Source organism: Harpia harpyja, chromosome 8 (assembly GCF_026419915.1).
Source record: "Harpia harpyja isolate bHarHar1 chromosome 8, bHarHar1 primary haplotype, whole genome shotgun sequence".
Lineage (NCBI taxonomy): Eukaryota > Metazoa > Chordata > Aves > Accipitriformes > Accipitridae > Harpia > Harpia harpyja.
This window is the reverse complement of record NC_068947.1, coordinates 41,501,486-41,573,574: the sequence shown is the minus strand read 5'-3', so window position 1 is coordinate 41,573,574 and position 72,089 is coordinate 41,501,486. Positions and strand designations below refer to the sequence as shown.

The 72,089-nt window shown below is 38.5% G+C and overlaps 2 protein-coding genes across 4 annotated transcripts; one reads left to right on the top strand and one right to left on the bottom strand.

Annotated features, from left to right (window-relative positions):
- Positions 1-32,020: 32,020 nt before the first annotated feature.
- LOC128144783 (T-cell receptor-associated transmembrane adapter 1) lies at positions 32,021-43,657 on the top strand. 2 transcript variants are annotated; one of them, XM_052794032.1, is made up of 7 exons: positions 32,112-32,239; positions 35,638-35,742; positions 37,147-37,257; positions 38,909-38,945; positions 40,268-40,329; positions 41,626-41,684; positions 42,904-43,657. In XM_052794032.1, the coding sequence occupies exons 3-7, from the start codon at positions 37,155-37,157 to the stop codon at positions 43,168-43,170; spliced, it is 528 nt and encodes a 175-aa protein (XP_052649992.1). In that variant the 5' UTR covers positions 32,112-32,239; positions 35,638-35,742; positions 37,147-37,154; the 3' UTR covers positions 43,171-43,657. The 2 variants fall into 2 exon arrangements, with proteins under 2 accessions (XP_052649991.1, XP_052649992.1); XM_052794031.1 differs by lacking the exon at positions 35,638-35,742 and having other exon boundaries at positions 32,021-32,239.
- A 3,506-nt stretch (positions 43,658-47,163) lies between these two features.
- Positions 47,164-71,062, bottom strand: HJURP (Holliday junction recognition protein). 2 transcript variants are annotated; one of them, XM_052794014.1, is made up of 13 exons: positions 70,914-71,062; positions 69,561-69,627; positions 68,084-68,148; positions 66,877-66,904; positions 62,266-62,321; positions 60,377-60,416; positions 56,919-56,980; positions 55,106-55,204; positions 54,393-54,453; positions 51,846-53,440; positions 51,222-51,285; positions 49,937-50,024; positions 47,164-47,841 (listed from the first exon to the last, which is right to left on the bottom strand). In XM_052794014.1, exons 1-13 carry the CDS (start codon positions 71,001-71,003, stop codon positions 47,715-47,717), a joined length of 2,442 nt encoding a protein of 813 aa, XP_052649974.1. In that variant the 5' UTR covers positions 71,004-71,062; the 3' UTR covers positions 47,164-47,714. The 2 variants fall into 2 exon arrangements, with proteins under 2 accessions (XP_052649974.1, XP_052649975.1); XM_052794015.1 differs by lacking the exons at positions 66,877-66,904; positions 68,084-68,148; positions 69,561-69,627; positions 70,914-71,062 and adding an exon at positions 63,779-63,879.
- Positions 71,063-72,089: the final 1,027 nt, after the last annotated feature.

Here is a 72,089-nt window from a genome sequence, read left to right as displayed (position 1 = left end):
ATTCTGTGTAGGACTAGTGCAGTGCAATGGAGGAAGCCAAACACCAGAAATAATCAAAGTAAATGGTTTATGGATTACTGATGGGATGCTGATTCTTTCTCACCATCTAGAAAAATAAATGATGGCTTTTTTTTTTTTTTTTTTTTTTTACAGGCTGTTTGCAACATCAGAGAAAACCCACAGTTTTATGGGTCACAGGAAATGTTTATCAGCTCTTGGAACATCAAATATTGTCTGTCTTCAGAGACAGCACTCCAGTAGTTTAAAACTTCATTTAGCAGTTCAAAAGGCAATGTGGCATCACAAGCAACTTCTACTGTATAACTGCATACTGTATTCTTGCTGCTATGACAGGCCATCCCTTTTCTGGGAAGCCCTTTTAGAGTTAGGGCAAATGACGGCAGTTTACCTCTCTCTGACTTTTTGACTCAAATCTTTTTAAAATTCCATTTACACTTTGCACACTTTGTGTTGGTTTTTGTTTGTTTGGTTGGTTTCTTCCTAATACTGAGAATAAAACACATTCCGATTCAACCATGAGAGTCCAGGAGCTGGGTGGGATTCTTGGGCTAGATCTGAAGCCCCTATACTTCAAGCCATTCCCTGGCAGCAAGGCAATTTCTATAAACTTCAAGTACTCACCAAGTATATTGTTTCTAGGGCATCAATTCAGTTCTATCATAACAGCTAAAATTATAGTTACAAACTACTTTTCAAATTCCATGTGTATGAGCTTTTAATTTATGCTGAACGCTTAACTCCATTTCACCAGTTTGTTTTTCAGAAAAAGAAATGGAAGCAGAACCTTCTGCAACACTCCTCCTCACTCATCCACTAAGTAATTTGCAGACATCCATAATAAGGGAGAATGGAAACTAAAACCAATTAATTCAAAAATAATTGAAAAGCCATTAAAGTGATCTGCAGAACCTTATAAATAAAAGGCAATTAAAAAAAATGGAAGCATGACACTTGTAATTAAATATTATATGATAAAAGTTTACATTTGTTATTCCATAAAGCTTTCAGATTAATTATTATGCCCATTTTTTGGAGATGTGTACTGATTAAAAAGGGAAGAAGAAAGAAATCTTGTTTTCCTCTTAGGAAATATACCCATCTTCATTACAAAAGCAAGAGTTTACTTTTAAACCTCAGTTCTCATGAGTTAGCCAAAATGCTCCATCTTTTCTCCACCTACTTCTTCTTCAATGGCTCTTGCACAAGAATGTGGTGATTGTTCTGGCTATGAACATTAAAAGAGTGATCTGAATTATACCTGTTCTGCAGAAATATTAATATGCTCTTAGGTCTGTTCCACATACAGCCAGCTGCTTACCATGGTCCTAACCTAAAAATCACCTTTCGCTCACTGCAGTGATTATTACAGAGAAACTTGCAAAAAAAGTTATTTTGATCCCTTTCCTTGGTTGTGTGTTTTCCCAAGGTACCTGAATTAGTCACATCTCAGACAGTTCTGTAGGCTCTCAACTTCTGGTGAAGAAATCTTTAGCTATTTTTCACTAAAAATGTGCAGAAAAGGCACAGTTTTCTTGAATCAAGAAACTAATGTGGATAGGACAGTTTCTGGCTATAACATTTGAGCAGCTGAATCTGAATTTACCATTTTGAGAAATGCTCCAGAGCCTTAGGAGCACAAAGGTGTGCTGACTTTTGGGGGTATTTTGGCTGCTGTAAAGTACTTCACACTTCATGTAGCACAAGCACTGCTTAATACTTAGAAGTATACTTTGCAGCTCCACATTAAACTAAGCACACCGTTAACTTACTTTGAAATAATTCACTATGAAATCTCTAAGCCCTTGAACAGCTTGGAAAAATGCAATACCTCTCTCGCCCTCTAAAGAAACCAAGAACCACTCAGAGGCCTTTCCCACAAAGATGCTTGCTTGGAATTAGGTTTCTCCAGTGCTTTGACATTAATCAAAATTAAGCAGTGATTCATAATTTTGTTATCTCAGTGTGACGCAGACACGTGTAACATCCCTCTGAGGCGTGAGCACAAAGCAGGTACCTGCTGCTTTGCCCACAACAGTCAGTGCTAGTGGAAGTGCTCCAAATGACAATGAGTACTACTGCACTTGGCTCTATAAAAAGAGAAATTACACAATCTTTCTCCAGCGGATGAAGCATAGGAGAGGACTTTGGGTATCCAGCTCTAGTGCTTAATCAATGCTAATTTAAGACCATTTTTAGTTGTGAGAGGCTTAGTTTGTGTGGGTTCCCCTCAAAACCTCTCTTTTTACAAAATAAATAATTTGTGTGAATTCCAAACTGAACAGGATTCTCCCGCCCACCTCCCCAAGAACCAGTGATGTTAGACTAGTTGTTGTAGGACAACAGTTGGGCAACTATTGAGCCCCTCCCCACTCCAAGGTTGTATGGCAGACAAGTGCTATACAATATTAACAGTGCTGCTTCCACAATCCTAACAGATATTTTAGGCTTATAATAGAGGCTATTTTTAAGCCATTGTACAGTAACACTAGTAAGGGATTACACCAGGATGTGAACGATTCTTTAACCTACCACGAAAACCTAGGACTAATTTTGAAACGTTAACTGAAGAGCTAGAAAAGGAGCAGAACAACAAACACAAATGTTTTAAGTGAGCTGTGTGCTTTGTATTTCTACAGACTGTATGACAACAAAGCAATTTCCCAGCACAGCCTGTGTTAAATATAGTGCCTCAGCACTACTTGCTCGTACATTTGATTTGAAGTCTCTGTCTGAGGCTGAATTTGAAGTCTACTGGAACATGCAGCTCTTAAACACCACCCAGAACAAACTAACCTTGTCATCTGAGCACGCACAGGCTGGAACTAAAGGCATCATCTCTGAATATGATGGGAAATACAAATTTGAAGGCAATCTTCTGAGTGGCATAGCCTTGTTGGAAGTAAAGAATCTCCAGCCAAGGGATAGGGAACTCTACACATGACAGGCAGCATGCTTAATACCACCTCCATACCTGGAAGCAAGCAGCAATGGAACATATGTACGTATACAGTAGGATTTTGCTAACCTCCATTTACAAGCCCTTTTCCCCAATATATAGCTAAAACATGGGGTGCTTACACAAAAGAAAAAAAATGCAATAATTTGGCAGCCAATGAGTAAAAGTTAAATTCACCATAATCTTAAATCTTCAAACCTGCAACAGTAGCCATGGATACTGAAATCCTGTGCTTATCCACAGGCTGAGACCCGGTGTGACCATGAATAATTCACAGGTTTCCTTACAGTCCTATACATAGCTCCTGTTTTGGTGCAAAGGTGTCCTCTAGTCATGGGTTTATAGCAGGTGAAAGTTCTGCAGCTGCTAGAAATCTTGGCAGTAGCAAAGTGGTGGACAAATCATGTATTTCACATATCAGTTCACTGAAAGTGACTTCTCATTTATCAAAGTAGCAAGAGTTTACATGTTGGAAATGAAATCCTATATTCCTTACCACATTTATGCCATGCAATCAGCAAACAATGATTGCATACGTACAGCTTTTGGCTTAAAGCTTGCAGAGGTGTCCTGAGCTCTGGCAATGTCTTTCCTGTTTACTACTATTCAACTTTAACAAGGTGCTCTGAAACAAAAAGGACTTCTAAAGAAAAGGTGTATACACTTGCTATTTAGAGACATTGATTTTTTTATAACATTCTTGTCACAGGTGTGCATTTTCACCTCCTTTGCAATCTGTGAGTCTGATTTTTCACAATGAAACCTCTTCACCCTTCCTCCTCATTCCTCCCTAGCTCCTGAATTTGGGCTCTGCTTGTAGGTGGAGGCATACTTTGACCTAATTTTAGGGAAGTGTACCGAAAGTTACCTGCACTGGAACCCAGTTTTAAAGTCATGCTACTTTCTATTTAGGAGTAGAAGACATATCACAAGCCTCTTCTAAGACATCAGATGATAAGTTTGTCATCTGCATTACAATTGTAGCAACCTGTACATCTGTCATAGTAACAGCGATGTTAGTTAGTGCACAGGTATTTGTTTTGCTTTAAAGTCTTGTATGTCCTAAGAAAGAGAGTGACATTTTATCAGCAACAAGATTCTGTTCACGTTGAATTTTCTCCTTATGTGAAGGGGACGAGGGGGTGAAAAAAACCCAAACACCTCATCCAAGGTCTTAACTCACCTTAAAAAAAAGGGACCCTATTAAGAAATTTTTGAAGCACCTGTTTTTATCCATATCACTAGGGTGGAATAAGGAAGTAGGAGATCTTCAGTCACATCTGACTTTTCAAAAGTCCAGTTACGTTACAAACTAACTTTATTTTGGAAAATCTGTGTTAATACAGATGTGATTTACAAGCATAGGTTTACTGGTTTGTAGTTAGACACCTAGGCAGCTTTTAATAGTTTGCATCTGAAAGGAATATTGTACAGCCTCAACACGCTTCCCTTTGTTAGAGAGTGACTAACCCTGTTCCACTGGAGGAGGGGAGGACAGAAACAATTCACTAGGCAGAAAAAAAAGACAGGACCAAAACAAACTGTATTTCTGCATTAACATTGTCTCCTTGAGTGCAATTCATTCCTCTCTTCTCTGCCTCAGTCTCCTGTGTGGAATCAGAGGCAGAAATGACAGCTATGCAAATACTTTGAACTTCATGAATGGAGAAGCATCAGATTAAAAGAAGAAAAACAACAAAACCCCAGCAATTACCAGGACACTCACCAGACCATTCTGCTGCAAAGGGTGTTCCAAGAAACAGGGGCACCAGGTAACAGCAGCACCTCACCACGTCCTTGTTCTTGCCTAGTACATTACAGCAGACATTAAAAAACAGAGATATGCACTCAAGATAATCGTATTACTTGAAAATGTATTCAAATTGCAGAGCCCAGATAAATACTTTTCTTCATTTAGCTGAGAAAGAAACATCATCGAAATACTGAAAGAAAGCAGAAATTCATAAAAACTTTCATGCAAGACAATACACAGATCATAAAGTCTCCACTGGATTTAATACCATTGGGAGAATCTTCCCAGGCCTAAACTGGACACATTTCAGTGATGGCCATTATGAAGAAGACTAGAGGCCATATACTCCCAGCTTCCTGTCACGCTCCCAGTGCTTTCCATCCATCTCAAGTTTTTTTGCTCATACTTTCAAGCAGTTCAAAAGCATTTATCTGGCATTTGTTATTGTGCCAGCTGCTTATTCCTAGCGTTATCTAATAGGATTAGGGGGATGCAGAAGGTGGGGATGCACTGCTCCTGTAATACTTTGGGGGATTAAATGTTTTCTTTGTAATGTTTTAAAGTCTTATTTCATTTGGTACCAATTTATAATGGAATGATTTCTCCCCTCTCTTCCTTCCCCACCTCCTCCTATGTTTGAAGAGCGGTATGTCACCTTGAAAAACAGCATGTGGGAATCTAGATGAGAGAGGCAGGAGAGAAAAGCTTTCAGGAGCAGATTTGTGGTCCTGTGGGAATCAAAAGCATAAATCTGAAAAGCACAGGATTAACTATAATCTCAGATTTCAACGTGAGAAGTAATGAAACCACATGTTCTTTTACGTTCTTGTTAAAACTGGTTTTCTCCTTAGAAAGATAGTGGCAAAAACATCGGGTAAGATTTATCATTGTATCTCAGAAGCAATTCAAAAGGAACCTGATACATTTGCAAGAATTGTGCGGTTTATGTAGCTACTTCCCTTTATTCTAAGAATAAATAGTTTCTAACAAGTTGAATAGTGAAATATTAAGAAACCCCACTGCATTCTAGTTAATTAGAAGCATACCAGCACAGGACCCCATAGATCCATCTACACAACCGCCTAAAGAAATTAAGATGTATTACCCAACAATCCTGTTACAGCCTGGTTGATGTTCCTATGTCTGAATGCAATCTAAATGACAACAGATATAAGAAATTGTTCTAGGTAAGGACATACTGCTGTAACGGATACCTGTGAAAGCCTTCACCCCTTCCCTGAGCAAAGCATTTGGAGAAGAAGGAGGAGCAGGGAGTGGAATATTTAAAGAGACATAAAGACAAGGGCAGGTGCGCTTCACAGGAGGCATTGCTTACTTTGATTTTGTCTCAGCTGCTTTCAGATACAAAGCAGAGTGCATTCACTTAGGAGAGTAGCCAGGCTTCAGTTGGCCTTCACACTGGCTAGCAACTAAATAGGCTTGACCTGCCATGTGCAGGAGTCTCTTACTGTCATACTTAACTACATACACATGACACAAGTCAGTGCTATCAGGAAGCAGCGTTGCTCCCACGCTGCATACATGCCAAGAGCTCTTGAAGAAATGAAACTAAATCTCAAGTGCTTGATCAGAGGAGTTCCAGCTCCAGGTTGTGGTCGAGAAGGCTTAACTCTTTACTCTCTAAGTCACTGAATCTGTTGATACATACATGGATTATTGTAACAGAAAAAGAGCAGCTTTCAGTTATATGGGTTCGTTTGCATTTTAGCTTTACATTTACCCTCCTTAGACTTTTCTGAATCCTGTCTCTTTCACCCTTTCCTTCCTACCCTGTTCTCTGCCCTGTTTCACCTTTCCTTCCAAATGTGCATTCTGCTGGATTTTAACTTCTCGCTTTCCCAGTTTAGTTATGATGTACATGTAGGGAAATTTAATGGTCAAGAACAGCAACTAGTGTAATGTCAAAGCTGCTAGAATGAGCTGAATTATGCAAGCTGACAGTTAGATAAGAAACCTGCCTTTTACCTATGTATTTCAGCAGCTCCCACAGCAGATAGCTCGATTTGCTGTTGGTAGGAAGACGCTCAGTGTCATTCTAAGGTAGAGGTTCCCATCCATCCTTCTCCACTAATCTTTGGGAGCATCTGGCTTGAAAGAGTCATTACATCCTGAATCCATCTTGCTTAGCCTCTCTATTATGCCATTTTATTAACATCTGTGATGTGACTGAAGCATTCAGGGTTTCATTCGTAACCTGTACAAAACCCAGCTACAGACATAGCTGATAAATGATGCTCCAGGTTCTACGTGAAATATTATTACATAATACATCAGTTTTATGTCAGAGCTACTGATGTTTTTATGGCCTCTCTATTCAGAGTAATGGGCCTGTACTCACAGGGGCTTCATAATTTGAATAGCAAGCATCTTCTAGATTGACAAAGTCATTTATAAAACCTGCATCATGAGTCAAGGCTAGTTATGTAAATCAGAAGTTTTTCTTGAAGTGAGAATTGCTGTTGCTTTCTGTTGATAAATGTGGTCTGCATGTTCTCTGGAGAAACTCCTAATCCCTAACAGTATCCTGAAAATAGCATTATGCTAATGAAGGCCATTTTTGGCTTGTAATCCTACCCAATTAAATTTGAGCAATGGCTTTTTGCATATGGACACATGTAGCTTAATTTCCTGAGCAATTCCTTTCTCATGCCATAATGTTGTGGTTTAACCCCAGTTGGCAACTAAGCACCATGCAGCCACTCACTCATTTCCCCCCCAGTGGGATGGGGGAGAGAATCAGAAGAGTAAAAGCGAGAAAAGTTGTGGGCTGAGATAAAGACAGTTTAATAGGTAAAGCAAAAGCCATGCACGCAAGCAAAGCAAAACAAGGAATTCATTCGCTGCTTCCCATCGGCAGGCAGGTGTTCAGCCATCTCCGGGAAAGCAGGGCTTCATCATGCCTAACGGTGATTTGGGAAGACAAATGCCATCACTCTGAATGTCCCCCCCTTCCTCCTTCTTCCCCCAGCTTTATATGCTGAGCATGACGCCATATGGTCTGGAATATCCCTTTGGTCAGTCGGGATCAACTGTCCTGGCTGTGTCCCCTCCCAACCTCTTGTGCACCCCCAGCCTGCTCGCTGGTGGGGTGCGGTGGGAAGCAGAAAAGGCCTTGGCTCTGTGTAAGCACTGCTCAGTGAGAACTAAAACATCCCTGTGTTACCAACGCTGTTTTCAACACAAATCCAAAACATAGCCCCATGCTAGCTACTATGAAAAAAATGAACTCTACCCCAGCCAAAACCAGTACACATAGACAACGTAAGATCCCACAAATTCAGAGGCACGGCACCTGCAACAGCTGTTCTGAGCCATGACAAAATGCATGTTCCCTACTTTGTCCCAAAATAGTCTGAAAAATAAAGATTGAGACAAAGCAAAGAGTCTTCAACAAAGTATTTCTGAACCCTCTTGGTAGAACTGAACAAGACTTGTTGATCTAAAGAAAACAAGTCAAATATTACTAAGCAGCAGCTGCTTTTTTTGTTCTGAAGTGTTTTTAAGTGTCTCTTACATGCATCTCCCAGGTGTAAATTAAGGAAAATTTGATTGAATGTATGGAGGTGACCAGCTGCAAGCAATGCCAGATTTGACGAATTAACTCAAACTCTGTATTGCTCCAGTTCTTGCTACAGGTACCTTCTTTTCTTCTGAATTTGTCACATTTCCTGTCCTGTTGCTTTGCCAAAATCCTGATAATCTGAACAAAGAGACACCCCAGAAATGTTCATGCTGGACATTGTGCTGCGTTCTCTCTTGCTGTCCTTGTTACCTAAATGCAAAGGAAGTATGCTACCAGTTGTGTCTTAAAACTTCAGTGTGACAAAACTGTTTTGCAGTGTTATTCTCATCTGGAAAACAGGGAAACTGGAAGAAAGTTCAGGCAGTTTATCATTATAAACACTCAACCCTAAGCTGCTGAAAGATACATTGCCTCAAGTTTCTCTATGACTTAACTTTCTCTTGTTAACCCTGTTATTCTAATGTTCCACCAAAACATGAAATAGTGTTTTAAGACAGCTTTAAGAAAATGGTTGAAAAGTTCCGAGTCCATCTCAAATCCTAAAATATCCAAAGGGGAATGTTTCCTATTGACTGCTGATGGTGAAAATCAGGGAACAAATTCCCTTTTGACGTAAGACTACTCAGAATGGTTCTGAATCACCCTTTCCTTCCTATCACTTCCAGGGAGGGTCTCACTGGCAACTACAAAACTCAGCATGCTCCCCTCTGAGTCTGTTGCACTCTCTGGTATATTAATGGAAGGCAGGAACTTTCCATAATTTAAGCTTTTACTGTGTTCCCATTAAATACTGTGTTTTGATCTCCTTTTATATTCAAAAGGAAGAAAGATGAGCTTTCAAAATTCTTAAAGTTGTTTCATTATCAGAAGCTATTATCTAAGAAAAGCAGCTATAAGATTTAAATAACTTCAAGTGGCCATTTAGAGCTCTGCAAAGCATTCAGTCTTTTCATATTATTTAGCTATTGTAGGACTCATTCAATAGCCATGAGACACTAGAAGATGTATATCTAAATGAATGAGAAAATTATTAGGAAAAAATCTCGTAGGCTGATGGAGATAACCTACCTACACTGTCTTAATTTTAGTGTTTCATGTTGAGCTAATTAGCACTTTCTAATGCAACACTATTTCACAGCACTTGCATTCTAAGTGCTGGAGAGGGAACACCAACTTAGATGAACAGGTTTAGACATCAGTATATTCAAACTTTAGGAAAAGTTTAAACATGAGGGGGAAAGAAAGGTACCACTTACAGGCTAGGTAGCTGTGCTGCTGAAGAAGACACTAAGGTAACTAAAAGATACGTCAGCTTAATGCTTTCCCAAAAGAAGATCATTTGAAAATAGCTTAATAGATATTGTCTATGATCTCCATGAGCCCAAACCCTTTATTTATTAGAGGGACAGAACACACAAAAGACTTATCTATTATCAGTTCATATTCAGCTCTGCCTACTGTGTGTCTGAGACTTTGCAATCACAGATAAACATAGTTCCTCCTCCAGGATGCTTTCTGCCCTCAGAGAAAGGAGACTACTGGCCAGAAAAAACAATAAATTGTAATAGTGACAAGATTTTACATAAATATTATAGTAGCTGTGCATGTAAACAGCTGAGTTACTCTGGGAGCCTAACACTGAGAACTGGAATGTAAAGAAATGCGCATGTGTGTATACATGCGTATGTATACATATATGCATATGTATATATGCAAATATATATTAGTCCAGAACACTTTAAGTGCAAAATAGTCACATGGGTAGACTGTGCAATATTTAGAATATATAAAAATTTTGTCCTTTATTCCTATTTTCATGTTTTTGCAGTAATGTTTGGCAAGCAATGTCATACTGATGGTCACTTATGTACAGCATCTAGTTTTTGAAACAGCACTCCTCTTTCTGGCATCCCACAAACTTTAACATCCTTGCCTAAACTTTAGATGTAATAACTTAGTTACAAGAAAATCTAACTCCAAGTCTTTTAAGATGTACCTTTATCCCTGCAAGTACAAAATAATGCATTAAATAACTTAATGTTTCCTTTATGTTCTTTCCAGCTTCAAAGAAAATCTCCATCTGCTAGATCACATTCACAACCATCAAGAGATTCCTTGATATACATGGACATGAATATTAGAAGTCTGAGTACCAAGAGTGAAAGATCAATGACCTTGAACTAAAAAAATAATTATGTTCTCCTCCTATTCTTCCTGTACCTTGCCAGGAAAATTACAGACATAGTGCATTTTATATCAAAAAACCTACTGATTTAGCACTGCATACAAGTAACATAAGCCTCACTTGTTTTTTCTTGAGAGCCTTAGAATTCACTTTGGTATAGCAACTTGCAAGCCAGACTCAGAGCCAACATGGTACTTTGGTTTCCTGGAATTAAGGCAATCCCCAAGTCTTATGGATGTAAAGGGACTAGTTATTTTATTGCAAATGTTGACGTCCTTAGAAGTATTTTGTAGATTTCAAGGTGGTTTTTGTGCTTTGGCCTCAACAAAAAAAGTTGCCTTTCCTTTTAAGTGTTCTAAGATAATTATCTTAACAAGCCATCAACAGTTCTTTTTTTCAATCAAAATAATGAAGTCCCAAGCTGAATTCCTCAAGCAGTAAGGGTGCAAATACTGTTTGCATGCTGCACCGACCACCCAGCTGGTCCAGTGGGTGCTTCTCACAGCAGCATATTTTTTTAGACCTACCATTCAAGTCAAATACTAGCTGGATGTTTGCTTTCAGTATGTCTCCATTCATTAATGCTTTTGATTAGATGCTATGTTCTTTTCTATTTGACTTAAACAATACGTAGTACCTCTATGAAGGTATTACTGCTCTTAGAGATAGCTAAAAACACAAGAGGAATATTCAGTGATTATGGACCAACCTCATAGCTCCTTGCAGGACAATCCATTAATATGCAATAGTCACTGAACATCGTAAATCACTGCTTTTTCTTTCCCCTTCTGTTAAAATAATGTGTTGTTATTCACTAGCACCAGAAATAACTACCAGCTCCTGAAATTCCTGTTAGTTTCATATTAGCCAGCATTTGTAAAAGTAGTCAGGAATTCGCATACTTACCTGGGCTCGAGGGAACTACCCTGCATATTCCATGCCATGGACTGTACTCCATACTATCATCTTCCACTCGGGTTTGCTCTTGGATGTCACAGAGCAATGCCTGTTTCTCAGTCACTTGACCAGGAGTCACGACAGCCTAGACACACTGCACAACATCTAGCATTAACACAGCTAATAGACAGAGACAGACAATTTTTACGGATCTGTTTAATTTCTATCCCTACAATGAAACAGGAGTTATGTCTCCCTCGTACACGTAAGGGTTTGAAGTTAACAGATAAAACAACCTTGTGTTGCTAGCATGAGCAACCTACTGAAAAGATAGCTCTGCGTGGAACTGCATTTTACTACACTCTGTCGTAGTGAAACACTGGAACAGGTTGCCCAGAGAGGTGGTGGTGGATGCCCCATCCCTGGAAACGCTCAAGGCCAGGTTGTGTGGGGCTCTGAGCAACCTGATCTGGTTGACTATGTCCCTGCTCATTCAAGGAGCGTTGGAATAGATGACCTTTAAAGGTCCCTTCCAACCCAAACAATTCTATAAGTCTATGATTTAGGATAGGAAGACTTTCAGAAAACTCAAGGTGACACAAAAGTTTAGGCAAGTAAGAGGAAAATCTTTGTGTTGTTTTTCAGTCTAAGGAAGCTTCCTGAAAACATTAATAACTTTTAGCCCAAGGTAAGGAAAACTTTGAAATAAAGCTGTTTTGCACCAAAGCTTAGAATGTAGGCAGGAGTATTAAAATAGGATTTTTTTCTTAAAACATTTTGAAGCCAGATGATCATCAAAACCAAGTCTTTCTCACAGTTGTTCTCAGCACACTGGCATTCTCCAATTTGCAGTGGTTTTGCCTGAAGTGAGAAAAAAAGAAACCCCAAACCACATACCTACTTGGCTGGCTTGTAAGCTAATTTCTGTCTGTAAGTTAGTTTGTAAGCTAGTTTTTAAGCTAATTCTGGGTTGAAGTAGCTTACAAAAGCTAGATATTCAAAACATATATGGATACGCACATACTGAGAAGTCATCCATGTTTTCAGTTCTTCTTTGGACAGCCTTGCATGAGGAGGAATAAAAGAAGACACAGGAAGAAACAGCTTGTGTTACCCACTTAAGTTTCCAGTTATAAGGGAGATATTTCTTGCAAAGCAGAAAGGAAGAAGATGAGGTAAACCAGCCGTTTCCTTCAGCCAAAGAATTTCCAAGCTCCGTCACTGCTTGCATAACAGATTTGCACGATACCCAGAATTTACCTAGTACTGTCATTTTTAACACCAGATTTTAGTATTTGTGTGATTTGTATGCACAAATCCCCACACCCCTCTCCTTTTCCATGCATGTGTAGGCTTCAAACAAACTCTAGAAGTAAACCCAAGCATTCTCCAAATGCAAGTCCGTTTCCAGATCACTTGATGGTAAAAGCAAGTTTGCTCTTCATGCTCCCTCTTACAGTAGCACAGTAATGAAGCAAATGCTAGAGCCAAGAAAAGCAGAGCTGGAACTGTAGCTACAAGAATATACAGAACTATTTTAAGAATAATTAGGCCCTGGGTTGCCAGCACTGACCAAATCACAAGAGCTTGTAATGGCCAAGTTCAACTGAAATTATAATACCTGCCCTAATATGTGGTATTTCAAAGGACCACAGCCCACCTTTTCTGGGTTCAAACCAGCTCACTGAAGGGACATTCATTTGCCCTGCTATGCCCTGCTCAAGCCATCCGGGCAAAGAGCATCATGTCACCAGTCCTCCTGGAGCCTGCTCTGTTCACCACAAGCCAGTTTACTTCTTCATTACAAATTGTCATTCAAAATGACAGCGTGGGTGAAGGAGGAAGCAGGATTCACAGATTGTTCTCACAACCTCCAGTAGTGAAGGACTTTTGAATTGGGTCCCTTTTTTTAGCCCAGAATTGCCATGGTAACCCTTCTCTGTATGGATGTTGCTGATATCTCCTCCAGCAGCTGGTTTATGCACCCACCGAGCAACTCCTTAAATCTTTTGTGCAGCTCCTGGTTAATGAGTTTGAGCTTGCTTTACTTGGAGCTCTTACAGTTGTTTTCTTCCTGACCCTCAAAAGGGAGCTGATTTCTCACTCTCTTCCCTGACATAAATTACTCTCAGGAATTAAAAGGAGAAAGGCTAAGGTGCAAGATACTGGCTGAGAGGTATTACTGTGGGACCTGTCGCCATCGGAACCATGCTGCCAAGACCCTCAGGAGGAAATTAATTTTTCAGGGCACGACACTGCCAGCCACACACTGCTTTTGCTATCAAAAGGACTGCTTAGCTCCTGCTAAAAGGAGTCTGCACAGTATGGTTATCTAGCCTTTAATTTGTGCAGGAAACTTAAATATAGGCTTTAGCCTCACCTATTTCTAATGGAGCTGAAATAGAGCATAGGAGTAGAGGACTGAATTAAGATTTGAAGAGGGTATGGTGAATTGTATCAGCTTGAATTGCAAAGGTTTAAATGGGCTTATCAGCCAGTCAGACAACTGAGATGAAGAAACTAGATTATTCGCTATGCAGCAGCGCTGCTAACAAGGGTTGCGTATCATGAAAGGTCAATGACCTTTTCTCATACCTTTGGCATTTATCTTCTTAACCATTATCTAAGTCCTCTAAATTGCCTAGCTGCGTTCAGCATGTTGCAGAGCATCCGGCCTCACAAATCCCTTTGTGATTTCTGAGACACCGTTCTTGCCCACTGAGAGTCCCAGAGCCGTTTTCTGGAAGCTGGCCACTAGGCACATTACTTAATGCCCTAATAAAAGCATTTTCCACTAAGGTGCTCTCGGGCTTGTTGAGAAATATTACCATGCAGAGGCAAGAAGCATTTTGGCCAGTGAGGAGGCAGCAGACAGCAGTTCACTGAAGTCTTCAGCAAGTCACTTAACATCTCAGCAGGTGCTAACAAGCTACAGTACGTGCTAGCTGCTTGCTACAGGTAAGGGACAGAAATATTCCAGCCCCTGGAAAGCTTGCCCAAACCTGCTTAAAGCACCAACAGAAGATTTTCTTTTTCTTCCTCCACCCACCTTCCTTTCCTAATCAATTCACCACACTTCTCTTTCCCTACATCTCTTCACACCTCATTTCAATAGTGATAAAAATCCTTCTTTCCCTTTACTTTTGGGCCGTCTTTTTTATAGAAGTGTCCCCTTTCATCCAGATAACTTCAGTGCTATTCACTGTTTGTCTATATATCTTTTGTTGCCCTAATTACTGCTCCTTGCCACATATTTTTCCACTTCCCTTACATTTATGTATTATTTTCATTTCACAGCCTCCTGTCTCTTCAGTCCTTGTTGCATTTAGTGTTCTTATTTTCCCTTGTAGACCCACTCCAAGTAATAAATACAAAGAGCGTTTGACTTCTTTCTTCCTAAATCCTTCTGCGAAAAATGGATTATGCAATTGTTGCAGTAGCAGCTAGAGGGTGCCACTGAAATGAGGGTTTCCATTGCCCTAAGCACTGTCAAAGCACATTAGTCTGACTAGTAGTTACAATACACTTTGTTCTTTGAAGAAGTTCAAGGTTTCAAAAAGCATTGACCCCAAAGGGGACAAAAAGTCAACCATTTAAAATGAGATTCTGAAAACTAAGTAGTATTTATCCACAATTGTTAAGGGAAGAAATATATGGTGAAATGTGCTGAAACAGGGGAGCTTTCAAGAAGTACTTGCTCAAGCTTTTCCAAAATGAAACATCAAAATAATCTTTAATGAAAATTTTAGATCTTATTTGAAGACACCTTTTGGTGGAAAACTCTTACAGTAAACGTTGTTACCAACTCTAATTGTGAGCTTTCTAGGCAAGTTAATCAAATAGAAAAAGGTGCGTATTGCCTTTCATATAGTCACTGGATAAATATAAAATTGACAAGTACAAAATGTGACATTACAAAAGAATGGCATCATCATGGGTACACACATCTATAAAGGTCATTAGTGCTAGACATGAGATGCAAATGGCTCTGCTCTGGCTCTGCCAGCCAGGAGATCAGCTGTTGCTGCCTCTGCGCTCCATCAAATGTTGTGGCGGACCTGCGAGAGCGAGAACCGGCTGCAGGGCACCCATGACTCGTCCCAGGCAGAGCAGCGTTGTGTCCCCTGCAGCACCCGTGCTGCCAGCCTGCCCTGGACACGGCCACAAGGCTCTGCCTGGGGCTGTCAGAGGAGTTCAGGCCCCCGCGGGAAGGTCAAACTGTCCCCACCGGGGACACACGAGGCAGAAGTCGAGGCTGTGTCCCCACAGCGCGACCGAAAGAGCTGGCAGTTGTTGAATGCCCCGTGCGTTATACAGGTTAACTAAGGTACCAGTGTTCATGCAAAACATGGACAGGCACCGGGGACCTGCCCCCCCCATGCTGCTAGTGTTCAGCTGCTGACTTCTGATGCAGAGATTTCATCTCTGCTTCGCCTGCCAGGGCCCCCACCGTACCCCCTCCCACCTTTGTGCCTGCACAGGCAGTGCAGGGATCCAACTAACGAATCAGTCTTCCACAAGCTTCATGTGTGGCAGCAACCAGGAATTCTTTGAGATAGGGCTCATTTTATCTAGATGGCTTTTTTGGCCTCAGATACAAATGAAAATTTCCATAAAACTATTAGAATTACTACTAAGCAAACAACCAACATCAAAACCAAGACAACTCATGAAGTCTCACTATCCTACTTGTTCCCCAAACTTCCCAGGACTAGAATTTTAACACAACAAAAGCATTTTCTAGAGAAAACTCAAGTTTCAAGACAAAATTTCAAGTCTTGTGGACTCATTGGCATGGAGCAAATGACAAGTACACAGCTAGAACGCTTTTGTATTTCTGATTAGCTTTACTTTGTTAGAGTGTTATAACTTCCAGGTTAAATCTTTCCTTGCAGTTCAAGAACTAACCCCCAAATTCTACCAAAAGAAAAGCGTCATGAAGTAGACTATTTCACACTGCTGTGCCTAAAGCATAATCTCTGCTGCAAGACCTGCCTGAGCTACGGACCTCAAGGAAGAGATACAAAGTTCAAACACAAAGCAAAAGTCCCCAGACAAACATGTTTGGTTTTTTTTTACCTACCCACATTTTAGGATAATGAAACAGTTTTTAAAATTAAACGATAGCATTATTTACTGCCACTCAGCATGCAACTGTACAATAGCTGCATTACTCGTTGCAAAAAACAATAGAGATCACAAGCTCTTCTATCCAATCTAGAGACCAGTTTCTAGTCCTAAATACATTTTGTTGTGAAATGTTGAACTTTTCTAGCTATGGGATCTCTCACCAATTCTCCAACTGATTTTCTTTACCAGACAAGACAGTTACTCCAACCAAATTATTCAGTATAGAAAAAAGAAGCAACAAAGTCTTGTTTCAATTCACTTGCTAAGTGAATAGGAAGTTGCAGCAAAGTCTTACAATGAAATAAGAAAATGGCCTAAATAGAGCATAGAGCAAACAAATGATGCCTTTGTCTGGCAGGCTTTTGCAGATATTTGTCAGATAACTGTGACAAACTTAGAAACTTTACACAGTTGTATCTCCACACTTCCCCAGTCTTGGATGAAAAACAAAGGGTATGATGATATTCAAAACCACATCTAAAGATAGAATTATATAAGCATAAAGGCTGTTCCATAATAAGATATTAAGTATTTTTTTGAACATCCTTCCCTTCACGCTGAAATAAAAAGAGGCAGTGCGTTCATCAGCTTGATATATTTTCATACTAGCTGAAAGTATTTAGGCCCTAGTCCCTCGCTGATGCATGACTGCTCTGCACGTTAAATGAGAGGTGTCTCCACTTCCCCTATGCCCTGATCCCAGAGATCTTGCTATCTTTCTGCAGCTGCCACCTCTGTATTCTGCTGTTTTCTACTATGTACAGGTACCAGGGCAAGGAGCGTTTTGGAGAGGACAATGAAGATTATTTACACTCAGAAAATTGCAATCAAAACATCTGGACATTGTCCAAACATTTAGAACCCCAAACAACTGTTTCCGCTCCTTATTATTAAGTAGGAGAGCTCTGTTCGGATGGCCTGCGCGCACTCTTCCAGTCTTGCTTTAAGGACTACTGTTTGCAAGCAAGCGTTAGCTGGTCTGCACTTCATCAAAAAGTGACTACCAAATGCTATCTGCGACAATGAAGGAAATAATTAGCTACGAAACATCTTGAGCTTGTATTCAAATGGTCATATTTAAATACCTAAGGTGCCAGAAATATCAGCTGGTATAAGCTTATGATGCATAAAAATCTCACACATTTCCTTTTGCTCATGTTTGTTTGTGAGTCGGAGCAAGGTAAGGCAGCAGTAGTTTCATTCAAGTCTTACATTCCCCTGACATCAGGAAGAACATGTTCAGAATAGTTGAATGGTTCAGAATAGCTGAATGGTTCAGAATAGCTTTGCTTGTCCCTTTTCCTCCTAGGAAAGGAGATGCTTGATATTACTGTGGTTCTAGATCTGATTTTTTTCTCCAGTTTAGACATAATAGATATAAGCAGGAAAACAAACAAACAAACCCTAGTTCCTCTTTCTAATCATCTGCACCAAACTGAACCCAGCAGATTGTTCTGTTTCTGTAAAACAAAGTTTGTAAGAAGAAAATCCCTCTTACTAAACTAGCTGAGTAATGGAGCTGAAAAAACCCACAAGCTGGTAGCACTTCACTATCCAGAATTTCACTTTTGGGTTTTTGCACCAACCAGAATAACCAGTCTAAGATTCTCTCTCCCTTGTTTATGTTCTGACTTTATTCAATCTGTCTGTATCCATTAGAGGTCACAGAAACTTAGAGATGGAGAACACCCAGAATCTTTCAATTTATTACAGCAACAGTTGCTGGATCTGTAGTTTTGGAATTGACTGGCTGATGGCTGGCAAGGGGTGGCCCAAGAAATGAGTTGTACCCTAGATTCCAGTGCATAAGGTGCGTACTTGACAGATGTACTGCTACAGTAGGAAAAGATGCTGCAAGCTCTATAAAGTGGGTCCGGGGAGGGAAGAGAGAGCAAAGACAGAACAAAAAATAGGTGCTCCCACAAACTTACCTATAACACAAAGCCACATGAACTTGGGCTCCCCTTAGGAATTCCATACCATCATGTATAAATTTATTTTTCTGTTAGTGACCGCTGGAACATCTCAGCACTAAGTGGTGCTGGTGTACTACAAAAGAAGCAGCCTTGTGCTTCTTTCTGTAAAACAAGAAGAAAGGCCATGGTCCTTCTTCATATATCATCAGGCAGTAACAGGATAGAGTGATTACAACATATGAGACCCAGGTATCTGTGAAGGTCTCATCTTCCTGTCAGAGCTCACTTAAGGCAAACTTAAATTCACTAATTTAGGGATTCTGAACGATTCAACTTTGTGCCCATTCTGGCACTGAACAAAAGGCCCTGATGATAGAAAACCAGTCAGTGATGAGGACATCAGATTGAAAATACAGATAGTCCTCCATAGCAGAGGGGGGCAGGACAGGCTGACCAAGATCCAGAGAGGCGATGAACACTCTAGAAAGACTTTCTTCATTTTAAGACAATGCCAGATTTCTAAGGTGAACACAGTGCGAGCTGCCTAGGAGCTGACAGCAAGAGGACCCTCATGACACACTCCCACGCGCAACAAACTACGTCAGTATGAAGTCCCTGAAGTTTGTGGAATGTTCCCAGCATGGAGCACATAAAGCTGTCAGGTGAGGTTGTCACAAATCACTCAGCTTTCAGCTGGGAGGCTGAGGGGAGCTGGCATTGGAAAGAGACCATGACAGTCTGTGGAATCTTGACATGCTTTTCTAAGCTGATACTGAAAGAAACTGCCATGACAGTAAGGATTGGGCAGGCAGCTGATATATTCAGCAGGCATATCTATGCATATCGAGGGTGCTACCTAGGCCCCTTCTTTGCTGGGATTGCTGAGGGACAGAACAGACCATGTATGGATAAAACACACCATCTTCTCTAACAGCACCATTAGCAAGGGGAGTCAGTAGTTAAAACATCTTGCTACTGACAACCAAAATCCAGATTAAGGCCTGTATTCAGAAAGCCACCAACATCTTGACTAAGAAGGAAAATAAAAAAAAGGCTTTCTATACAAATGGTTCATTTTCTTCTGCATCAGTAGATGGTGCTCTTTATATTCTATTGCAGGTTACTTCTGAGAAACAGTGCTTTCATGCCCGGGGGTGAAATCTCTAAGTGCTTTTTCCACATGCCTCTCTTCATCTCCTTAAATTGCCAGACCTTCTTCCCTCTAAAGTGGCTGGACAATAATCATATTAGCACTCAATGGGTTCAACCAGGAACTTTGGATTAATCTGTCATGGTAAATAACCAAAGGAATCAGAGAACATGCAGGAGTTCTATGCCTCTCTGGAAGGCTACCACTCAGTAAATACTAATGTGATCCTTCCTTTGTAAGTGCTGCTGAAGGCATCTTACCATGCTTCTGTCCACGGTTGTCCTGGCAGGAGTGCGCTGAGTGGCAGAGTGACACCACGTCTGACAAAGCCCAAACACAGTGCTTGCAGGTGTACAGTGTTTAGAGGCATCATATAAATTTGACACATCGGAGACACATCAAACCCACTCTGCATGCTTCTGTAACACCACTCACTCCTATTAGGCTACCAGAATCCCAAATACGCCAAACCGTCACATTCAGATAAAATCTTCAAGAGCAGAATGAGGGAGGACACATCCAGGGAAACCCTCATGAACACCAGCCCCTTTTCTGATCTCCAGAACAGAGGCATCCGTGGTCCAGCCAGTAGCATAACCAGCTGTCCTCATCTCCAGAGGCAGGCACAAATGCCCTTGTCCTCTGGAAATGGAGCATCTGGGCATTTGTTCCAGTGTACTCCCTGTAACTCAGGCAGGTGATGGACTATCACGCAGTCTTTAAATAGCCTCAGAGGCATGATGAAACAGAATCAACTTCTGGGATAATAGGAGGAAAATAAGTCCAAATATACACACACATAAATCAAGGAAGTTGGCATGCTTACATAAAAGTGCTATAAATGATGCAGTACCGTGCAGGACTCTTTGTCCTTTCCTAGATGCCTTTTAAGTCTATAGCCTTCCGCAACTGGCATTCATTTTTTTATGGCTTCCTACCGAGTCTGGCACTAGCAGTTGCTATAAAGACAATGTGTTGTATGAAGTGACCTGGATTTATTAAAAAGGAATTAACCTATACCACAAAATGCATCCAGCCCATGACAATAATGGTAAGACCACAAACCACAAACAGTGGCACCGACACCACTGAGGTAGCAATACACTGCAGTGCTTGTCAATCAGCTTTCCCGCCAGAGGGAAAACAAACAAACAAACGAAAAACCACCCCCAAAATCCCCCCCCCAATACCTAAGGAGGTACCTGTTACGTTTACTGCTGCCTTAATTCCATAACAAACCTGGTCAGGGTGTTATTCTTCAGAGGCCTGAGATTGAGTCTTTTCATCTCTGGCAGTGATAGCAACCCACAACGAACCATGTGGAGAGAACTAAGACTTCCTCAAGAATTAGCTCCTCCACAGCTGCTCCCTTTTTAAACCTAGAAGAGCTTCTCTGTGTTTTTGTCAGCTGTTAGTCTTTTGCCCTTGTGCACAGAGCCTGCTCTGTGCCCTCGGCAGGTGGAGTATTTCCCCAGAGCAGGTGAAGGGGAGAAGCAAGTAGCTGGAACAGGAGTCTCTTTCTCAAGCAACAAGATTCAACGCTTCCACAGATATTTTTCCACATAAAAGGGTAAGGTTTATACATCCATTACCTACTACCAACCTCCTGCCCCCGCCCTGGCACAGTCCGTAAGCAAGGACTCCGTTTTGCTCTTGCAGCAGGCCTCCAAAAGAGTTCAAGGATGGTTAGCACCACCATCCAAAGCTCGGTGCCTCTGGCTACTTTAAAGAAGCATGGCCCGCATCATGGGAACCTTTGTTATCTGTCCTTTACTGAAATGATTTGAGTTCTGCTCTGTGTCTTTCTCGCGCATCTCTCTCTTTATTCCTTACCTCTTCCTCATCTTAAATCTTGCCTCTCTTTTCCCTCCAGTGTTACCCAGTTGCCCTTTCCTGCAAGACCCATGTTCCCATTCAACCTTTGGTGTAACAGGTTCATTGTTAAACTCAAGCATCCGTAACCTGAGGAATTTCCTGAGAATAAAGGAATTCAACTTCAAAATGTGCTGCTGAAAACCATGCACAGAGACATAGGAACTCACTGCCTCGGTCTGCATTTTCACAATTTCTTTCTGAGCTAGAACATTCACCTTAAGAAGGTGCTGAATATGGTTTGAAGATAAATATGGCTTTGGCACTCAGTGCACTCTGCTTTTTTGTTTGTCATCCTAATGAAGCAACACAAACCCCAGTAGTTTTCTCCCAACAGAAGCCATGTGTCTGATAGCCCAGAAAATCCCTTTCTATACCTTAACAACCTGTCTCAGAAATGCTACTGTGGTAAACTGAATTATGTATTTTGACCTGACATTTACCGTACATAGATATTGGTCAGGTTTCACTCCGTGCTCTGCTCTCTGAAGACAAGCCACCCTTTGAATAGAGGTGGGAGGAGGAAATGGAAACAAAGGAGGATGCAACAATTCACTGGCACTGGGAAAAAGACTCTAGCTCCTGCTGAGGGCACGGGACTTATTCTGTGCTTAAAGGCAGAAAGATGGTAACAAAAGAGAACAGACCTGGCCTGAAAGGAAGGAGCTCCAAAAGCTTTCCAAATTAACACAGATGTCTGCTAGAAGGGTCTGAAGTTCTGGCTGCTCAGCTTATCATCATAAGAAAGTCTTCATGCAGGATGTATTGACCACTTTAAAATCCTCTAATTAAATTGTAGTTTGGGTTAAGACAGCAGAAAAGTCCTAATGCTTGCCAGAAATTACAGACATTGGATGTAAAGCAGCACAGTTATTGATCCCACTCCAGGATAACAAACATCTTCATCTCTGAGCTACAGCAAGGCAGCTGCCAATTAACTGGCAGCCTCAGTGCGCTGGTGAGGGGAGGGAGGGATATGGCTGATCTGTACAAAATAACCCTGCAGTACAGTAATATAGGAACTCTCTGATGGTTGAAGAAACTAGTTCATTATAAGAAGTGCTAATTGCATAGGTGACATCTCACTACTTGGCCAGCTTTTTCTAAGTTTTAAAGATTTGCATGCCCTCCCCTCCGCCTCCTAATAGGAGACATCAGTGACATGCGGCTAAAGGCTCCTGCATGCAGACAAGCCTCTGTTCTTTCTCCTGTTAGTGCTGTCAGGTCTCTCATATGGGGTAAGACAACCTTGCCCAATTGTCTCCCATCACACGCTTCAATGTCATTAGAGCTTTATCTCGTGAATCAGTGCAGAAGAGGCACTCCAGCCCTGCGCTGCAGCTAGGGAGGTAGGACGTGTCAGGAAAGACAGTCCTCAAAATGTAGCTTGCCCATAGCAAACTACTCACCGTGCAGTCCAGGGCAGGAGTCCCTCACCCATCTCAGGCCCAGGATGGTCAAAGCAGCGGGTGTCACATCGGGAAAGCAGAGACATAAAAGAATAGTGCTGTAAGTACTGCTAGCCACACGTTAATTACTTTCCTTATAATAGCGCTCTGCTCCCCTCCTTTGCTTCTCCAAACTTAAAATTTAACCATCTAAATGTTCAATATGACATCTTTAAAAACACTGGCATCAAAGTGAGAAGTACAAGTAGTATTTTGTAGTTACTTTGTCAGGTTCTTTACAACCACAGGGAAATATTACTGAGTTGATACGCAAGTCATGTTATAAAACGCAAGCCTGCTAGGTAAGGTAGAAAGTCCCTCACTCCAGGAATTTTAGAAATACTAGTATAATGCCCTTCCTGAAAACCTGGACACATTTAGCTTTAAAGTCAATCTCCAGATTTCTCCTGTGTTAAATTAGAGGTGAATTAGTGCTTTCAGCAAGTCATTGGCGGTCTGAACATGCAAATATAGTAATGCTCAGGGGAAATTCAGAGCCAAGACTCTGCATATGTACCATAGATCTATTTGCACAAAGAGAAAAAATTACTCCAGTGTATGGAGGAAATCGTGTGTTACTACCTCAGGAGAAGCCAGCCTGCATTCCTCATTTGATGGCATGCTTCCATCATGGCTTTAAACAATCTCACAGAGCTGCTGCTGGGTAAGAGGTGCATTCTACATCAGAACTGACTGCAATTCAATTTTGGGTGTATGATCATGCTGTGTGTGATGCACAGCATTTATTGATTTCACTTTGTAAAGTGTTCTGATATGTTTCAAGGATAGACAGGCCTGTAACAAGTCTTTCATATCAAGCCTTAAAAAGCACTTCAGTACAGATTCATTTCTCTATAGCTTGCGTCTGGATTTCAACATTGCCTAAGCTGAGTGGATGGGCACATTAAAATACAGAATTCCATTATATGATAGCAGGGAAAAAAATTAGCATCAAGTCACAACATTAGCGTATGAATCATGCATCCAGTTACACATGTTTAACCAGTGAAATAGAAACCTTTGTGAGCTAGAAATGGCCTCAGTCAGAGCTTTTTTCTCTCAACTAAAAAAAAAAAACAACCTATCAACGGTTTCTTTAAAAGAACCTCCTTAGCCTCTAGCTATGGAGAAAGAAACTCCAAGTTTTGCAGGTCAACACTGCAGTTTGTTCAACAGTGTCATCTGTGCAAACTTTTGATGTATACTGGAAGTTAATAATGGTTAAAAGAAAAGCAGTCTTATACACATATGAAGAAAATTCCAGCTTTTCTTTGCATTCCACAGTTTTGTTACTGCTACTGAATTGTAGCACAACTCAAGGAAAACTGGTGCAAGGCACATCAGAACCTGCCATCTCTGTGTGGTTAAATGACCCTCTGTGAACTGTCCCACGATGTAAAGCTATGATGTGTACATTTCAAACACAGAATAAAAGCATTCAGCAGGAGAAAGCCACAAACCAGAATGGTCAGCCTTTACCACAATTTTTTTCTGCCCCAATAGATGTAATACCCAGGTTGTAACTGTTCAGCTAAAACGGAGAATTGTTTCCAAGAACGACAGAAAATAATTTACACTCTTCTCTCCATTTTAGCATGGTGCTTTAACTCCTAAAATAAAGTTTCACTTCAAGTAAAGGGTAGAGTGAGGTATAAAGCCGATGCTTTATCCAGGATGCTTGGCTCACAGCAGAGATGAACAGTTTTAAGCATGCATTTAGTTAGGTACTGAGAAGAAAATAAAGCTCAGTGCACAAAAATCAAATAGTAACACTAACACCATTCCCTTGCTTGCCTCACTTCCTTTTCAAGCTTCAGGGGTGCTGGTACCTTTTTTTTTTCCCCTACTGAGATGTGGGTACAGCATATAATCCACCTCCCTCTACCTCTCTACCCCCCTATACTACTTCATAATATGCAACCTCTCTGTTAGGGAGCTGTAGGTAAGGTCGGAAAACAGCTTGCTCTACGTGCCTCCTCCACTTGAAAGGAAAGCTATCGAGTTTCTGAACTCCATTTAGAAAAACCTTTATTTTCAGCAGCTGCAGAGCATGGCCTAAGGAGTATTCTACAAGCTACGTAGTTATAGCACACTTTCTGCTAAAATGACAGTCAGTTTTAAAGACAGAAATGCCATCTATTTCTGCAGTGCTTGCATGGAGGGGTAGCACTGCTGGCTGCTTTGGTGTCATTCAACTCCCATCCCAGAAATGTCTTTGCTCCCCCTGGTCATGTCTGACACAGAGAGCTGAACCTACACGCACACGTACATCCATGGTGATGTAGAGGGATGTGTGTTTTTATTCGTCAGTTAAATCAGCATCTGAACAGAAATAGCAACCAAATCAAGCAATTGCCTACCATCTTTAAATACTATGTAATTTTTTTCTTTAGATTATAAAAGGAGAAAAACCACTTATACAAATACTTCTGCATCCCTGGACAGTGCTACAAATGAAGTACTGACTAAGCAACATAGCAAGAATTTATTGGCACAAATAATAGCACATAGAGCGACTCTTTCCTAAGCATCAACTATGGAAGCGGGAGCTGTACACACACAGAAAAAGACAAAAAAATACTCCTAAGTAACACATTTTCATAAAAGAGAAAAACACCTTTCTTATGTTGTCGGACTCAAAATAAGAGTTATTAAGCACAGGACATGAATAGAAAGACCATAATAGCCTAGATTAGAAACAAAGCAAAACTCGAAGTCATGGGATTATTCTGCTATTTTATCAATTTGAAGCAGCAACAACAGAGCTTGCTTAGAGCTGATCAGTTTTTCAGCAATGCCATATTTCCGAGAGAATGTGGGCTTGTTAGCCAGGGAGCTTAGTGAAACGTGTCATGACACTTCTGTTGGGGAAACTTTCTTTCTCCCATTGAGGATGCGGCATTAGTGTGTGGCTAAGTAAGGCCACCCACAACACCTAACAGGGTCCATGACTGCATTTTTCAGCTGTCACATGGAGACAGAAGTTCAGTCCACGTCCTGCCTTCTCCATGCAGAAACTTTAATCCAAGACTCTCGTGTCCAAAGAAAACACCTTAAACTTATATAATACTTACTTTGGCCTCTGAGAAATGCCAAAATACGCATGTCAATGTAGAACAATCACTTGATAGCCTTACAACATTTTGTGGGACAAGACAGCCATTTTCCGTGCACCTGTGCTCTTACTTTCTGCAAATGCTAACAAGCCACCGACAGTTTATACTACAAGGAAAGTAGCACACACTTTGCTGTGCCCAAATGTGCTGCTGAACAGGAAGTAGTAAGAAAACAATGTTTTAACAGCCATGAATGTGGTGAGACAAGCACTTTTATCTGCTTACCAGATATTTCTTTAAATAGAGATGCAACCACAACACTGTTAAGCTGAAAGGTTCAGGAGTCGAGCGATTCAGTTCAAATTCAGTACTCCAATGCATCATTGACCACTTTTCAAGGGTTAGCTTCGCAGTCATTATTTCAAATCTTCATCTTAACCTACATGAACACTAATTAGATGTAAGCGGTCATTCAGCTGCAGTGCAGACCTATCTTGGCTTACTGCTAAATATACACAATCACAGATTAAGTTGAGGCAGGCTCATGCATTTTTTTATTTCCTCATCACTGTTTCTGACTTTGCAGACACGTGCATGAACACATCCCTTGACTCCCAGGGCTGTGGTTCTCCTGCTGCCCTCTGGCAACTGTGTCACATTAGGTGATGTGCTCGTTATGGCTAGGATAGAGTTAATTTTCTTCAGCCTGGGTTACGACAATTCATTAGCTGCAATGATAGAGCGCAGGTGGTGTTTTGCTCAGAGCAAGGGTTATTTTCATTCAAAACTGTATCTGGGAATACTTCACTCAAAGCAGAGCAAGTTTAAACTCGTTGCAACAGAGCACAAGCTTCTGACATTCTCTTAGCCAAACACTTAAGCCAGAAGCAATGGATGAGAAAGTCCACTATGAAGGCTAAGCCAGTTAAAGGACGCACTGCAGAACTGTAATCAGCTTAACGACTTTAGCAATGAGCACAGTTGAGGAATCAGGTTTATTGGCTCAGCCTTAGCGCTGTAGGAAGGGACTTTGGCTAGATGGTCCCCAGGGCTCCAGGCCACATACACATGAGTTTGGATTTTCCACACTAGCTTCAGCTGAGCCACATGGACATGCTCGCGGTAGTCCCAAGCAACTTTTAAAAGCACAAACTCAGTATTTTAGGCACACTATCTTGCTTGCAAATTCTTCTTGCACTTTGGTCAAAGTTGGTAGAGTTACAAGCTTACTACCAAGCACAGAGTGGGGCCCGCTGGCTTCACTAGGGTATCTCTCATGAGGAACAGTTGCAGGATCAGCTCTTTGGCTGCCCAGGGGAAAATACTTGCCCACACTCTTTGTATAATTGTGTCAAGGGGGAATTACAAAAATCCTAAAACCAGCTAAATGGATTACAGCAACTTTAATAGGAAATTAATTCTTCTTGTGGCTATTGAAAGAAATATCACTAGAGATTACATCTCTCTCAGGATACAGCATCTGAACAGAAAATAAAATTCACTGAAGTTAATGGAAAGGCCACACTTCTGCAGGTTTTGGATGAAGTGCCATCTGTTTGTTTTCTCTCTGCTAGTCATGCAGAGACTGCTCAGCTATCTCACAGCGCCCAAGACAAAAAACCCCACCCAAAGCTGCACAAGGGTGCAGTGTTAGCTTTCAATGGAAATTTTGACAGTGCAGAATTACCAAGATAAGAAGTTTTCTCTTTACAGTCCTTGATAACAATGTTTTGTAACATTCGGAAAAAAACCCCTGTGGTTTCCCCACAGGAAACCTATGGTACTGCTTGTAATAGGAGCCCTAATTTCAGGGGCAGTTAATGAGATAGCATTGCGCTTAACACTGGTTTATGTAAAACAATGAAATTCATGACTTTGTCTACAACGCACAAATGACAGTGTTTTTTTAATTTTATCATTAAGTACAAAATTCACTGTAAGAGCAGAAGAGCTCTCTGCAGCGTTTGAGGCTGGTTTGAAAGGCCTCACTCTTTCTGGCAGCTATTTTAGGCCAACCTCTCTTCTGTAGCATTGTTGCTCATTTATGTTCACTACACAAGGAGCACCACATCTGCACCTGCAATCTAAGCAAAGAGCCATATGCTAAGCTTAAAAGAACAGTTCTACTTCTCCAATATGTTTGTGAGATTAGAAGCAGAGCAGACTCCACTTCAGCATAAGCTCCCCTCAAAGCATTTCTGCTGTAGTTACTTTCCCCAGAAAATCCTAGAAGATTCATTATTAAAAATATATTCCCCACTTCAAACAGAAACATCACTTACATCTTGCAGGAATACCTACACTTTTCAAGACTTTTACTACAAACAGTCTCTCTTTCATTCTTTGCAAGGGGATTTCCACTACACCACTTAGCACTGAAAATGACATAATTTTTCAAAGAAAGGTTGTAATTTGAGTAGTGATAGAGAAAGTAGGCATTTGAGGCCTCATTCTGTTGTCAGCTCTACAATTTATTTCACCTTCAGGAAGCTAGAAAAACATGCATTCTGCGGTCTTAGAAAAGTACAACTTGTTGGTAACGTATATACATGGCAAAAATGTACTGAACTAAAAGACTTCTTAAGTAAATAAGAGATGCAGATTTATCAAGTCAAATGCATTAGAGCCTTGTGCCAGCTGCCTGTTAAATTTGCATTTTCTCCACCTACTCTGGAAAAATGTAATATTTAGTTTTAATACTAATTTTCTAAGAAACAGTTAACACAGTCCCCAGATGTCTTCTTTAAGTGGCATAGCAAAGACTTTCTTCTTTGAATACAAAGAGGAAGGATTCAAGAGGGCTCTTCAATTTCTTAGGGTGGAGGAAAGGGAAGGTACACACTCTGAAGTGACCTTCAGGTCAATAAGGCTGAAAATTCTTTTCCCCTGAGGTTTCCAGTCACATACAGCAAATTCCAGGCTTGGCAGGGACTGCTGGGAACTGCTACGTTATTGTTACCTTTTTAAGAAACAACAGTAAAACGTTCCATCCTGCCATGGTTCATCCAGAACCAGAAAAGCACTTTAAATATAAAAATTCTAGCAATGGTCTTGCTTCTGGAAACTTGCTGACCTCCTCTGTTGGGGTCTCAGCAATATTATTACCTTTCCTTGGTCAGCCACTGCCTTAGCTCCATGATCAGTGGCAACAGTCTGCTATCTAATCAGAGAAATTAGATATAAATATCATGTTTGGCTGCTAACACATATCTGCTTCCTTAAAAAAATGAGTGTAAACCTTCCAATTTCATATATACCACTGATGCATAAACATACAGGTTGAAGTAACTTCATGGTAAGTGTGAATTACTGTCTTCTAGAGCATGAGTACTTAACACAGGCACTTCCAGGCTTTCTAACTATTCCGTTCTGTAGAGAGCACCATGTATTTTCAAGAAAAAAACTTTTTTTTTTTTTCCCCAACACTAATATCAAGCTTAGGAAGACTCAGCTAAGCCCAAAGAAAGAAATTCAAGGTCCACCTCTCCCTTTCTAAGTATGGCTTCCCTTCCCAATGTAGAGTTGCCTTTCATGCCTACTTTAGGATGCTTCTGCTTGTCTTTCCCTGAAACAACTAACAAAATACTACTGTAGAAGCTCTTTTTTTACTTCGTCAAGTGATCTCTCAGTCAGCTTCACTTGATCATCCAAGTCTTCTGCCAAACAGTACTGTTTGACTCCATTTGAGCACAGACTTAGTCCTTCATATACATCTGCGCACATCAGTATTTAATAGTACTACATCTACCTTCTCCAAGAACTTAAATAGCAAGAGCTATTCCCAGCCAAGTCAGATGTCCTCTTGACATAGATTCTTATCTTGGACACCAGCAGCATATGTTTACCAAAGATCACATAAGTAGCTAAGCAGTCAGAGATACTTTCCCAGAATATGCACCCAGCAGTTTATAGCTTGGGGACTTTCAAAAGAAGAGGAAATGTCTTTGTACACAATAAATGCGGATGGAGTAGCATTACCTTATGTCCTGTCTTTTTAAAACTAGGCACGATTTGTCCTTGTCTTTATTATCCCGAATAACAGCACTTTAAGCAGACTACTTGCAGCAAATAATTTCTTGCTATCTAACAGAGCTTTCAGTCTGTTGCAGGCTGCCCAAAATAGCATACCAAGCTCATGTCCAATCTAATAGACTTTGCTTCTGCAGCCAGTCAAAGCTGATACTGTACAACAATGATTTGCTCTTGGAGAACAGGTTTATTAATACACCACCAGGACTACAAACCCAGAAATCCCCTGCCGCATTCTCAGTGTTCACCTTTCCATTATGCCCCTAATTATCTCCAAAGGAGTTTATTCCTTGTAAGCTTCTTGTTCAGGCTGATAAGCATTTCATTCTGAATCCTCTGCAGATCTCAGATTTACTCCTCGTGCTCTTAGCTGAGAAACTAAGCAACTGTCTCCATTTTTACAACGCATGTCTCCCACTCTCTTCAGCTTCTCTCTCAGCTCAGGATCCTTTTTCTTAACAAGAGGCCTCCTCTTGAGATGCATACTCTCATCAGATGGCCCCGGGACTCTTCTGTTCACTTGATCCTACAACATGGAACTGCTAAATCCAGTTGTTATAACTGGTCGAGCCCAGTCCCTAGGCTCGTGACAAACCCTTTACTTTCAAACATGAATTACAGTCTCCACAAAACTGGATTACTTCCCTGCTTAAAGCCACAGTTTAAACTACAGATCATAGAAAGCATCACTTACTGAAAGGAGGTCTAGTTCTATATCCTGGTTTTCAGTGAAATGTGATGGACCCATGCTTTTTGGTTTAACAAGAAATTTTGATTCTACCCATATTTATGAGCGGGGTGTCTAAATTCAGTTGCTGGCAAATGCCAAAGTTATGTCTGCTTTAAAATAGTGTCGTTTTTTCATGCAATTTTTCATCATGATAATTACAACCTTAAAAACAGTATAAAGTGTAAGAATTCCCACATTTTTAGTATTTTTATATTAATTTCTCCTCACCAACTCACTTCATTATGATAAAGCTCTGTGTAGTTAAGAGTCTATATCACCTTTGGACTCAAATGGAAGGGCATGTTATATTAATCAAGACTAACCTGCTCCTTCATGCTCAAATAAGATGCTAATCCAGTAACTTATTTCTTAAGTATTGATCAAAGGCATTTAATATAAAAATAATATTCCAAAGTAATAACATCCAAAATAAACATATACTGCAAAGGACATTTTCGCACATAAGAACCTTTTCTGAAGAGCAATGTTTTACATTGCTCCTTAGCAGGTATGTGTATAAATGTACAATGAGAGCTATTTCAATGTATGCATTCCAAAAAGACAAACGTAGTCATGTGATTCTCTTTTTCTCTTAAGAAACCCTTCCTGCTTCTACAGTATGCATAATTTGAAATAAAACCATGTGGTCTGCCAAAAAAAAAAAAAAAAAGAAAAAAAAAAAAGCCCAAACCTCAGAAGTTAACAAAAAGCTTCTTTGACAGTGCTCAGAGTGCAAGCTTCCTCTGGAAGAAGCTACTCCGATTCTGAGAATAAAATGGCTTCTCTACCCAAACACAGGCACGTTTCATTAAATTTTAAAGACAAATATACACCGTATGCCACATGCTGGTTTACCCTCTCTTTCCACTACTGTTCTGGATTGTGGGCCCAGATTCATAGATTTTAAAGAATGGAGGAAGCATATTATGATATCCTAGCCTGACCTTCCAGAGCTGGCAATAGTATAATTTCTGCATTGTGCCTCTGAATCTTGTTTCAGCTAAACTGTAGGCTCTCTCAGCGATGGACTTTCAGGCTTGGGTTAGAAACGTCAAGAGATAAAGAGTCAAATAGCACTCCTAGGTAAAATAGTTCTGTAATTTAGTTTAAGATGGATCTAAATACTTTTGTTGAATTCAACGTAACATCACAAACAGGAAGACTCAGAGTATGGGTCTCATATGAATATTATAAAAGTAGGTTTGTATCACATAAAATGAAACTAGTAGTCCTGCACATGCTCTTCTCTGGCAAGGCAGGTGGATAATAAATGCGAGTGCACACATAAATATTTTATTCCTCTCTTGGAGGCAAACACTGAAGGAGACCATCAGTTTGCTAGTGAGGTTGTAAAAGCCTGAACCACATTTCCTGTTTGTGAGAAAGCAGATGAAAAAGAAAAAAGACTGGAGACCTTTAAGATTGACAGCAACTCTACAGATAGACTCATACTGCCAGGTCCAAAACAAAAGAGCATCCAAGGTCTGCCAACATAACTTGATTTCCTGTTGGATAAAGCCGTGGGGAGTATTCCTAGAAACAACAAAACCAGGTAAGGCTTATCTTTTCAGTATTATAAATTTGTAAAAAAAGGAGCAGTAAAAACACACTATGGTAGATTACCAGTCTTCCAAGAAGCTTGCTCAGGGTTCTGAAGTCATATTATTAATAATAACGATAATGATGACAAGTCACCATCAACAGCTTAAACCTTGATTAATTAAGGTTTGTTAATGAAGACTAAGCATTGGCATTAGTTTTGTGCTTAAAATATTTACTGTGCTGAAGGCTTCTTATTTTACAATGTGCTGCTTCCCTTCTGAAGTATGAAGTTGCTATCTTACAAAGCAATTAGTTGTGCACTAATTAATTGCAGTTTAAGGAATCCTTCCCGGAGAATTAATCCTGTCTTAAAACTCACACAGGTGGAATCATCTTTAATGCTAATTTAACATTCATCAGTCTCTTAATGGGTTTCTTTTTCCAAGGGTCATTAGTACAGAATATTATTTATTTCACCATTTAATTGGAGAGGAGGGGAAAAAAAAAGCTAACTTTATCTCATCTTTGACAAATTTGCAGACAGAAACAACAGGAAACAAACCATTTCATGCTCCAGATCATCACATAAATCTGGTAGCGACAAAAGTAATTAATCTGCTTCTATGAATGATGAATTGATACCATAGATGGCATGTCCAGCTAGACAGGTATCTATATTCCCCACCTCATGTTCCTTTTCAGTAGGAAAAACTGGTAGAAGTACGATATCTTCCCATTATCCTTTGTGATGGATTCTCTAAACAAAATACGTTAGAACAAGAAGGAACGAAACTTAGTACTTCTGCTACCTATTCTTATGCTGTTAGGAGGATAAACATCTATTTCTAGCTCTGAGTTGTTAAATCTGGCCCCTTTCCCCAAAGGTAAGTGCATGATTATGTCTACTCCTTTGAGTTGCAGTAACACTGAATCACAGAAATTCATCCAGGAAAGACTGGAATGTTTTGGGGCTTTCATTTGTTTTTTTTTGTTTGTTTGTTTTTTCCTTTTTTTTGCTTCTTCCCTCTCACCCCCCTCCAATAACAGTATAATGAACCCTGAAAAGAGAAAACCTAAGAACAAGTGACCAAAAGTCTATTTATTTCCACATCTTGTCTTTGTTTGTGGAGAAAGTTGTCAATAGATTTAAAAAGGAGAAAAAGCACAGTTAACTATGTCTTTAGAAAGTCTTTTGTTTGCCCATATTTTATGTGAATATAGTACCTTTAGTTTATAGCAGTGTAAAATATACTAAGAGGAGACAAGTAACCCCATCCCTAAAGTCAGAAAAGTAAAAACATCATCCAGATGGAGTAAATTACCTAAGGTAGATGTTCTACTTGGATACAACTCCAAGTTTGACCCTGTTTCCAAATAGAAATGAAAGAACAGCAGAATAGGAATGTATCATTAATGTCAGAGAGATTCTGTTATTAGGTATTCAGAATACTGTCATCTTTATAATGATTAAATATAGTACTTCCCCCACTTACACATTGCAACTTTTTCTAACAATAAAATGAGAAATGTTGTCCTTCTCATGAAACCTTTGGCTATACGATAAACTCTTTTCTTGAGCACATTATTTTAAGAACAGCTTCAATATGATTTCTTATGAACAAACTACTATCACTCAGGTTTTCCCATCACAGACAGACTATCGCAGAAAACCCTGATGGAATTTTAGCTTATCCTATGAGAATCATAGTGTACTATTCCCAGGGGCCTAATTTTTCCTTAGGACTTTTTTTTTCCAAAGATATAACACAATTTCTTAAAATATTCAATTTGATGGCAATCGAGATGAGAACGCCCCTGAACACAGTGCTACGGGTTCTTTGGAATAAATATGTAATATGTAAAAAATAATAATCTGGTTTTGTTACATTTGACAGCAGATGACTTGAATGAGAATTAAAATTACAGAATAGAATAAAAGACACTATTTTGGAACAGACTAATTATAGTCTAATAGAATTCTCTTTCTGTTTATTTCTCACTCTCCATCCGCAGTCACCTTATCTTTTTTTTTTTGTCTTTAGCACAACCAGTTAACTGTCATAGGTTGCATCTGCTATTATACATATGGGGACAGCTGTGTAGTTATCTGAGGAAGCAAATTGTTCTTCACACAGATATTCATCCTTCCTTCTACTGCTGCTGTTGTCAAAGTAGTAAATATTTAAATAATGCAGTTATAAAAGTAAATAGCTAGCATATTGGCAACAATTATAAGGGTAGTACAAGAACACCTGGGAAAGAGCTGGGAGATGTAGATCTGTAAAGCTAAGATACAAAATCAAAATCTTTCATGTTTTGCACTTGGAAAGTAAGATTAACTTGAAACTGACATTAGAAAAGCACAGAGCACTCGGAGCAGCACCCCTATGTGTTCAATCGAGGCCTTTACTATGGTTTTATGGGGTAAATGAAAACTGTTGTTGTTTCAGAAACGTAAGTAGTGTTGCCTGACAAAGAAATAGCTCATATTGCAAAGACAAAAACATTAAAAAATGAGATACTGAAATCACATGTATGTTTGTATACATTCTACTGAAATACAAGCAGATGTTTAAGTCAGAGTTGTGGAAAATAAATTTAAAAATAAACTAAGTAGTGTTCAGCTAGGAATAAATGTAAACATTGTTTTTGTAATCTGCCCACACCCATGCAGTTTTCTAAATCACGTTTAAGAAAGAACTATATATTGTGAGGTTTAAAACATTGGTACGTTTTATTAGAAATCCAAGTTTCATGCCTTTTGTTTTGCTAGAATATTTTTTAAGTCCTAGAGAAGTGTCATTGCTCAAACACTGTAGAAGTTAAACCTGAAACTGAAAAGAGTAACAACTTTTTTCCTACCTTTGCTATTTTCCAGATACTAATTCCAATTTAAATCAGAAGCTGAAACATGAAAATAATACTTGTAATCAAAAATTTGGATTCCTCCTCCACTTCAGCTAAGGGCTGAAAATACTCAAATTGAAATTAAGAGTTCTCCTTCTACTCTGGAAACACCAGGGAAAAAATAAGATTCCTGAATCAGAAAGATAAACGACAGCATTCAGTATCAAGAAAAGGGTACATATTTAGCTTGGAACTGTGCTTTAGATATCTACTCACTCTTTTTATTCTAATGAATCACAGAGTTGTAGTTTCTATCAGAGTTACATGTGTTTCCCTTCTCTTATGCCACAATACTGCTTTTGCTCCCTGGGGAGGTGGGGGGTGGGGTTAGGGGTGGAAAAAAGAGTTTGTAGGAAAAGAATTACGAAACAAACATAGGAAAAATGGAAAACAATTACTTCAGAAAAGATAAAAGGACAGGAGAATAAGGAAGGATGACTTATTATTTAGGCACTACATTGAGACTTAAAAGTTCTTGCCTTTGACATACACTTCTTGTAGTTTTGGACAGGTTGCGTAGGATACAAAAGTTGAGTGACTAATTGTAGAGTAACCAGGTTGCAAACACTGGTGGTTCTTGATGTGGCCCGATAACATCTTCTCAAGGTAGGATCTCCCTTTCTTTTAATGCCTTCTCTGAAAAATTGGAATAATATATAGCTGCTTCATGGGGGTGTTGTCTCTCCTCATGAATGTCTGTATCTCATTGCAAAAAAGTGCCTCTCAACATGGAAAGTAGTATTGCAGTGATGGAGAACCCTCAAACACCTTTGGGAGAATTCAAGTCGGAGAAAAGAAAAGAATGGAAATTGGATGTCTAGTTTAAAAGGAAGGCCACTGGAAGTACCATGTGCAAAAAGCAGTTACCAGTCTGTCAGAAAGTTACAGCTTATTTGCTCTGTTTTGTTCCTTTTAAAAGAGAGTTCTTATCAGGAAGGAAACCTGCATCGTAGAAGGCCATGTGATTTGTGATTTTTTACTACCAAGAATTATATTCTCTTGTTTCATCATCAGAAAAACAGCTGTGGCTTGGGATAAAACAAAACTAAAAGAGCTTTTGCAATACCAGCATAATTAGGCAGCAAAACCTGTAAGGGGCAGTTCCTAAGGTGAGCCGGAGCTGGTCAGCCAAGGAACAAAGCTCTGTCTTCTCAGTAGGAGCAAATGCATCGCCCTCCGCCGGCAACATGGGAATGTGTATTCCTGTGCTTAATCGAAGAGTTAATTAAATGACAAAATACATTTGGTGCAGGGAGATTCCTTCCTATATTTCTCATAGCACTCCAAGGAGAGGCAAGTTCAGCGCAAAAGGAGGCTTTGTTCAATTCAGTTGACCCACCTTTTACCAAGTGATTCTTCAGGAACTGTTCAGGTTTTTCTCTGCAGTAGTTCTGGGGGGGTCACTGGTTCCCAGCTACTGCTCGTCCTTTGCCACTCCATCCTCTGCTTTCTGAGGAAGGAGAGCAAGGATATGAGTACAAGTGGTTTTAATAGGAGATGCAAGAAAACACATAACCAACCTTTGAAATTTGTTGCAGGGATTGTTAAAACCTGATGGTCTTAGCTATTATACAGAGACATTTCCAGTGAAGTAAGTTGTTTTGACTGAATTCTTTTTCAGAACTACATTCGTGAACTCTAGAATTTAGCCAAAAATTTACTACAGATAGCAAGTGAAAGACAATTACAAAAATAATTTCAAAGCTATTCACTAAAATGACTTTTTTTCTTTGGCAATGCCTGATTTTTACTGCATCTTACAGGCAAACCAATAGCCCAGCCTTTGGCTGAATTCCTGTGAAACAGTAGTTCTGCTAGCAGTTTATTGATGTTGCTTTCTTATTATTTAGCGCCTGGTTTTGATATTAATTATTTAGCTTGTATAATAATGGCTGTCACAGAGTAAACAACAAAATAGCAGCTTCAATTACAGAAAGCAAAAATCAACCAACCACAAAGAATACAGTAAAACTGTTAGACAACACAAACTATAAAATTATTTTCTTTCAGTTACAGAAATGGACTGCCATTTTTCTGTCTGGGGAGTTTTGGCCTTTCTGAGTTTGGCTCTGGTTGTTTCGTTGATACTGAACATTTCACACTATATGAAAAAGAAGCAAGGTATGTAATGTTGTCTCTCTGTAAGGAATGGAGTTTGAGTGTTTAAAGTGTCTGTAGAGAAAGCCATCACTGCTGGGAGATTCCAAGCTGCCAAACTGATTCTTTTGAATCTAAAAGTTACCTTTTGGCAAGAATGATTCTAGCAAAGAGGATGTAACTTTTAAAAATTTTTAGGAGTCATGTATGATTATAGAATGATTGCTAGCTGCCCAATCCGCTGCTAAAAACAGCTCCCCAAATCCATTCTCTGAAGACAAACCAACAGAACAAGTACAAGGTGAAGAATTTAGTTCTAGCTAATTTTTTTAAATATATTTTTAACATCTGTAATTTCCTTTTTTTAAGTGTACTTTTCATGAAACTGGTTGTTATTTGTACTTGAATTTAAAAAATATTTTAAGTAGCTGCACTGATACAAAATGCATTTGAGAAAATTTTCTCCTCCCCAAATTCCTGAATGCTTATTTGAATTTCAGATTTCATACACATTTTATGCTTAAGCAGTTTATTTTGGAAAAAAGTTCTAATTGCTTTTTATCATGGGATCCTAATGTAGCTCTTAAACCAACGTGCCACTCACAATAAGGAACTGATTTAATTTATGTTAGAGGCCGACTATGGTCATACCCTGGTTTTGGTTAAAATTAACTATGACTTTTTTTTAACAGAATTGCTTATGCCAGTGCAACCTCTTTTATGCATACAATTCTATAGCTATTAAGTTGTACAATCCTTACCACTCCCATTCAGGGAAGAACTGCCTTTACACAGGGAAAACTGCACCTGTGCTGTACACGTAGGGGTGGGCAGGTAAACACTGGTGGATTCAACCACCTTAAACACACATACGTACCTAATCTACATAAACAGAAGGCCTATGCTTATAAACTGAACTCACCAAGTATAAAAGAATTAGATTATTACAGCATATTAAAGAGCTGCTGGAGTGTTACGGGATGGAGGGGAACCTTTTTGGTTTATTTTGTCTTCTAGTGCTTCTAGGCAGGTATTTCTATGATGAAAAATCACAGTCATTTACAAAACTAACCTTGAGCAAGGTTTTGGTCAGATCGGCTGATGCTGCATTCCTCATGGAATCAGAGCTTACTGTAGTAAATTCTGAAGTCCTAGAGCATAGGATAGAAAGTCGGGCATTCCTGAGTTATTAATCAAGCTCTAGCAATAAATCTCTTTGTAGCCATTGCCTCTTTGCTTCAGTTTCTTCATCGGTGTGGATGACAGGATATCTCTCTTTCAGAGATACAAACAACAGAACTAGTAAAATAAATATACCCTTCACCTTGTAATATAAACACATGGTGCACCTCCCTAGGCAGAGAAAAAGATGCAGTCGAAGCAGGAGGAGGAAACAAGGAATTAATAGCATGTGTTACAATACATTTTTGGGGCACTTGTAAACTAACATAGACTTTGCAGCCACAGCACAGGGTCATAACACAAATATTTCTTGTATTAGTCAAAAGTATTTGAGAAAAGCAGAGGGACAACTGAAGGTCCTCAGAGCCAAGAGCTTTCAATTTTACTCTCTACAGTGAAATCAAAAGCATGTCAGTGGAGATAATTATCTGAAGTGTTCTAAAATAGCACGTTTCATTTTCTCTTAACTTTATTTTTTTAACAAATTTTCCAGCTAAAATGTATAAAGACTATGAAGACAACAATCCAAGGTAAGTTGAATAAAAAAGTCTCTTTCTGGCAAGGGTGAAATAAGCAACAAATAATGACAGAAGGATTTGGATGGATGGCATAGAGGAAAATCCAGTATCTCATGCAGCCTGCCTGGAAATGTCAGAGCGCATGATGGTTGTGGAGGAAGTTTTCCAAAGAAAACAGGAGAAAAGAGTCATGTGGGGGAGATGTACTCCAGTCATTTTATCAACAATGAAATAACTGCATGCTAATATGATAATTTTATGTACTGAAGGAAGTGCAAGTTATTGAGCTAAACCACTACTCACTATCACTCAAACTCAATAAATCTATAATAATTTAAAAGAACTCTCAGAAAACAGTGATATATTATAGTCTGATATTTAACACTGTGGAGCAATAATTTACATGTATTTATGTTTCATACCCTTCTTTTACACATGATGTTCAAAAGCAATAAAACAGAGTGTTTACAGCTGCTGGATAGATACCTCAAGATCTGTTACAAGCTTGTTTCTCTTATTCCATATAAAAAAACCACCCAAACTAAACAGAGATGGAAAGAGTCTCATCTCAACCCAATTATAAAAGGCCCTTGAAACAAAAATACAAAAGCCTTCACCTGTTCCCCCAAACCAATCCTCAATTACAAATTTACTTGAAGCTGGGAAGTCTCTGTTTGTTTATTACTGCCTGTTCAGTTGAAAAATACCACTGAAAAAAGTAGTGTTAGATCGCATTACTTCATTCCCTTGATGAGGCACAGTATAGGGGTGCAATAGGAAAAAGGTTATACAGTGCTTCCCACTAATTCCCATTTTACAGACATGCTTAAAAACATTTTCAAGCAACACCAGGTAATGAAACACAGAATACCATTAAAAATCCAAAGCTGAACTTTGCTTTGGTCTTCTCTAGTTGTGTTAACATAAACATTTTAGTTGAATCAAGAGTGGACTTTTTAAGAATGTTGCCCCAAAGACCTATTTAGTGCTTTAGTTTGTATCACAAAGTGGTCTTGGAGGACATAAATTGCGTTCCTTTCAGTGATCATTAATATTTCTGTAACTACATCAAACAGTAGCTTAGTAGTCTTGAGATTATCTTTATACTTAACCAAGTTACAGGAAAGAAGAGTTCAATTCTTGGCTAGATAACAAATCTTTCTTCAAAACACAGATATTGCCATTTCTGCCCCTCCTGATATTTTTGGTCTTGTTTTTTAGTTCACATACAATCTGCTATTGCTATATGTGTGTAAAATGCTTGGAGTAGCTTAGTGGAGTCCTAAATAAAGCATATTCGGTGAATTAAATGTATTTTTCCATTCCCCTTCTAGCTATGATGACTATTACACAGAAGATGACCCAGTTTATGGCAATCTCAATCAAGATATTTTAGGTAAGCTTCACTTTAAGAACATGTGTCTGTTCAGAGGCTATAATAAATGTATGATTAAAAGCTGACTGACCAACGCTTTCTGTGTTTCTCAAATAGCAAACTTGAGAATCTACCCCTTCTCAATTGCTGTATTAATACCTACTTGGGATAGAACTGCAAACCATCATACTGCACTACTATTTGTAAGACCAGATATTGTGATGAATTTGGTTTTTTACAGTCTAAATGGTGCTGTTCAGCCAAATATCTCAAAACCAACAGCTTTTCTACATGTAAAGCTGCATCAGTTGAAATATCAGCTTGATCCATGCATATTAAAGCAATCTAAGAAACATACGACTCACTGCCCAAAGTCAATGCTCCCAGAGAAGCCGGCAGAAACAAACATCAGTTCTCTCCTGTGGCTATCCACATATCACCACCGATGTTGACAAATATGCTGAAACAAGCCCAACAGCTGAATGGTGGGCAGACATAGCTTTTCTTCACTTTACTGGGCTGAAGTTAATCATCCTTGGCAGAGAGATACCACATTAAAGGCAGTAACATCATATAACTGCAGCTTGAGCTAGATATGCTGAGGGTATGCCTCTTGAAGCCCTTATGGTGTTAAAGCAGTATTTAAGTAACATGAACACAACTTCTTTTGCTAGCCTTATTTGGGGTTAAGCAAAACTAAACTAAACTACTTGAACTGTGGGGAAAAAAACCAAACCCAGCTTTTTCATACAGGGTTTGCATAAATTTAACTAAGCCAACACTCAAATGCATTGTCACTACAAAAGTCTGAAAATTGTAAGGAAGTAATCTGTTTTACTGATGGCTAAAACGAGATATGGCATGAGAAAATAACCTGCACCAGATTTACAGAAAACTGAAAGTAGAGTCAGGAATAGAATTTAATCACCAGCTGCTGCAACTCACAGCCTCTTTCTCAGCCAATGAAAAGATTGCCTATGCTGAAAAATACATTAGTATGTGGTTACCCCCTAATTGCAAGATGTCCTCCTAGCAGTCTAAAATGATGCCCACTTAGTAAATAATGAGAAACTTCCCATCCATATGAACAGAAAATGATTTTCATTTTCACCGTATGTGTGTCTGAATTTCTTAGCTATTTGCCCTTCTATAAATAGAGGGAGAGATCTGTGTATGATTTCAAAACAAAATAAACTTCTACCAAAGTAAACTGGGGAGAGTTAGTTCTGTAACAGGGAGGATCTGTTGATCTGATCTTTTAAGACTCAGTAGCGCGTTTTAATAACTAAAACATTTTTCTACTTTGATAAATTATAGAGGAATGTTGTTACGAGCAGATGAAGTCCCAGCCTCAAAGGCCAGTTAACCAACTACAGGTATCTTTTATTTTAATTCTGGATTTCTGAATTAGGGTAATGTGGTCTGTCTCAGAGTTCTTGTGTTTATCCCATGACAATATATAACAAAAATCTTCACACTGCTCATCACAAAAATTACCATGTGCTAGTGTCTCAGTTCATCAGGGAATTTAAGCACAGACTTGACCCTTCATTCAATCTGTGTCATTAATGAGGGAGCAGAATTATAGACAGCTCATTTCCATCCATATGGCATGATACAGCTCAGTCACAGGCATGCAGATCAGACTGAATTAAGCCTGCATCTACTACTGTGGCTTATGTAAAGAATTATTTTTATTTATTTTGGACATCAACCAAGTGAAAACACAAGCTGCATCACATAATAATCATGAGTTTGACTGGCTCTCTCCTGCTCAGCACAAAATCTATATGCCTTAACAAATTAAAGATGACTGTTTTTCTATTGATTTGTATTTTTTTTTTTGAGATACCTGGACACCTAAAAGCATGCTAGCTTCAACTGAAATTTGTCTGTAATTGAGGCATTCCTAGCGTCAATTTCCTGAGTTGATTTCCAGGTATTTCATAAGGACCAATTTCCAACCTGCCTCTCAGGATATTTCCAGGGGGTAAAAATATCCCTTTTTTTATCTAGACATTTGTTTTCATTAACTTCACAGAAACAGAATAATCTATGAAAATTCCAATGTCAAAAGTGCTTGACAATTTGGCTTGAAAAACACAGAGAGAATCAGGGGAAAGACACACAAAGCATATATTTTGCACTGGAAATGAGATCATATATACAGACAAGCATTACCCATCTTTGGTTTTCTGCACAGACGAAGCCTGTGAAAAATGTTGTTGCTAATAACTGGATTGTAATTAAAAAAAAAAGTGGGAAGAAAACCAGATCAAATAAAATCTTGCATCCCAAGGAACTTGGACTGATTATATAAGCTACCCTCATTCCCACAGAGAATCTTTCCAATAATACCTTGATGAATTTTTCCTTACTGTCACTATCCTAACAACAGGAGTCATTTACCGTTAGGTTATGTTGGTCTGATTTCTGTGCTGCCACAGCTTAATAATTTGTGCTTTTAATGAGTTTACAGCTAGTTTGGGTAAACTTCAGCCACTATTATGATACAGTGTAGACATACTCAAAGTCTTAGACAGTTTTAAAGCAAGCATAACTACTGAATGTTAAATAAAGTGAATTTCCTTCTAGGTGGAGTCTGCCAATCAGATGTGTTATGCCTCGCTTGATCACAGTGTCAAGGGAAAACGCAGAAAACCAAGAAGAAAGACAGGCCCTTCATTAGAGAAGGATGAAGAAGAAAGATCATCTAACCCCACCACGATGGCTTCCAAAGTTAGCATTTACCTCAATAGTGAGCAGCTGGCTGCTGAAAACACAGCAAACGTAGAAGCCATTCATGATGATCCCGTCAGATTAATGGGTTTGATTCATACTACAAAAGGAGAGAACATTTGAAGCAGCTTCACGAACCAAATACGTAATCATAAAGCAAGATCTGCTCTTTCATTCAGGAGGAACAGTGAATGATTAAAGATAATATCCTGGCAAACTGACATACCAAACAATGGTATAAAATGGGTAACTTAAGTGTTCCAAAGTGTCTTGCAAGCATATTTACAGACTAAGCAAGAAATAAGTATTGATCCAGACTGCCACTTTGAAGGACCTGCTCTTCTGAAGACATTTTGAAAGGGAATTGTAGAAGCTGGTATCTCAGCATTCACATGGTATTGATTCCAGTAAAAAATAATCCTTTGTTTAAAACAACCATCAACTTTCAAACAGTCCCAAAAGACCCACTCTGTTGTCTATAGAGCTCTAGCAGAATATAACAATTCTTCTATATAGGTTTTAACAATACTTTTGGAAGGAAATCATGTTTCATACTTGCACACTTAATGATTTACTCGTTTTCCCAATTAAAAACTGATTTGCTGTTCAACATTGTGTACTTTCCCGCTGTGACTGGTCTATGCTAATAACAAATATATCTAAAGCTAATTGGAAAATAATTTGACAGCTTGTTTAAAGTAGTAATTGTACATCTTGCAAGATTTAACAATATCCTTATATATCTTCAGTTTCCTTCTGTGAGCAATACTAGAATACATCTCAAATCTCAACTCTTCTGGTAACGTAATATTGTATCCAACCATATTCAAAAGACAACAAAGATATTAGCAAACAATCTGTAACAATAAATCTCCTAGGGAGGACTTTTTCCTTCTAATATTCTATGTCATGTTTAAATTCCTATTGGGTTTTACATTGCCATTGTTACCAACTATTTTACAGAAGTAGAAAGAGCTTTTTATTTCCCCAAATAATTCCTAAGACTGTAAACTCATCAGATGGTAAGCTTTTATAGAGTGGGGATTTACTTTTATATTCTGGGAGTCATTAAGTAGTAGTAGGAGGAAACAGTAAGGCATATTGATGTAATATGCCTACCTCTAGGTGTTGAACAGTTTTGCCTTCTCAAAAAAAGGATATTAGAGCATTTAAAAACCACACAGAGCACAGCGTCAAGGAGCTTGAAACTCTCAAGCATATACAGAGCCCTGCAAATGTTTCAGAGATCAGACAAATTTATGAAGAAAAAAAAGATCAGTGTAAAAGAAACAGTTCTTTGACAGCCTGGTTCACATTTAGTTTAGCTCATAGTTAACAAGCCTCTTTAACATGCCTTAACTTCTATGCTAGACCAAAAGGAAGGGGCCAACCCCTGCAGCCAAAGCCACCCAGTGTCACGGCCTGTCTTGTGCTAGCACTTGCTTTTACGTGCAGAAATCAAGTCAATATATGTTTGGTTGTTACATCCCAGAAACAAGGCAGACTTGGAATTAAAATGACTGTGTTATCATGGTCTTAGAGCAACTACCATTGGATAAGCAAAAATAGTATTGAAGAATCGATAAAAATCACTTTAATGGAGAAACATATTAAACAACGACCTTGACCAAGATCCTAAGGGGGAAAGGAGTAAGGCAAATCCAGAGCCAAAGGCCCAAAGCCAAAGACCAAGGTATCAGCACATAAAATACTAACTTAATTTGATTAGATTGGAATTATACTTTGTTCCACAGTAGGAACAAAATAAGTAATAAAATACATATCAACATACTCCTGCTTAGACTCACATATCAAAATTGTTTTAATAGCATTAATATACAAAATTTATATAAAATATTTGAATTTAGCTGGCACCAATCAGATGCAATACTCAACCCTCCGAGATCACGAAAAGAGAAAGCTTTCTTAAACAATCCCTCAAGCAAATAAGCACAGGCCCAAGAGTCTATTTGTTACTATTTTCCAACATACACATGAAACAAGGGATGCTGTATTTTCACTTAATACAATTTGTGTACACTTAGTACAAAACTTGCTATTTCCCAATTTTCTCACAGCATTTGCACTCTTGATTATGCCTTTCCTCTAAGAATTCCAAAGTCAAAGAATTTCTGAGTTACCTAAATTCAACCTGCCATTTCAGCCTGATCATTAATTTAATGGAAATGAAGTACACGCTTCTCTCATTGAGTGTACATGTAACATTAAGTCCGCTTCGTGGGATTTAGGTACAACTAGTTTCCCCTGTATTCTTAGTCTTCATTGTTTAGTCCACCTATTTATTTACACCAATTTTCAGCAGCTGCTTTCCCTTGCAACACAGCTTACTAAAAGAGCAGGGCACTTTTGTAAATAGTCTCCTTCGGTATACACTAGCTTTCCACATTTAACCGCTACTTCCATTAAATTATTCACTGCTGCTCTCACAGACTCCACCTCAGATCATCTTCAATGGCCTATCAACTGTTTCCAAGACACTTCTAACGCTGCCACAGTCCACATTTTACTTTATTCCTCTGGCTCTTTACCCTCTGTCTGCTTAAATAAGCAACCAAATGACCCCCTCCCCCCCTTTTTTTTAAATGACTTTTTGGGATAGTTTTTAAGTGACTACTGAATTCTTACATGAAAGAGCATGTTCAATATTGCTCCATCTTCAAGCCATTGGAGAAAGACCTGCATAAACTACCATATATTAGTTAAATTCTTCATGTATAAAGAAAGTTTCAATTAATTACAACAAAATAAGAAAATGCTAGGTCTAGGTTTATACTGTCTCACTAGCCTGTTTTTCCAGTGTTCTTTACAAAAATTTTGAAGCAGAGGAAGCAGTGTGAAGATGTTTTTATTAACAGTAAGCTTAGCATTCAAGTATCAGTTCAATGGAACAGTGAAGAAAGAGTAAACAAGAGGAAATATGGTGGAAGAAGCAAAACTATTTGGAAGGGAAGAAGAATGGAGCTCAAAACAGAAGAGAGATCAAATAACACCACAAAAATCTTTGTAAGTCCAGGACAGGTATACTCCAGTAGTCATTATAGGATCTGACAATTGCTGCAGATGCATTCATTTAAACAGTATTGTTAGGAAAAAACACAGACTATTGGTTATATCACACTTTTAAGAATCTGCTGACTCAAGTGGATGGTGGAGGATCAAACTCTAAAAATAATTGTGTAACTTTCTCCCATTTTTTGCTACTGCTAGCACCAAAAAGTTGGCACTGGGATGAGCTTATCTTTCAACACCTCAAGATTTTTCAAGAACTAACTCTTAAAGTTCTTTTGAAGTAATTTTCATGGAGACAATGAACCATTGCTATGTTGTTTTAAAAAACCCTACCTTCCTACCTAGGTAAGCCCGCATTTGGGTTGCTGTGTAGAGTCATATCTAGAGTCAGAACATGTCCAAAACCCCATTCCAGTTTACCTTCAAGTTACTTTAGAACAGAAAACATTAATGTAGTTATGTAATCTCTCAGTACTGGTGTATCAAGAAACACCAGGAAATAATTACCTTAACAAATCCAAGGGAAAGGTAGTTCATCCATGTCTGGAACAGGAAGAAAAATGAGCCGCAAAAGCATTTGTAAAAGACAATCTTTTTGTTGCTGTTGTTGAAGGAAACGTAATATACAAGTGCTGAGGGATAGAATGTGTGTGTACATTTCAGAAGTTCTTGTCTTATCGCAGAGCAAACATCACTGAAGCTGGCTTCTTGTTCCATTCAAAACCAACACAAGATAACAAGATCTTGGTTTTAAGAGCTAAAATAACATAAAAAAAACCCTCCTGTGTACCCAGAAATGAAGTAAAACCAAAGGAAAACTATTTTCTCCTTTTCTGGAACTCAGAAAGCTGACAAGGGGCAATGCCAATAAAACAGAATGTACTTGACCTGACACTTACCACTAAACCAATCTCCTTGCCAAGAAAGAACACAGTAATGAAAACCTGTGGGACCCTGCCACATCATTCTCATGTATTTGCTGTAGGTATACAAACTGCTCGTGAGAATTCACATACCTGAAATAAAATGTTGAAAGCAGGTATTTGTTCAGAATATGTTTTTATTTAGAATATATATTGTGTCAAGTAGAATTTTCTCACAGCACAGAATATAACTATCAAATCCACTAAAAATTATAAAATTTTATTGAACAATCAACTTAGGTGAGCAACTTAGAAAGTTTAACATTAAAATTACATAGCAGGCATATTACAAGTCATAGCATATAATACTGCATTTGGATCATCCAGCCCAGTTTAGATTTTTTCATTTATTTAGTACTGATACATCTATAAAGCATGAATAGGCAGGAATTCAGCAGAAAGAGCTTGTTACTTATCTTACTAATATGTTAAGAATCAAAGCTTATTAGCAGATTAAAAGATAATACAGATCACATTCTGTCATTATAAACACTACTAAATACATAATTTAAACTTGGCCATAGAAAGGAAGCCTGATTCCCCACAATACCTGACGAAGTCAAAGGAGTAACAAGTGCCCCGTCAGAAGGGATGAACCAGTTCCTGAAGATTTATGTTACAGGGAAGTATAAATCAGGACTAATTGTATATTACATACATATAATACATCCTTGATTCTTGGAAGAAGAAAGAAAACCAAAACAAACCCAAACTTTATAAAACAATGTTTTCTCCATAGCAGTCCATGAATGCTCCTTGGTGAGTTTTGACCAGGGGGTCGTCCAAGGGATTGCTAGGATTTTGGTCTTTCCCGTCAGTGTAGCTTAGTTTTCTGGATACCCTATAGAAAAGAATTGTTTAGATAAAGGAAGTCACATGAAAATACTATGCTTGCTGAAACTCCCATGAACAGAACAAAATTCAAACAAATTGCCAAAGGAAGATATCTGAACATCTTGACTGTGAATAGCAGCAGGACTCCTTGTCTGCATTCCTATGTGCTTTCAGCTGGAGAGGGAACTTTTCATCCTATGTTGTTTTAACGTCTCAGTAATGCTACTACATTAAACTAAATTATATAAATATCTATTAAACTTCAAGATGTAATCTTTGAATGCATTCAAAAATAGCTAAAAATGAAAGATACAAGTGCGAATACAATTATTTCCTTGCATATTACTTAAGAAATGGCATAATTTTTTTTTAACATCTATTTTAAACTATTTTGGTTTACATCTGACAATTAAGTATACCAGCATAGCCAGAGGACATCATTCACACAGGTCTGAAGAAAACTTTATTAGTTATGAACATTTCCTTTTCTGAAATATCTTTTTCATAATCATCTTCTAGATAAAGGCAATGAAGTTCCAGACAGGCAGATGATATTCCTTTTCTTTCTATAACCATTCATTACAATATACAGCATTTTACCACATGGCTTAGGCATAGAACTTCTGAGGGCTCTGAAGCCATTAAAGAGTTTCACTCCTGGGAACCATAGAAGGCCAAGAATGTCACACCACAGGCCTAAGGAAGCTTGCCAGCTGACAGCCCAGTTTGGCTACAAACATGCATTTGTGTAATTAAGGAACAAAGAAATAGATTTTATTCCAGATGGCTTGGCAAGAAAGCACTCAGTGAAATCCTGATTTCCTACTCTTTTTCAAAATTCTCTACTTACATGCATTAAGGAAAATCTTTTCCTTCGGAACAATTACTAATCTCATAGGGAGGGCTATTTTGTACAGAGTCAGGAAAAAGAGGTGAGGAAAAAAAAAAGAGGGAATCCAATAACTGAGCAGAAATTTACTCAGCTAAGTGGGCATACTTAACACCACAGAAACATCTTTGTATACTCATCAGCTTGCCTCCAATCTTCCATTATATCAAAAATAATCCAAATACAAATGTATAACAACATTGAGAAAGATTGTAATACAAGCCTCTAAGTTTTAAAACTGAAAGTTTTTTCTTTAAATCATGCAGCCTCTTTTCCTGTTAAGTTCTCCATACAAGTAGTTTAAAAATGCATTCAGGCTTCCTTTGAAGTTTTAATTCAAACGTTGTCAGAAAATTTTGATATCAGCTGTATGATCATCTCAAGCATAGTGAAAATACTTCTCGACTGAGTTTGGGAAGGCAGCACTCCTTGTGGTGCCAAATCAGACTTCTCGGCAAAAAAGCACGTCAAAAGTATTTTGGAAAATAAAATGAGAAACTGTTTAGAGAACTTCTACTGCTTTAATCCTGCTGCCTATTAAATTAGTTTGTAATTAAAAATCCAAGTGATTTGAAATTTGAGAATCCTTTAAGTCACATATTTTCTAAGAAAAGCAGATGTAGTATGCCAGTATCCAGGGAGCTGGAAGGAGTGTTCTCCTTCCAGAGATCTAAATATGCTGCCAATAGTGGTAACAGCAGAGAGGATCTCAGATATTTTCCAAATAGAGCCACTTGTTTACACAGAACCAAACAAGAGCTTGTTTACACAGAACCAAAATGCAGGTAACTATGCCCAACTGCACAGAAGCAAACTTTTGAAAGTCCTTTTAAATGGCAACATACTGCACTCTCCACAGCATAAGGATCTGAGACGATTCATTAGCTCAAACACACAGCCAGAATCAAAACAGTTCTACAGTTACATGTAAAATAATAAATACCTCTATAATGAAGACAAAATAAGGACTATTCAGTCAGGCCATCTTACTAACTTGTGTTCACTAGCCATCCATACTGGAGTCTGGCTAGTTTTGTCCACAGACACTTACCTCCCAGTGTCCAGGTCTGCAAGTTTGATTAGCTTGGGCTCTCCCAAGCACCCACACCAATTTTCATTCTAGAAGCACGCATGTAAGTGGCAACCTCCATACCATATAGATGTAGAGCAGCAAGAATTTATTTTGAAATTTCTTTTCTCAAAAGGCACATACCTTTGGTGACACTTCTGTGCATTTCCAGGACAGCTGTAATTCTTCATTGTCCTAGGACAGCCAGAGTGGGCATCTGCAATCCCAGGTTCTGGTGATGAAAAACAGTAGTATGAAAAGAGTAAGAACAACACCAAGTAGCATGGACACTACGGTATGTTGTTAAAATACTAGCCTATTAAGGCATTGGTAATACTTCACTGGCATACTTCAATGAGAAAATTTCCATATGAAAATATTCTAATGCAAAAGGTTCCAGCAAAACTTAATTTCAAATACATTTTATACACTGAATATATTTACTTATTAGCTAGGTTTCTTCAAAAGGCTTATAATTTATCACCATTAGAAAAAGGTAGAAGAAACTGTTGATACCAGAAAAAGTGTAATACATAAAGTAGTTAAAATCCGAGGAAGGCAAAATAAGACAGATGGAATAAGTCCACCTCAAATCAAATTCTTTACAATTAATCAGTAATGAAAATGCAACAAGGCAAGAACCATGCAAACAAATGCATTTCTTCTGCCATTTTCTTCTTGTATAGCAGATGACAATATTTCAAAGTCACCTTCTTCAGTATTTTCCTTTACATGTTTGTTAGTTATCATCTTGATGACAAGGTTCATAAAAATAAAATAGGGGAAATAAACATTGGTGATTTTACTTAACAGGAAAAAAGTTCAGGTTATGTTATAAAAATACCTTAACCAAAATCAGGTTTTTAAAAGGAAACTAAAAGATTAGCACCTAAAATCTTAAACTAATGTAGTTTTAGGGTTTTTTTAATAATAAAATTCTACTGTCCTGAACTGGCACAAGTCTTTTATCCAGATTAATAATCTAATTCACCTAAGCAAGTGACAGTAGCCATGCAACAACTCAGTTGCAAGTTTTTGTAAAGCTGAAGAATCCAAACAAAAGCATTTGGTTATTCAAGCGTAGGATTAAAAAACTATGCATTTCCTGCTGAACATTAGATACAGAAAGTAAAAGCAACAGCAAACTTTAAATAAAATAAAAAAAGGAACAGAGAAAATAAGCAACACTTTAGTAGGAAAAGTCCTAGTTAAGTTAAAGAAAAGCTTCTTAAATAGCTGTTAACATGTGATTCAGGAAACCCTTTTCTGTATAGATTCCTTACTTTAAGGAACACTTAAACATACCCAATTATTACTGAGGAAGAAGAACTGTCACCTAAACAGTGTTCTATTGACATCTGTACATTTACCCTTTGAAGAAGTGCTTGTGATTGCTAAAGTAATAATTCATAAAGTCTCTGAAACTAACTTTGCAGGGAAGCACCAGGAATATCAAGAAAAGTTTTGTCTGAAGCAGCATGAAATCCAGAGTCCTGAAAATAAAGCATCAACAGATTACATCGAAGGAAAAACTCATGTATCATTTCACAGCTTGCCTCAGCAGAAATGACTGGGAACCTGGAAATAAGTGTCTGATTTAATATTTAAATCAACAAGTCTAATGACTCCAATGGAACCCAGTAAAGCTTAATTTATTTGCCTCACCTTGTCCATCTATAAAATGAATAAAACATCATTTCAGAAGGCCAACACCTTAATTAACAGGGTCACTGTTTGAGATTATTTTAACCAGTGACACAGTCTATTAAAATGTAACAAAATCTTTTATTGAGCATTTTATAGACATTTTCAAGGTTATTATATATAGCAAGCTTCCTCACATGATCCAGGAGACCTGATACAACTTGTATTTTAGCAAATAAAAATCCCCAAAACCCCAAACCTGTGAAACAATCCTACTGACCAATTAGCACCAGAAGCATGCTGTCACTAGTTTAAACAGCTTCAAACTTTAATCTGTCTTTTAAGTCCTTCTCCAAATGTCAACAAAGAGTGCAAAATCATTTTTTTTTTTTACAAGGTCCTTAAGTACCTGACTCTGATAGTTGTGACTGTCAAAAGAGCTGTGGTTACTGCCATTGTATGTGCTCAAAAAATCCATGCCAACTGTCTGAAGATTGATGTTTTTTCTGTGAGAAATCTGTTGACATTTTGTGGAAAGAAAATAACGTTCTGGTATATTTTTCAGTCGCTTTACTGGTGAACAAAGAAGATCTTTTTGAAAATTTCCTGGTCTTTTAACTCTGGGAATTACAGATAAAGTTCGAACAGGTGAGTTAACAAGAGCATTTACAGTCTCAGACATCTGTATTCCTTCATATTTCCTTAAATTTGAAGCTCTCTGAAACCCAAGAAGTTTTGGAACAGCCTCACTACACAATTGCTCATAGATTCTGTCAAATTTTCCATCATACTGTGAATCAGACCTCACAGAATCACTTAAATTACTCTTCACTAATCCTCCTTTCTCTTCAACGCTCTGTGAATTTGAAAGAGGTCTCGTCAATGTCAAAGGCTTTTGGATTTCTTTGGAACACAGTTTGTAGTAGAGTTTTTCAAATGCATCTTCGTATTTCTGGGGCATCTTTGAAGGACTCTGCTTCATAGACAATGAGGAAAATGAGTGTTTGTGCTGGAAAGAAGTCAGACTTTCAGGAATTACTTTTTCAGGATTTATGAGCAAAGTATTTGATGCTCTTGCAAGAGAACAGTTTGTGACAGGTGTAAAAGTGTTAATATTGCCACAGGAACCACAAGTAGATGAACACAACTCTGAGGTGTCACCACAAGGAAAGTCAATTTTTTGAGTTTTACTGTCTTTTACCAGTTGAAGCACTGTTGACCCTGAACTGGCAGTAGGTGTTATAAAACTGTATTCCAAGGAACATTTGTAAGCCAATTTTTCACTTTCTTTGCATTTTGAATTCTTCAGTGAGACAGTAGCTTGTAACTCATCTTCATCTAGAAATGTCTCTCCCATTCTAGCCATAACATTAGGAAAAACAGCCTGTTTGGAGACTTTTTGTCCTTTTCCAGATACCAAATGATGATCTAAACTTGAGTCACAGTAGTCCATATTGATTTCATTTGTATCAGTGTAAGAATAATGTACCAGACAGGATAAATTATTAATGGAACACTTGTCATCACAAAGTTCTCTGTTCTCATTTCTAGAAGTTTGATTCTGGATATCTTCACTTCTACTGCTGCATGTGTTGGGTAGTACTTGCTTCAGTTTAAGAGGTCTGAATCCTCTTATTTTGTCTACAGTGACATTGAGCTTTGGTCTTCTAGAACACCATCTTTTGTGCCTTAAGTGTCCAAACACGTATTTTGACTCTTTTCTCCGAGACTGCTTTGTCATGAGCCTTGTAAGTATCTCTACCATTGCTGGATACAAGTCTGCAAGAGTGACACTGCTCCAGGAACATTCCTCATCTGCAGACTGGTATTCTTCCAAGATACTACTACAGCAAGTTTTATTCATTTCTGGAGAAGGTCGATGCCTGGGTATGGTTACTGTATTTGGTGAAATGGGAACACCAGACAATTGTAACTGTAGAGGTCTGGGTGAAGAACATTCATTTGACAACTCTACTTTCTTTCTGCAAACAGCGGCTTTGTTGCCTGTTCAAAAAAACAAATGAATCACAAAACAAAAGCAGAAGAAAAAAAACCCCCAAACCTATGAGGGCACTTCCAGTAATGTATTACATGACTTAGAAATAATTACATGCAGTACAGATAGTCTTACCATAATAGCATATTTCATTAAGATTTTTTGCAAGGCTAAATGGATGATTAACATACAATCCATTAGGAAAAAATTAAAAGGCTTTTCCTAACCATATTGAATTAACAGACCATAGAAGACAGAAATTAAATGTGTTGGAAAAACCCCACTGTTTTAAAATAGCTTAATATATAGATACAAATTATTTTCATTGTAGAGGCAGACTGCTTTGCTCTTTGTGATTTCTGACCAGGAGGAACAGCCTTATTCTACAACTTTTGTTACTCTATTTCCATTTTACTTGCAAGCTTTGTACTTGGCTAGTACCAGTGCAGTTTTGCTTGCCATAACGCATGATGAAGATAATGCTTTTTGTAGTTGTTAGGCTTGAAATATTTACACCCAAATTCTATCTTCGGTTTGCATCAAGTCTGGAGAGCTTCTGAAGAAAGTTTACGAGCGAAGTACCACTTTGAGTACCAGTTACCAGCAGACACAAAGCCATTTGTTAAATTCTTTGAATTTATCATAAGCAGAACCAAAAAATTATGCTTTCATTTAGTTGAGCTTAATGCTGCTGAATTTTTTAACTATGCATTTTTTTCCAGCGGCTATTTAAGAAAAGCTGGTTTTATATATACAAGTTATTTTCTATTTTTTAAATACATTTTGCCATAAGCAAAATCATGTCTAACTTCTCTTCAAGAATCCAGCCTGTTGAACTTTTCTATTGGATAAATAGTGCCTCTGTTTTCAATAAATGAAATATTTATTTCTAATAAATTTTAATAAAAACACATTTTGTAACTAACATATTTGACCAACACCCAAAAGATTTAGTTGTACCAATCAGTTCTCGCAGTGGCGAAGCTAAATTAAGACCTTCCAATAAACCTTGAGGTGCTATCTGAAAAACAAAGAAAGAAAAAAAAAGATGACACTAAGGCAATCTAACATCCTGAATTTTTTGCATGTTAAGGGTAACATCAAAACCTTATTTGTGACTCCTCCTACTCTCTCCTTACTATACTAGGTCCTGTACAGAGTTATGGTCCTCTTCTACATTATGTATCATATTTTAATCCCTTTCCCAAATTGAGAATTTATACATGTATATATACACCTGGGTAATCTATATCTCTCTGGCAACTCCAGTAGGAAACAGAAGCTGTACCATGTAACATAACCCAGCACCCCCAATTCCCTCACCCCCAAACCCAAAATAAAGCTAAAATTCCCCCCCCCCCAAACCTAAAACTTAGGCTTTTCAAAAAACTTACTGAAGTGAAGATCAGTTTGCACATCACAGTTCAAAGACAAAGTATAAAAGTGGAGAAAAAAAAAAAAAGAAATATTTGGATATTGTCTGCTCTGTTTCTTACAAATCATTGCTGTCAGAGACCTGAGATACTGTGATATTTACATAGACAGCAAGCAGGAGAGGAACAATGATGGAACAGCTGAGAAGTTGTATTAGAATTCATTGTGCTACACAGTTAGGGAATTCTTAGTTTATTCTAATTAGCTAATAACTTAGAACAGAACAGGAGAAATGTTACCTTAATCCACTTGGGAATTTTTCTAGCATAATCTTGTACTATCACATCCACTTGAACTTTTGCTTTCTCTTGAATTTTCCCATCATCTATGTATGGATTCTTGCCAGGGGCGGGGCAGTGGGGGAAGGAACGAATTAAAACACATAGAAGTTATTGACACTGACAAACCCAAACATATTAGATGTTTCAAATTGGTATTATTCAGACAAGGATATCCAACCAGCATAAACTTATTTTTAATGTATACCTTTTATGTCCAAAAAAAAAAATATCCTGAGAAGGAACTGTATGTGAAGACATATAAAAAGAGATAACTAGCTAGTTTACTGATGCAGGGAAAAAGCACACATTGCCTCAGAAGACCCACTGATAAAAACAGAAAAAAATCCTAATGTGAGGTTACAAAGCACTGGTAATTACAGTTGCAAATCTTTACATGTATTATTAACATCTTGTGATTTCATACACAAATTAAGGTCTACTCTGTAATGCACTTCTATGTAAAATCTAAAAGCATTTGATGATAAATGGCAAACATTTTTCATTAGTGAAACTCTTGCTTTCTGAAGCAGTTTGTGTTAGCTGTTGTCAGAGACATGACAATGCCTAGCACTACGCTAATGTCCTGGTTTTGGCTGGGATAGAGTTAATTGTCTTTCTAGTAGCTGGTACAGTGCTATGTTTTGGGTTCAGTATGAGAAGAATGTTGATAACACACTGATGTTTTCAGTTAGGCTAAACATTACTTAGCAACAAGTCAAGGATTTTTCAGCTTCTGATGCCCAGCCAACAAGAAGGCTGGAGGGGCACAAGAAGTTGGGAGGGGACACAGCCAGGACAGCTGACCCAAACTGCCCAAAGGGGTATTCCATACCATGTGACGTCATGCCCAGTATATAAACTGGGGGGAGTGGGGCTGGGCGGAATCACCAGTTGAGAACTAACTGGGCATCGGTTGGCAGGTGGTGAGCAATTGCATTGTGCATTATTTGTATATTCCAATCCTTTTATTATTACTGTTGTCATTTTATTAGTGTTATCATTATCATTATTAATTTCTTCCTTTGTTCTATTAAACTGTTCTTATCTCAACCCACGAGTTTTACTTTTTTTTCCCCTGATTCTCTCCCCCATCCCACTGAAAGGGGGGGCAGCGAGTGAGCAGCTGAGTGGTGCTTAGTTGCTGGCTGGGGTTAAACCACAACATCTAAACAAGTAAGGAAAGCAAAATAAATTTTTGGTAATTGTATTTAGGCAAGCAGAACACAGGATTAGAATGGCTGCATACACAAAGAGTGTGTTGTACTTTTCTTTTCTTCATCAACATAACTACTCTGGGTAGTCCTGATAGACTATAGTCTAATTTGGGAAACAACAGCAGAAGATTCCAGTCTGCTTTTGTTATGGTAGCCATTATTTCAGATTTACTTTATTTTTTTTAAAATCATGTTACCTGTTTATGCTAGACTCTCTATTTTTATAAAGTATTTTCACTTTGTGATTCATCTGGTTATTCTTTTTCCATACCTATAGTAGCTTTTCTCAGGGTTGCCTGTTCTGTGCAATATGTTGTATTGCTTTCCCTGTATACTAATAATGCCAAGACATAATATTACTTCACATTGGTCTTCATGACATTATTTATTGAACCTGTCATTTACTATACTTACTAAAAAAGTGCATGAAGATGCAGACTACAGAGTCTTCTGCTGACTGCATCAACTCATCAGGCACGTGTAAACTATTCAAATAGTTAAATCATTTCTATTGAACACAAAATTATTCCACTACATTAGATGCTAGAAATTTTTACCTGGAAGTGAATGTCCTCGAATTTTCTTCTTACTGAAACTATATCAGCATCACTTTCTTCATCTACAACTTGAAGATAAACACTAAATAAAATCTAGTTGAACTCAAAACCAAAACGGAAATGTTTTTAAACACACACTGTATAACTTATTGACTAAACTGGTTTCATTTTAGAAAACAGCTTTCTACACTAAAACTTTTCTCTGTATTACATTTCCCTGTAAATCCAATTGAAAAGCATGGTTTATAGGTTCATACATGACTTGAGGGGAACAAAGAAGAGTAAAGGTAACTTGTTTGTAACGAGTTCAAGATTTATGCTAACTACTTCAGAGAGTAAAATATTTTCAAAGCACTGCTCTGGCAAGATTCACTACTCATTAATGTATCATTCCCACTTATTTCCCACTACATTCCTAAATATCCCAACAAAGATAGTAAGGACCTTCTAGCATGCTTCCTTTTCTTAGTTTCTTACTGTCAAGACTGCCTTAGAACTGCCAAGGTGAGAAATAACACAGACCTGAGAATATTAAAAAGCAAGTCCAAATCTTTCAACTCAATTTTTAGGTATTCTATGGGTATTTTTGGGAATAAAATGCAACAAAACATTTTTTTGCTAGTTGTAGCCAGACCTTCCAATTCATCATTAGCTAAAGCCTCAGTCTTTCACCGTCATAAAACATGTGACTGCATTGCAAGCCCTGAATTCTGAATTCCCCTGGCTGTTCTATATTTGTCCCACGATTGTGTTCAGCACAGGGAGGGAAAGAGGAGAATAACCCTGAAAAGGAAAAGAATGAGTGAAAAAATTGTGGTTATGATACCTACCACATCACTGCCTCTTCCTACTATTCTTAAATTACTAAAACCAGAATGAAAATCTTTTCCAGCTAGTCCCATCTTCCTTTTTTGTTCCCTGTCAGTGCAACCATCACCTAAAGCTCTGTGGACAGCTGCTGCCATAGAGCGAGGATAAAGATACATATGAAAGACCCCACTAGAATTATTTTATTAGAACTGAAACCCATACCTGTCAGATTATCAAAGTTCCTTCCCACATGACTAAAGCAAGACAAAGTTGTGGTCACTTTATCTACAGGAAATCAGTTACTAAGCATCAATAGCAGAGGAAGCAATAAGAATGTAGTTTTAATCTGCAAAAGTTTCAGCCTCCAGTTTCTGTTCTAACAGCTGATACTTTCTGCCGTACAGTCTTCTTCCTCTAGTAGAAGCAGGCCCATAACTGTCAGACTGCTCCCTATGTGGTCACTGAGATGACCAGACTAGACTGCTACAAAAATGGGAGGTTCTTGAGATAAAGGTAACAACTCCACCACATCCATTACAAATTATTAGAAAATAGCTTGTACCATAGAATGAATTGATCTGTATACAAGTTGAATACTCTTCTAGGTGTGAAACCTCACAAAAGTGTGATTTCAGTATGTCTTCAATGTATTGTCAGTCATACTTCAAATCACTGGAACACTAATTATTAGCAGAGGATCATGGCACAGCACAGAACAAACCAAAATAAAGTATCTTCTCCAGGGAACCTTGAAGTGTTTTTAAGGGCCAAAAGGGAAATTTGGGAACACCTTTGCTCCTCAAGTGCAAAAGAGAGAGGAAAAATGAAAACTCTGACCCTTCTCTCTGGAAAATTTGACCTATAATACAGGAGGTTATTTCATTGGAGATGCACTCAATACACTATCATTACCTAAAAGGTATACCTTATTTAAAAGATGAATGCGTTAGTAAGAGGGTTACTGTAAATTTTAAGTTTTGACTTTGATGTGATCTTCTAAACTTAAATACTTAGATAAATACACAATTTGGATTGAACTTTCCTCTTTCTCTCCAAATACATACATTTTTCTGTGATACTATCCTAATAGATACAAGAAATTGTTCATACATCACTATACTTTGCCATGCCACTTCCTGTGAAACCACAGAGTTGGCCTATTAATTTTCCCTATTAAGGGCAGACCAATACTTGCAGGTACAGGTGAGAGCTATTTCACTTTATTTGTACCTGCTGTTGATTGGCTTTGCATACTTTTAGAACAAAAATACTGTATAATACCTGGAAGAAACACTGTCTTCACTGAGAAGTGCGAAGCATTCTGTATGAATACTACAGATGGAAAAAACCTGCCAAAGCTAAAGTTTGAGCTAAAGCAGCTAAAGATACACTTTTTTCTTAATAGTTAGCATGCCCTATTGCTAACCTTTTATATATTTAAAAAGAAACCCAAGAAACAAAAAACCAAAACACCTAGGTGATTTCCATTTTAAGTGAGGAATCCAAACCCACAGCTCTAAGAAGCTAATTTCTACAGCTTACTGTATTCAAAGATAGCTGGGACTCACCGAGGCTGCAATAAATCCTCTCCAGTCCCCTCTTAGAACATTCACAAGAGAAGGAGGAGGACTGGATAATCACATTATTCTACGCTGCTATGAAGATACCAGTCTCTGAACTACATCACTCATTTATCCCATGAGTGCGAAGACATAAAGGACACTTACAGAAGCTAAACTACAAATGCCTCAGAAATTTTTTTCCTATATTTCATTGCACAGGTTGAGGAAAAACAGTCACGTTTTCTAAATTTGCAGAATTATTTTATCATTCAAATAGATATTTGAAATTATCCTCTCAAATGATAGGAGGACAAATTGCAGATTACTATTTTCTATTTTCCCTCAACAGAGAAGTAATCATCTGCCTTGGAGACACCTATGCATATGAAGCACCGAATTTATACCATAGTATTTAAACACCAGCTAACCATATTTTGCTGCAACTTCTCTTTTAATCACTAAATGCAGGTTACCACCTAGCCATAGTTTAATTTATGCAAAACAGTAAGTTTTTATATACACAAGAACCTAAAGATATTGAATAATACAAGTTTTAAATATTTAAAAGACAGTCATTCAAAGATTGTTACCACTAATTAATACAATCAAATAATTATTTGGGAATACAGGGTCAAAACCACCCAAAACTTTGCAGACAGGCCAATGCTGAAACTGTTACAAACACAACTGAAGACATTGTTGCAGCTGAATGCAATATCTGTGTTTACCAGACCACTAGAAATTAATGTATATCTTGCAATTATTAATAAAACTTCTATTGCCACTTCTGCCAAAGTTTTGATTTCACTGTTCCTTTCTTCATTAAGAAAAGGCAATTGAACATATTCCACATTGACTTTCCAATGTATCAGGGATTCAGGACTGATATTTTAAAGAGGAATGTGGATTGATTTCATAGTGCTACCAGTACCTCAGTCTCTTGTTATTGCTATTCTCTACTTTCTGTAAGGGTATAGAGACATATTAAAATTATTTTTACTATAGTAGAAAAATATGAAAAAGTTACTTGCAATCTTTTTTAAGAAGTTAAAAAAAGGTAGCTAAAAAGTAAATTAAAAAACCCACCTATGTCAGTTGTATCCATATGAGAGTTCTCAGGAAATTCCTTAAAAACACATGAAAGGAATTTTAAGACCTGGTAGCATAAGCTTTATTACTTAGTCTAGAATTTTCTGCTCTCACTACTTGCTCAATTTTTTTGGGGGGGGGGGGGGGGGGGGGCGCGAGTTGGGTGGGAGAGTAGGCAGTGGTGAAACAAACCCAGTCATATTCCATAAACTATGTGCAAATGGCACCATCTTTATTAACAAATCTGTACACAAGTTTGTCTTGATTCACATCTCATTACTCAATGGGGAAAACTATTTTCTTCCCAGCCTTTCTATATTCAGACACATAATGCAAGGAGAAGCTATTATACAACAAGAACAAAACACAGTTGACAGATGAATTGGCCTCAAGTTGCGGCAAGGGAGATTTAGGTTAGATATTAGGAAAAATTTCTTCACTGAGAGGGTTGTCAGACATTGGAATAGGCTGCCCAGGGAAGTGGTTGAGTCACCATCCCTGGAGGTATTCAAAAAGCACGTAGACAAGGTACTCCAGAACATGGTTTAGTGGGCATGGATGATGGTTGGACTCGATGATCTTGAAGGTCTTTTCCAACCTAAATGATTCTATGATTCTATGAATTCTAATCACCAAATCTTTATCAGTATGTACTGGGGATTTTCTCTGTGTTCCAAGGTATAAGAAAAGTTTCTTAACTGCCCACTTTTAACAATTCTTAACTGCCTACTTCAAACAATCTATATATAATATTTCAAATAGGTTTTTTGCTCTATTTTGTAGAAGTCTTGATAGTTGCATAAAAAGCTCATTTATATGGATAAGGAGCCTTTTCTATATATTCACAATCTACATCTGACATACGTTCTTCAGAAGTTCTTTTTAAAAAGGTCTAAATCTATTCTGTCCAGTTCAATCATAAAATTAGTGGGTTAAAATGACATCAATAAAATGAGACAATTCTAACTAAACTACCATCTATGTAGAACAAATAATTAGGAGTGACCAGTGAGAAGGCCCATATCACTCTTCAAGTACAGAATATTTTCTCCTTAAAAAGATAAGGAGTCAAAAGAAGTTATTCTAGACAAGCACAGATTTTACAAATTATAATGAAAAAAAGTTAGACACACATATTGCCTAACTAAAAAGACACTTGAGGGTTTAAAGCCTATATCCAACTGCTCTCTATCCCTTCAAATAAACTTAAAAAGAGGAGAATTCAGCTGAAATCCATGGCTGATATTGTGGCTGTTATTCGATACCCCAAATATCACAATGGGAGGGAGGATATGTAACTATACGAAACATATGTAAATCCTATGTCATAAACAACATAAATAGGGACATAGCAAAAATGTATTAAAAATTGCATGAATCAATCCACCATCACAAAATGTATCAGACCACTACATATAGAAGTCCAGAACTTGAATTCATCACCATCTCAAAGCACAGAACCTACTGGGGGAGGAAACAATCAGGGGAAGTATACTAGATGATCAACATTAACCAGAACGTGAAGATTTTAGTTTTACACGAACATGCACCTGGTAAGTAAATACACGTTTTTCCTAAAATAATGCAACTACGTGTGGGGAACTACATGAGGGAAAATATAAAGCAATTGTTTAATAAGATAGCTAAAGTTTGAAGAACTGCAGGGAAAGAACTGCAGCAAAATACTTTAAGCCCTCAATCTTTTTCAGAAGTATTTATTTAAGGAGAATAAAGTGATTTGATTCAGCAATTAGTAGGCCTTTAAAATCTAAATTTATAGCTATGGTGCAGGACCACCTGCTCATGATTAATTTCTTAGCTTTTGACTCATAAATACGTTTTCCTAAAGAGGCTTTATAAAAGTAGATGCAATGTGGTGCCCATACCTGATGTACTGTTGAATGTCCATCTTCAAAATCACTAGTCTCTTGCTTTGACATTTCTTAGCGTGCATGGGAGGAAAAAAATAATTCTATTTCAATTTGATAGGTCACAGATCAATGTTGTACCTGAACTCATTAATTCTTCATTTGTATATACTCTTACTTATTTTGAAAAATATTTAACACAAACATTTAACAAACAGAGAACATACATAGGACTGAATGAAAGAATAGACAAGTGACACAACAACATTCTAGTCAAATACAGCAGACTAATTCTGATCAGACATGTACATCTACCATATTACATGTTTTCTTCTTAACCTGCTAAGTACCACAGAAAATAAAATTTGACCCTTTATCAGGTGGTATCACTTGTAAAAAAGAAGACAACTGCAAATTTTGTGTGCATTTTCTTGGCATATGTCGAAAAGGATAAGAAAAATACTAACTAATCCTGAAGCCTGAGGGTAGAGCCCCAAACCTCTATTGCATTTTTTTAATGATTTTTGACAAGGGGGTCTTCCAAAACTGCTATGCCCATCTGCTTGCACAGATAGACCCACCCACAATCTTTGTGGGTTGTTTCCCCCCCCCCGTTTATTTCATAAAATGCAGAAGAAAAAGAGTGTAAGAGCCGTCTACTTTGGCAGAGATCTCCCCTTTTACATTTCAATGTATATTTTCATTGAAAATATTCTTCATTAGCTATTGCAACTCAAACGGATTTAAATAAAACCCAAAACAAATTAGACCCACAGAAAAGTGGCTATCTTCAAATAACTGTGACTTCCACATAAGCTTATTTCACAAGTAACCTCTAAACCAGATATTGTTGCTATTAAAATTACTCAAAGTGAAAACTATTTTGATATTGCTGAAAAAAAATTACATTTCTAACCACTGCCTTGATAGATTTAAAAAAGGTACCTATAACAAGCTACAGCCTCTCAAGTCTGTATACAGTGCACATGATTATGATGATCATATAAAAATTACTGCCTAAATCTATTGTTAATACTGCATAAATTACAGAAATTTAATCTTTCCCCAAAGAGAAGATCTATATCTCCAAACATAAGACTCTGCTGGTACTAAAGCTGTAGTGGGACTTCTCAAGATTGAATGTATGTGATAGACTTAGACCTAAATAATAAAAACAATGCATGTGCTTTAGCAAATATGTTTACCCTACTCAAGACTGTCATTAAACAAGTTTCGGTTTAATGCAGAATTCGTTGTCCTTGCTTTTTTCTGCATTTCTGTTTCCAGGTAAATTGACATCAAATATCACAAGCAATTTACTTTTTTAGGTTAAGTGGTAAGAAAACTTATACACAACTCAGGCACGTAAGTATTATTTACTCCTATAAACACTTCGTATTATTTAATAGTGCCAAGCATACGATCTAAAAATTTCCAGTTTTCTAAAGGCTTAAAGCATACGGAAAGGAACCTAAAGATGTCATCTATTCCTTCTTCTGTTTTAAAGCAGGAACAACAATACCTAACTTACCTCTAGAAGTCTAACCCATTCTTAAGAGCAACTCCATAGTCTCTAAGAAACGTATTTCAGGACTTCCTTATGTTTACATTTGGAAAGCTTTTCTAGTATTTAACCTAGAGGCTCTCTTTTGTTTGGTGCTCCCCCCCGCTCCATTTAAGTCCTATCACCAGTTGATCTAGTAATCTTTTTTCTTTTTCTGACTCACTCCAGCTAGACAAGCTACTATCAAATACAAAACAAAGTACTCCATCACAAGTTTTATCACTGTTGAACAGTGGCAAAAACATGTTTTGTGTGCTTTACATACTAGGCACTTGTGCATATCTTTTAGCACAGTGTGCATACTTTCACAACAGAGTTATATTCTTGGTTGGCTCAACCAGCCTTCAAAATTTCCTCTTCCTGCATTTGATTATTCTTACATAAGTCTATTACTTTGAATGTCTCTGCATGAAATTACACAAGGCTTACTTTAAGTTTTAGCCCCAATTTGTCAGACCATCTTTCACAGTGGTCATCCCTACTTGGTATCATCTGCAAATTAATTAAGGGTATCCCCTCTTCTACTATTTACTTAAAGAAAGTATAAACTAGTAATTTGCTCAGAACAATTCCTGGAAAAAATCCCTCATGTTTCCCTTCAGTTTGGACACAGACCGTTGATAACTGTTCTAAGCACAGTTTTCCAACCAGTAGGAAACTTGGCTATAAAAATCACTCTTCTCATACAAAGTTAATGAGGTTTATTATATAACTAGGAGGCTCAGGCTTCAGCTTGTAACCTTCTTGGGAAATTTATGTTCACTATTTTGCAAAACTCTACAGTAATGCTTCCTTTAGAATAAATTAACAATGCATTTTTTTAGAAGCTGAAAAAAGCATTTCCCAAACATTTCTGGATTGGGAAGACAGGAAATCAGACTAACACAGTAATGTCCCGTTGAAATCCCTTACTGAGCAAGATCTATGAAACAACACAGAGGGTGTTTTGTTTCAAAAAAAAATTCTCAAGGAAAGAAAAAAATTCTAAGCATCTAGTATATGACATAAATATTGCTCTTGTTGGAGTTTGAAATTTAACATACTTTGTCTTCCCATACTCAGAACTGCCATATGTAGAAAAAACCCAAAACACTCAAAGGATTGTCATTTTACTTAGTAAAACTTCATGGGACTACTGGACATCCTATCCAAACAGTAAAAATAGATTCTAGCAAAATTCAGAATTGCAAGTTGGAAAAAATAACACAAGTTATATTCCAAGGGAAGGGGTTCATTAATAAGTATTTGGGTCTTATAAAGATATTTTAAATGTTCACACTTGCTAGCACAGAACTTTATGTATCCTAATTGAAAACACATATCAGACCCACCTAAGAGTATAGAGCAAGAATAGGTAAAATTTGCACATTAGCTTTAATAATCCATAGCCAGAAGAAGGGGTTTTTTTGTTGTTCTTGGGTTTGGGTTTTTTGGGGTGGTTTTTTTTTTTGCTTGCCCCCCCCCCTTTTTTTTAAGGGTAACACCAACCACAACCAACCAGTTCAAACGCTTACTCCATGTACTTCTGCGTTCCAAATAAAAAAAGTCAGTGCAAGATATGATTTTCTTAAAGTGAACAAAATCCACAAGATTCTATCTTCTATAGCATATATAAACACGTATAAATACAAATCTGTAAAAGCAGGTTTTTCCTTATAACAAAAGCTGTTAACACTAGTGCTATTCCCCCACCTTCAATATTTAGTTAAATATTTCTTCCCCAGGAAAACTTAAAACATAACTAAATAATAAAGACTTTGCTCAAATTATATTAAAGGTTGGAAAAAATAGGTAAGATATAAATTTTTCTGCTTTTCTACCTTATCTGTAATGCAGTACACTAAATTTAAAATTAATTAGATCAAGCCTTTGTAGCATTAAAGAAACTCCAAGTAAATTCTTTCAGTAAGAACTTCTAAGGCATTCAGATCTTAGGTCAAAACACAAAGTAACAAAAAATTACTTCTAAAAGACATCAAATACTGTATCTTTTAAAAAACTAACTGCTAGATGTTCTGTCTTTCCAAGTTTTATTGCAGACTGTAGCCAGTCATTTTTTGTACTATTCAGACCCATCAGCATATATTTTCTAAAAATCAGAGGCAAAGGTCTGGACCATCTAAATCTTTTTGTATCAGACCCTTTTTTCCCAAGCTCAACATCTTAATTTCATAGGCTGATTCAAAGTCTATACCTGAACCCTGTAGGGACAAATTTTTTGATAGGATTGTAGAGGAAGAGAGACACTAGGTTCTGTTTTGTCCTCAGATGTTCAGCATAAAAGTTTCTCAGATGACTGTCATAAAATAAGCAACACCAAAAAACCCACTTCAAAACCTTAAAAAAATAAAGCCTACCTTCTCTGTGCTACACGTCATAATTTCCCCCAAACATTTATCCCAGTAAAAAAAAAAAAAAGTATTTTATTGGAACATACAATCTTTTTCAAAACAATGAGAAAATCTTCAGATGTCATATATCTCCCTAAGTAGTATCAGAATTACACTTCAGTGTGCAGTCTTGATTTGACTTCCATCATGATACTTGATCTCTAATGAAATAACTATACACTACTTTTTCCTGCAGGCAGCCTGATTCATTCAGTATACAGAATAATCTGCTAAATTTTTGATAGCTCATCATGCGACTTCATGAGATTCTTTTAACACACATTTTTTAATATGCCTACTTATCTAGCTGTTTCCAAAAAGCTAGCAACTTCCAAGTTTCTCTACTTGTACACCCATGTAAGTCAGGGTTGGAATTTTTAGATTCAGTGAACATCTAACAAAACTGACAAATACAATAAAAAGCTGCCTGTTTAATTGATGAGGGGAGATTATTTTAATCGACTTGTGATGATAGCAACATCAATTATAAAGTATTTACTCATCTTAAACATTTTAAACTACATTTCAGAATCCTTATGAACATAAGTATTGTTGGGTTTTGGGTGGTTCCCAAAAAACAGTGAGTAGCCTAGAGAGTTTGACATAAAACCTGGACATCTTCTGTTAAGACTCTTTGGATAAGATAATTTATGGCACTTTTTAAAAACACTTTACCTGCATTCCTTTGACTTCGTCTATTACACTGCAATTAGAAATAGGAAAAAAAACCCAAAACATCATTAGAATCTTAGAATAGTAAAGTTATTTTAACCAATGCCTTTATTTACTTTGGTATATCTCACAACTAGGCACTTCCTAAATAACCATTCAATTTCCTTCAAGTTTCCCATGGCCTGACCAGAAAAGCCACAACTACATGGTAAAACTTACCTGATCATTCACTTCTTGCCATACTGTTGCTGTTAAAATTACTACAAGAACATAAACCATAGCTACCTTGGCCCACATAAGAGGCTAAGACAGAGAATTCCTCTTATAGTCCTTAATGGGTTTAGTCTGTAAAGTTGTGCAGCAATGCTTAGTAGATGATGCACAAGGTATTACCAGGAAAGGAAAAGGAAAGGGAAATACAGCCTTTTTTCTGTCTCCATTAAATCTACTCCTGTTCCCCAAGACTGAATTTCACTCCTCATCCCCTCACTCTGTGTGGTTCAGAACAGCTTTTGTGTTAACTACCAAGGCACATTACACAACTTCGCTTTTTAGACAGGTATTAAGAATGTAGCACCAAGGTGACTTTTAATTATGTGAGAAACACTGAGATTTTGATGAAATTCACTGTTGAGTTCTTATGGGGGAGTTTAGGAAATAGAAAAAAAGAAGTGACTGCTTGTTTAATGTAAATACTCCGAATAAAAAAACCAAACAAACAGGTCATATACCCACAACAGTAACAGCTTTAGCCCAACATAAGGCAGTGAGTGCCGAGACTGCAAAGATGCTTTAATTACTCTAGCATTATTTTACAGAACAAAAATCTAAAGATGAAACCAGTAAGCCCTTCGAAATTGAAAAGCTGATTACCTGAACCAAGATTGATTCAATGCATGTTAACTTCAATGACAGTATTCTGATGAGATCCAAAAGTATGTGTCCCCATCAGACAACATTTAAAAAAAAAAAATTTTCCAGGTTTACCAGTGGTACTAACCACTGGTAGATGGTCATCTATTTTAGTCTGACAGTCTTAGCCAATCTATGCTAAAACCCTATTTTAAAGCAGATGTTGACTTCATTGATTAATACCTCTTGCAAATATTATATGGCACAGCAAGATTAGAATGTATTCCTATATTTTATTGATATATATATGACATATTGCTATATTTTGACTGCATAGTAGGACTATATTATTAGATACCTCAAGTACTTCCTTCTTCCATATTTTAAGCTTCTTGGTTGATACTTCCTCCCATTGTTTTGGTCCTAGAAATAACAAGAGATATCAATATAAACATAGCTTTTCTTATAACATTATCTATACTAAGTATCACTCTAACAAACATAAACATTTAGGAAGAACATGTTACATAGTAACAAAGCATTATAAAATCTGAACAGCCTCCAATACAATTGCTGAAACAAAAACGTACAGGAAAACAAACCAAGAGAATATTGTATATTTCAAGTTAATTGAGAAGTCAGGAAAAAAAAAAACCCAAACCAAACGCATGCTGAGTCTAACAACACTGAGCTAAAATTCAAAGAGCATTACAGCCCCAAATGCTACAAAGGGGGGGGGGGGGGGGGAAGCAAATTATTTTACTTTTTAAATTTCATTTAATGCATGCAGACTACGTGGTATCTGAGGTTAAAGCCATAATTAAGGCTTTACAGGACTGAGATCCATATTCATTCCATATTGAACAGAGGTTACTAAATCAAAAGCATAACCAAGCCTTTACAAATCCAAGACTGTGTGTTACAGTGCTGTACACATGTTTCCTCTCTCTTGATGGACAATATAGATAAAATCCAAGCTTCCCAGTCTGTAAAAGCCTTTAAAAAGTAAGTAATACTTGGTGCAATGTTTACATTGGGCTTGACGGTGTGGTAGTGTGTATGTCCATGTGTATGCCCAGTAAGTTCTATTTTACAGGAATTGATATGGCAATTTACATATCATAATCCTCACTTCAGTGAAAATAAAAACAGGCAGAACATTTCATTTTCCAGTAAAGCCACCAAGATACTAAGTCACAAGTCCCACTAAACCCCTGAGCAATGCATTTTAGAACAACAGGGTTTTTCTCACAGTAAGCTCTCCATAAGCATTATCAACTTTGTAATGGATCGACAGCTATAATGAAACACTGGAAAAATATGACATGGCACAACGTGGTATAGATTTACACTAACCACATGAACATTCAATGAAAAGTTAAAGAGACTATCTACCCAGTCCACCCTGACATTTGACATCACAGAAATTTATCAGAGCAGCTTTCAGAATACTAAGCAGAGATGAAACTACACAATCCATTCATGCATATCAACTTCCTGCTAATACCTCCATTGCTTTTTTTCCCCCTCAGTCTTCTCTATTTTGATTCTTCTTCTTACAAGTCATCCAAATATTAACCATTGTTATCCTGAACTTTGCTAATGACTCTTTTCCGTTGTCTAAAACGGAGCATGCAATGGACTAAAGTGGCGCATATAAACAAATTCTCCAGGCGTTATATGCTTATATCAAAGTTTACATATGAAATGCCATACCTAGGTGGACAAAATTCAATATCTGTTGCAATTAAATGTTATATAACTGCCAACAGTTGCATGCTTTACTAAGTCTAAGTATAGAGCGTGTAAATACTGAAGCTTTAAGAAGTTCTTACCATTAGGCGTATCGTAAGTGAGAGTTTCCATGGAAATAAGTAAATCATCTTCAAAAGGATGATTATACTAAATAAAAAGGACCATTAAAGATTAGAATAAATGATTAAAGCAATGTTTTTAACATGCGTTTTAAGTATTGTTTTTACCAAAAAGTGAAATTATCCATGTTTTTATTGGCTGAAGTTATAAGTCAGCAATCTGGAAATATTAATTCCTAGAGGAAACACATATATTTTAGGCATGTATACAAGTCATTCAATTTCCAGGTATAAGCCAGTCACTGACAAAATGGGGTTTCAGAGAGTTTTCAAAAGTGGTTAAGGTACTTTGTTAAAGAGTTTCTTCTAAACTTCCTCTGTAGTAACCAGAAGTAGCCACTTTGCATAGACCTACAGTTCATGACATATGATAATATCCAATTCAATGTTAGATGAGAAAAACATTCTAGAACCAAAGTTAGCCTTATGCCAGCACCTAGACATCAGCACAAAACATTTCCCTGAGCAACAAAGCTGACATCCCTGAATAAATGCATGCATCTCTGGATGGAGGTGTATGGTTGCCACATCTTTAACACAAACCAGCTCTAGAGCAAGGATGATTCGTGAAGGGAGTCTCCCACTTCTTTCTGTAGTTTCATTGAAAATACCTCATCTAATGCTAGCTAATTTGGATTACGGGCACTATAACGACAACTCGGATTTACGATTAAGTCACTTATTCAATACTGGCAATCCCGCATCTAAGTTTGATGGATGTATTCAAGGAGCCGGCTCTTTACTAGCTTACTCACGCCAAAGCACGGGAGCGCATGGCTCGGCACAAACTGCAAAGCTGCGTGAGGCGCTGGGTGAGGCGCTGGGTGACTGCTGCTCTTGGCAGCCAGGAAAAGCAGGAGCTTGCGACACCACAAGTAGTTAATTGCCGAAGAGAACTGGATGTCAGTTACAGCAAACTAGCGCACAGACAGAAAACTGAACCTGTCAGTACCGACACGCCAGGACTTAGAGGTGGCCAGGACGGAGGGGAGCGGCGAGCCCTGCCGCTGCCTAAGGCGGGGTGGGCAGAGGGCCGCGCTGCCTACCAGCCCTCCAGAGGCGGTCACAGGGACGCACAAGGGCGGCCGGGCCCAGCCAAGCCGCGCCACACGCCATTTTGGCGAGAGGAGCCCTCAGCGGACCGCGCTCCTCAGACAGGCAGGCAGGCGGGAGGCAGGGCGGCGGCAGCCTGGAGACCCCGCGGGGACACGGCCGCGCGGGTGACAGAGCTTCCCCGCCGCCCCTGCGCCCGCCTCAGGACGGCGACGAGAGCCCCGGCCAACGGCCGGGGCGGCGCGCGAGCGCGGCCCTCACCCGCTCCAAGATGCGGTTGATGGAGGCCACGAAGCGGATGTTGCTCAGCCGCAGCCGCTCCTCCAGGTCCGAGCCCCTGGCCGTGGCCATGGCGCGCGGGCCGCTCTCCTCCGCGAAGCCGGGGGACGGCGCACGCCCCGGCCCCGGCCCCGGCCCCGGCCCCGGCCCCGGTCGCCACCGCCGCCAGATACGTCAGCCCCGCCCCACGTCAATTCAAACTGCGCGCCACCCGCCCCCCCGCCGCCTCCGCCCCGCTTCCCGCCCTGCTTGATTGGGCCCTGCTCACGTCAGTTCAGGCGCCGCAGCCTATGAGAGTAAGCGGGGGCGGGGGGGAGGGGGAGAGCCTTTGTCATTCCGAGTGGCTGCCAGAGCTGCCGAGCGCCCGCCCACTCCTCACAGTCAACCCGCCTCAAAGTCCTCCCATTGGGTAGGGGGCTCGCAGCGGGTCGGGGGTTGGACGCGGCGCAAAGTCGCTGTTCTACCTAGCAACAGCGGCCCACCGTGAGCTCCCATTGGCCGCGGGGTCAGCCCCCGACCCAGTCGGCTGAGCAATGTGCGTGCGGGGGCGGGGGCGGCAGCGGGCGTTGCGCTGCTTCCCGGCCGCAGGCTCCTCCCGCCGGCTGCGGCTGGCAACGGCGTCGCGCCTTCGGGAGGCCGCTGCCGCTTTCCGGCCGTGGGTTGTGTGGGGGTCGGGCGCTCTGAGGGGAGCCCCCAGCGCGGGAGGGCTGCTGGAGGGAACGTGGCGGCCCAGGGACCCCGCGGTTAGCCGCTGCGAAGGCAGCTGCGGGTGCCGAGACCGGGGAGGCTCCGCTTGGCCCGCAGGGTGCTCCCCTGGCCTCGGCAAAAAGCCAGTATTTAAAAAAAGAGTATGTGCTGCTGCGTGTAAAATAGACGGTAGCCTTTGCCAGGGCTCGCTGGGCCCAGGGCTCCCTGGGGGCCACAGGCCCTGCCACCCCGTGCTGGGGAGCGGTGCAGGCCGGACAGCTCTAGGCAAAGCTATACAGAATATAACCTTTGTGTTGGACTTGGCAGAAACGGCCAGAGGAGTAAGGACTGGAGAATTTGATGCTAAATGGCTGCCATGAGTCCTGCGCCTTCCAGTCATTCTCCGGCTGGTCCCGTAGGGTTGCAGGCCTGAGGCCACTAAGGAGGAGGGCTGGAACTGGCACTGCAGAA

Excerpts from the sequence above, each read along its gene's own strand:
- LOC128144783 (XM_052794031.1), top strand. The coding sequence starts at position 32,077 with ATGAAAAAGAAAAAAGACTGGAGACCTTTAAGATTGACAGCAACTCTA. Across the intron at positions 32,240-37,146 it reads CCTAGAAACAACAAAACCAG|TTACAGAAATGGACTGCCAT; the intron begins GTAAGGCTTATC and ends ATTTTCTTTCAG. Across the intron at positions 41,685-42,903 it reads GGCCAGTTAACCAACTACAG|GTGGAGTCTGCCAATCAGAT; the intron begins GTATCTTTTATT and ends ATTTCCTTCTAG.
- HJURP (XM_052794014.1), bottom strand. The coding sequence starts at position 71,003 with ATGGCCACGGCCAGGGGCTCGGACCTGGAGGAGCGGCTGCGGCTGAGC. Across the intron at positions 60,417-62,265 it reads GACATTCAACAGTACATCAG|GAATTTCCTGAGAACTCTCA; the intron begins GTATGGGCACCA and ends TGTGTTTTTAAG. Across the intron at positions 47,842-49,936 it reads GCACAGAAGTGTCACCAAAG|GGTATCCAGAAAACTAAGCT; the intron begins GTATGTGCCTTT and ends TCTTTTCTATAG.